Raw genomic sequence first — 72089 nt, forward strand, 5'->3', positions numbered from 1 at the left:
AAACATGTAACCAACATTATAACATATATGTTCATTAGAATATAATACAATGTACATTATAATACAGTAAAATGTATTTTTTCATATACATACATGATCATTTAAACCAAATGTATATTTACTATATGAATAATGTTCTTTAATATTATCATGTTCTTTACTAATATTACAAATGTTCTTTAGATTTCCAAAAAAAACATAAAAAACTGGATGTTCTTTATAAAATAGCTATATGTTCTTTATAAAACAACTATATGTTCTTTACTAAACAACTAAATGTTCATTCCACCTTTATTTAAAAAGAAAACCGGATGCACCAAGCATGGTGCATCCGCCTCCACTGAAAGAATTGCATAAAAAATACTCTAATTCTTTTTTTTTTTTCCCCCAAAAACTTAAGAAGAGGGATTCACTTATGACTAATAGAAAGGGGAAGAAGGATCAAGTTTGCCGTCATCCACCATTGTTAATTGAGAGAATAGAGATTAGAAAAAAATTTAGAGTATTTATGGTTTAGAATTGTAGTGGCTCCGATACCATGTCAAGAATAGAGAAAATAGAGTTGTGTATTTTGTACTCTATATTGAGGTATGCACAAGTATATATATACAACCTAAAGAGATTAGGGCTCATAAATAACTACGCCCGATAGCTATACAAATAATAGGCTCAACACACTTATGACTAATTAATTTCAATCTTTCGTTGCAAACTTGCAATTAGCTAGTAAGAATGTCTACGGAGATCAAAGGGAGTCATGGACTAATGTTTAAAGTGTACATTTCGAGTTGAACACTAGTTGTTGGTCGTGCACGCCCATATACTTTATTATAGAGTAATGTATTTTTAATGGAGTAGAAAATATGATCAATAAATCAGTAAAGGCGACAGTCGATGCATTAATGGAGTGGAGTTTCCAAGCTTTTAGCTTGAAAATTGTATCAATATCATATGTATGGTTCGAATCTAGCAACTGAATACTCTTTTTCTCTTTCAACCTCCACTATGAGTTTATGACATAATTCAAGAATCCAATACCAATAACATGCATCGTTAGATCTCTTAGAAAGTTAGAAGTACATTTATTAATCATATATTTCCTCTGTTTCATATTAGTCGACCCATTTTGTTTAGTTGTATTTGTCAATTTATAACTTTAAATTGGAGTAATATATTTAATTATGTACAAGTAAAAAAATAAATTTGATATTTGAAAATTAGACGTTGAAACGAATTAAGCAAAATCCACATTCGAATATGTTTATTTTTTAAAATAAATTACAAATGAAGTCAAAGTAATTTATGACTTATGAGTATAGAGATGAAAGTCAAAATGTATCGGCTAACATTAAACAGGAAAAATATGATTTGAGTAATTTTCTCGTGCTCTATTGTAAAAGTATTTCCTCTATTTCTATTTGTTTAATTTGGCCTATTGCTTTTTTTTTTTTTTTTGTGAGCTAATTAATAAAAATTTGACCACAAATTATCAACAATATTACATTTTCCCTTACAGAGGGTGTATATACAAGTATCATGACAAATTTAGTAGGAGTAAATGTTAAAAGTATTAAAGTCATTTTTTTTTTTTACAAAAATTAAAGTCAAAATGTGTCAAAAAAAAAAATGTTTACATAGAATAATACTGTCTGTCCCTTTTTTTTTTTTGGCTCCATTTATACTTTTCACGGTTTTCAAGACGCATTTTAAAACTTCAAGTCTGTACGCGTAAAAATTATAAAAACTTTATATTACCTCGTAATTAAATATACAATGAGACGAATTTAACAAGACTTCACATGATTATATTATCTCTTGTTGATTAATAAAAATTTATGGTCTAAGTTTTTTATAGTTTGACCCATTTAATTATTTGTAATAGAAGTACTACTCCCTCCGTCCCTGAAAGAACGACCCATTTGGGTTGATTTCGCGGGTATTAAGAAAGTTAAATAAAAAGAAGTAAAAGTATATTAGAAAGATAAATTTACATAGAGTTTGTAAAAAAAATTAAGAGAGAAAGTAATTAAAGTACAAAAATTTTACTCCATATATGGGGAAGCTAATTTTGCACAAATATTATTGCAAATTGGTGGGGATTTTAATGCAAATGGGTCATATTTATGGAGACTAAAATTAGGCCAAATGGGTCGTTCTTCCAAGGACGGAGGTAGTACTATTTATTTTAAAGCGGATGAAATATAATTTTGGGTGAAAATACCCTAACAAAGTATTTTAGTATCCCTAGGAGTGATCATGAACGTAAATGATGCGCTTTGGTTACAAGACTTGAGAAGAATGGCGCCCGAGGTAAAATATGCATGCCATCTCAATGTTTGCACTTTGGCAGTTTGCTCCATACAAGAGCCCTAATAAATTCTGCCAAGTATAATTCACATCGAGTTTGGTACGTTTTTAATTCATTTGTTGGTCATTTATTACCCCCCTTGCAATTTGCCAATGTAACACCAACCATGCTTTCCAACATCCTCCCCTTAAGCTTAAGATTTTCCATCAATATGTGTTTGTATGTTTGTGGTACGGTTTGGAGCGGTATTACTCTTTCGTGGTGTGACACTAGCTAAGTTGAAAATAAAATCGCAAAATATGTATGATTGAGTGGTTTCAAAAACCAAATGATCAAATCGAATCAGTATCGAAATCACTAAATTGTTTTTCTTTTAAAAATTTCGAAGAATCAAATAAAGTACTATGTAGGTAAAAACTTTACACCTGTCTTTTATATGTTCATAATATGTAATGAGAACTTTTATGACACAATTGGAATCATATAAATTCCTGAAAATGATGTGTGAATAATTTCATAATTATGGGATTGAATAGCAAAGCTCAATTGTTTTAGAAGATTCTTACCTCAAATTCGAAAGATAAAAGTTTGAAAATGAGATATAAGAACAATACAAACTACAAATGGGGGTGAAGAATTTGAACTTATGACTTATCGTATATAGGTCACCTGTGTTAACTTCTAAGTTAAGATCTCATTGATAATTGTATCTACTTTTGTATGATCAAACATTACATTAACCTTGCACATATAACACGACTTTCCTTTATTATACAAATTAGTTTAAAATTAACATGTTAAGCTTCCTCATTGTTCTTCTTCTTTTTCTTCTTCATATTCTCTTCACCTTTTTGTAATTTGTATGTAGTACTGCATTTCTATATAGTTGCACCATTTTTTTTGACCAAAAGCATGAGCGTGTGATGTGAGGGGTATGTTAAGCAATTATGGTAAAATGAATCCATTCATCACTGAAAGTTTTAAAAAGAGCATGGGGGAATTGGTCCCCAAGTGAAAAGTAGGGACATATCAATATATTTTTAAAAAAAGGTAGTGGCAAGGTCTTTTTAAGTAAGAAGAAGTATAAGATAATGGCAAGTTTAAAGTTTTAATTAATTTGATTTTAAGTAAGAAGAAGTTTTGTATTAGCTCGGAATGAATTTTTCACAGGTCCATCTACCTTAGGTTGGGAGACTAGCTAGACACATAGTGAGTAGGGGAAAGGATAAGACGTAGAGATTATCTCGATGGATCAACTTTAGATTGGATGGTATAAGATAGTGGCAAGTGACATAATTAGCTTGGTGGTCGTATACTTGAGAGTTGAGGCAATAGACTTGCATTAAAGACAATATTTTTTTTAGGCTTGTACACCTATCTTATACCATTTTTTTTTTTATAATATCCTATCTTATAACATTACTTGTAGATCAATGTATATAAGTATATTAATAATTGTCTAAAGGTGTGTCAAAAAAAAAAAAAAATAATTGTCTAAAGGTCATGTACAAGTAAAATAATTGTCAAAGATCATATATAATAATTGTCAAAAGATTGTAGGTAGCATCTATCAATTGGACAAAAGTAGCCAATGTGATCCTAAAATGAGTAAATGATAGGAGTACAATTTTACAGTCTGAAATAAGCAGAAAGTATATAAATAATGTTGACAATATGTTAGTTGATGTCTTTATTAACATATTTGCTACCTTTTTAAATTCCTTCTAATAATAAGAAATAAAATTAGTACCTTTAGAAATAATAATTGTTTCATATTGTACTATTTTAGTCCTGTGGGAATTGATTCATCACTGCTCCATTACAAGTATATTATTGCCAATCACAAATCACAATCATCTTAGTAGAAAGGAAAAGTTCTGAATTATGTAGGTCCATGCTTTAAATTGTTAATCTAGAGTTGTGACATTTTCCTATGTCAAGAAGACTTAAGTCTTGTTTGGCAATTGGCTGTTGGCCGGTTTGATTGGCTGATTCGACTGGCTGTTTGTATTGACTTTATTGTTGGCTACTTGGCTGATTGACTTTTTATTAGTCTAAAAACATGTTTGATAAAATTGGATGTTGGATGTTATTAGTAACTTAGTGTTAGGAACATCAATCAACCAATCAATCAATCAATCAATAACAATATACTAAAAGACACACCGACAATGACACGTGTCATCTTCTGGTGTGTCCTTAGTATATTTTTTTTAAAAAAAAATAAAAGTTTTTAAAATTGACAAAAAAATATACGCAAAATATTTACTTCCAAAATCTAGGTATAAAAATTGTATAATAATATATTTATAAACTTAAAAATCTAACCATATCTTTGTATAAATAAATTCCTATATAAGTGATAACGTTTTTTTTTTTTTTTTTTAATAAGAATTAGTGATTACTTTTTAATGTATAATGATTATTTATATATAGTTAAAAAAAATCATAAATATATATTTTTCAACTTAGCATAGTTGGTGAATGAAAAATTATCATATTTGGAAAAAAAAAATGTCATTGAGGTTCAAAATAGAAGAAAGCAATATACTCCGTAATATGTATTCAAAAAAGATAAAAAAATATATATATATTTTAAGTAGCTTGATTTGAGATTAAAAAAAAAAAATTTTAAATTGATACTCCGTGACAAAGGTTGAAAAACCGTGCATGACACGGGATCTAACCTAGTTAGGAAAATATTATCATATCATCTCCATGTTTATCGTATATTTAGTTTCCTACTTTATAGGCTATGATTATCTTAAGATATCTTTTGATATATTTTAGGGAAACTATGTACTCTATATATTGATGAATGAATGAATGAAGGACTCTAAGCTTTGAGCCCTAATTGATTTAACACTTAGGTAGCCAAAAGCCAAAACCTACTCTAAGTAACTTTTTCATTTAGGCTTAAAAAGCCGGCTTTTCAGCTGGCTAAAAAGTCATTTACCAAACACAAATTTTGGATGTTTGACCAAATGAAAAAGCCAAAGGCCAATGAAAAGTGACGCGGGAGCAATTGAATAATATCAGTATTCTTGAAAATTCATGGAAGTTTAAGAAAGCCTACACTATCTTTTAGTTATTATTAATTATTAGCATTTTTGCCTATGGGTTTTTACCTTTCACTTGAAAGGATTTTTCCTATTTTTAGGCTTCAAGAGTTTTAGCCATTAAGGCCATTAGGATATTTATTTATTTAATCTATTTATGTTGGGATAGATTTTGTAGTTGGTTAAAATATGATTAGTAGATATATTATGATTAGGATTCTTAATAATTTATCTTATTTTAGGATAAAATTATTAGTTTTCTACTTATCATTGTACGATTTGTTACCCTATAAATATGGGTGTATATCAATAATAGTTTAAGAATGAGAGAGATTTGTTATGGGATTTAATCCTTTGAGCGTTGCTCGTTTGATTGTTAATAAAAAACATCACTTGTTGCGACTTGTGATCATCTTCTAGTTGCGACTAGGAAGAGACCCTCTATGCCTGCGAGAATTAGAGTACTATCCTTTTAATTTTCGTGTAATTTATTTAGTCCTTATTTCCGAAGATCCAATGTTATTATATCTTGCGAGCCTTGTGAGAGTCTTGAGAGATCCACATCAAAAAGCCATTACCAAACAAGCCCTTAACTTTCATTTATAAGCTTAGAAAGATTGGATGTTTGATTTAATTGATGAATGAATAGGATCTTCTTTTTAAAATACTGCATCGTTTATTTTTGTAGGAAAATTCACAAAAATTACAACCTACTACATACCTATTTTAGAAAAATAAATATCTACATTTACTCTAAAAAAATCCTAACTTTTTAGATACAGAAAAAAAAAAATTCCATACAAAAATGTGAAAGTTACTTAAGCTTCTAGATAAAATCGTCTAAACTGGAGGATAAAAGTAAGTAAATTGTACGGAGTACATTTTTTTTTCAAAAAAATTGTTGTTTCATTTATAGTCAAAGTTGTAAGTACAAACACTGAAACAACCAATAAAAAGTTTGTATCGTATATTTGTACACAAAGACACAACTTAGGGGAGAGGACAATGCATGGATCGGATCTCTACCCATGCATACACGCACATTCTTTCCTCATTACGCACAAACAATGAAAACTAAGCTACAAAACATCTCAACCCTTTTCCCAAATTCAAAAATTTTGTCCAAAAAAAAAAAAAAGGTGTGAGGCAGGGGATAAAGGATAAATTGAACAATAGATTAATGTAGAAGGATAAAACATCATAATAAATGAATTTTTACGTCAAAAAATAAATAAATGATTTTTCGTACATCTCTACTAGAGCTGTCAAAAGCTGACCCGACCCGAAATACCGGCCCTAACCCGACCTATTAACCGACCCGTCTGAACCCGAAAAAATGGTGATCCGAACCCGACCTAACCCGACCTGAAACCAACCCTGGATCCGAGTTGACCCGAGTATTAGAGACCCGAACCCAAACATTAACCGACCTAGAGACGATCCGACCCGAATGTAACTCGTAAATTATTGACCTGAACCGAACCCGACCTGAACCGAAATTAACCCAAACCCGTTTTAACCCGTCAAAACCCGAATTCAACCCGACCTGTTCCTAACCAGACCCGAATTCTCCCCGACCTGTTCCTAACCCGACCCGAATTTAACCCGACCTGCTACAAACCCGACTCAAATTTCAACCCGACTTGCTTGTTATAAACCCGACCCGAATAAACCCGACTTGTTATTGACCCGACCCAAATTCAACCCGACTTGTTATCGAATCAATATTTATAGGTCGTTATCTCATGTTGGTATTGGAACGGAAATTGAATCCTAACTTTATTCCTTCAATATTTCACTTTGAATTTTAAGAGGTTAGTTTCACAACATGTTTTTAGGGACGATTTCAAGGACGAAACATGTTTTCCGCAAATTATTGACTTGAACCGAACTCGACTCGAACCCGAGAGCGACCCGACTTGGAAATGACCCGACTTGATTATAACCCGCAAATTATTGACTTGAACTAAACCCGACTTGAACCCAAGAATTACCCGACCTGATTATAACCCGTAAATAATTTACTTAAACCGAACCTGACTCGAACCCGAGAACGACCCTAACTCGTTTAAACCCGTAAAGACTCGAGTTAAACCCGACCTATTTTTCACCCGACCCGAATGTAACCTGACCTTTTACTAATCCAACCTAAGCCCGACCCAAACCCGATAAGATGTATGACCCGACGTGACTCAACTTAAGCATGACCCAACCCGAATCCGACCCGCATATGTTATGACATTAACCCGTATTGACTCGACCCGAGATGACCCGACTCAAACCCGACCCGTTTACCCGAATTGATAGCTCTAATCTCTACCCATATATACTTGTGTTCATATAGGCTACTTTACGTCTTTACCCCTCTTCTCTAACGGAGTGTGACAATTCTAATAAATACAAAGTATTTCATTTACTTTGGTACTTAAGATTTTTCTTCGTGTGCATAGTTTATATATGATGTTTGAGAATTTGAGAAATGAATATCTCGTACTTATATGATTTTGGACAGAACTTGAAAACAATGACTCAAGTAATTCTAAATATGCATAGTCCGGAGTATTACCTTTCTACTAGCTTAACTTGTTCTTTAGAGTTGCTCTGTTTTGTTTTGCTCTGCTCTGCGCAAAAGATTTCTACACTGCTCTACTCTGCTCTATTTTCAAATAATAATAATTAATATTCAATAATAATAACAGTAATTTGCCAATTACTACCGCAAGTTAATACCACTTTGTAAATTACTACCGCAAATTAAAAAAGTTGTGAATTACTACCGCAAAATTTTTTAAGATGTTGCGATTACTACCAAACCCCCATTAAACCCAACTATGACGTCATTATATCCCTTTAACCCGTGTCTGACCATGGTTAAGGGCTTTAACCAGCCCCCCAAAAAAGAAAATGGATTAGGGATATAATGACGTCATGGTTAAGGACTTTAACCATGGGTTAAAGTAATATAATGACGTCATAGTTGGGTTTAATGGGAGTTTGGTAGTAATCGCAACATCTTAAAATTTTTTGCGGTAGTAATTTACAAAGTAGTATTAACTTGCGGTAGTAATTGACAAATTTTCCTAATAATAATTAATATTGTATTGATGATAATAATTATTAATATTAAAAATAATTATAATAATTACTAATATTAAAAATAATTATAATAATTATTAATATTATAATAATTAATATTTATTATTCATAATAATAATTATTAATAATAATTAATAATTCAAAATATTAATAATGGATATTTAATAATATTGTTAATTAATAATTTCTAATAATTATAACAATTATTTTAAAAAAAAATAATAACAATTTAATTTTTATTTTGAAAATAAAAATAATAACAATTTCGATCTACTATTTACCGAGAATAATGTTAAACTCTTATCTAATTATATTCCTATTTTGATATGCGATTGTAATAATTTGAAGATGTTAAACAATTTTCTGTTATCTTTCTACTATTAACATATGTTAAATACACATTTATTTATGTTTTCACTCACCTAAATCAATGGCATATGCACTTAGTAGTAGTAGTAGTAGTAGTAGTAGCAGCAACAACAACAACAACAGCAAAAGAAGAAGCAGTAGTAGCAACAACAGTAGTAGTAGTAGTAATGCCGAAATTTGCTCTGCTCTGCTCTGCTATTCTAAAATTTGTTATATTTAGCTGATATCTAATCTAATATGCTCTACTCTGCTCTACTGACCCCTGCTCTGCTCTATCCAAAAGCTCAAAAGAACAGGGCCTAAGTCCCGTATAATATACAATTTTACCAAATTCTATAAAGATTTATAATAATTTGTGTCTTCAAAAAAAAAAAAAAAAGGAAAAATGAAAATTAATATACCCACCTTTGCCCCCGAACTGAAATTAACAAACCCACATTTTGATATTTACGAGGCAAACCCACCTTTGTATGACATCTTCTTTAAATGAACCTTGACCTATTGGTGATCAAGTTTAATAGGTTGTATGCCACGTGTCAAATCTTAATTGGTGCATTTCATTTTATTTTTTTTATTAAAAAAAAGAAAAGTACAAAAAAAAAAAAACCTCCAGCCACCAACCCAACACCTTGAAACACTAGCCTTTACCCCATCCACCACCAAAATCGGACGGCCGCCCTCATTAACCTCCAAAAACGGCCACTGACACCTGCCCATCAGGGAAACCGTGGACCCTTGCGGGTTTCGGCGGTTTTTAGGGTGTTAAAGGTTCGGGGTGGTTAGCGAGGTAAAGTGGGGTATTTCGGGGTGGTAAGGGAGGTTGGGTGGTGTTTTTCGGTGCTGAAATGGAGGTTTCAGGGGTTTTTCAGTGGTTAGAGAGGCGTTTTCAGCAACTGTGATGGCTTTAAGGGCGGCGGCTATGGTGGGTTATGGTGGTTTCGGGGGTAGGAATTAAGTCAGTGGTGAATTCGGGTTGGCTTTTGGTATAAGGGGGTTCTGGCTGGCCGTTTTCGGGGGTTTAGGGTGGCGGTCAGCCGGTTTTTGCTGGGGCTAGGGTAAGGGTTAGGGTTTTGCGGTGACTTGGGAGATGGGTGGTGGTTTTTTTTTTTTTTTTTTTTTTTTTTTTTTTTTTTTTTTTACATATTTTTCTTTTTGCCTTTAACTTTTTTTTATTTAGAACAATTATTGAGCGACTCGTGGCTTAAAAAAACATTTTAACTTGTCTAATAGGTTGTAGGTAAAAAAGTTCATTATATGGCATATAAAGGTGGGTTTGTCTCGTAAATATCAAAAGGTGGGTTTGTTATTTTCAGTTCGGGCAAATATGAGTTTATTTATTTCCATTTTTCCAAAAAAAAGGAGTAATTTGTAGTTCAAAAGTTTTTTTACAATTTTTTTTTTTCTATTTAAAAAATATACGATAAGGTATTCATATTCTATAATTTTTCTTAATAAGAAAATTTATAAGTTGTATCCGTACGTTATGTCGATATACTAACATAATGAATTTCTTTTTTTAAAATAATAATAATACTCCGTATATGTTTAATTATCGACGAATAGCAGCAAAAAGTTTTACACTACTGAATTTGGGAGAAAAAGATTGCATTTCCTTCAAATTATTTTTTCTTAATATGAATAAAGGTATAAAAGATTTTATTTTTTAAGAGTAATTTTTTTTTTTTGAAATATTTAAAGGGTAATTTAATACACTTCTTTTTCAGTATTATATTGGGAATTTATCGACAAAGACAAATATTAAATATTAAATACGTTAAAGTGAGGGACTAAAAAAATATACTTCCTCTGTTTTTTTTACTTGACGTGTTTCTTTCAATGTAAAAATTTGGCATTGATAAGCGTGATAAAAGAAACAGGTCAAGTAAAAAGAGGATGTATATTTTTTTAGTCTCTCACTTTAACGTATAATCAATTCCTATTCACATCACTCTAAGAGCATCAACACTCGTGGTATAATTTTATACCACGGTGTAAATTTTCATCCAAAAGTTGCAAATTTTTACTACCTTGGTGGCATAAAACTATACCATCAAATGGTATATACCATCCCATGGTAAACTTTTGCTTCGTTCCACGTGAAACACGAACCAACCAGGTCACGCCATGTGGCCTGGTTGTCATACATCTTTTATTTTTATTTTTTTTCAATTGCATTTTAAGAAAAAATTATAAAGTCAAAAATTATGAAAAAATTACCATTGTTCATAAATTTTCAAGACATACACATAGACATTCATATTGATATAGTTTTATATATTTTTGAAATTCACTTTTTTCTACTTAAATTGCTTATTTTTATTTAATTAACTTTATAAATAGTAATTAGTTATTTTTAACATAAAACAAAATATAATTATAATTTAATTAAGTGTATAATTCAGACTGAAGAGAGAAAGTGTGTTAGTAAACTTTTTTTATACCATGGATGAGGTGATTTTTGGAGAAAGTATATTGTATTATGCTATAGATGATGTGGATGGGTGAGAAAGTGGTAGAAAAAGAGGGGTGATATAATTTTTATATCATGAGTGATGATGGTCTAATGCGTATTAAAACTAAACAAACCAAGAGGAGAGAGAGTGAGAGACTTTAGAGAGAGAAATTAAAAAAAGGCAGCAATCACAACAAAATTGTCGCAACTCTCCCTTTCTCACGAGTCCTCCTTCGTCTTGAACTCGGCGCGACTCTGGTCACTTTTGCAAGTAACCGGCGGCGCTCTCTTTTAATTGCATTTATTTCCATTTTTATACAATAATTATTATTTTACCAACATTATTATTATTATTATTATTATTCTTGCCTAATAAATATATCAATTACGGAGTAATTATTTTATGTATAGTTTTTATTTTTCAGGCTTAAACCCCCATAAAAACTCTTTTTTCTTCTACTTTTTCCCAGCTTTTCTTCTCCCTTAAACAGAATTTCTCAATTTTCAATTTGGGTTTTTTTAGCCCTTGAATTCCTCCCATTCAGTGGGGGCCCCTTACAACTTTTGTCCTGAATTCCATTATTTTTGATTCTCTCTCTTTCCTCTTTTTTTGTTACTCTGCTTCATATATAATTGGTTTGTGGGTAAGTGGTTTTTATTCTTCTGTAAACTTTCATCTAAGACATCCCCCACAGAAAGTATGATTAATTTTTTCAATGGGTTTTGTTTTTGGGTTTTGATAATCATGTTGATTTTTGGTGTGTTTTGATTGTGAATGCTGCATTGTAAGTTGCTTAATTTAATTGGGTTTTTGGGTTTTTCTGTTTTCAGGTTGATTTTCTGTGGTGGGTCAGAAGAATTTTGGTTGTTTTCTCTTAACCCATTAACTAAATTCAGGTGATGTTTGATTTTTTAAAAGAAATTTAATTTTATTTTTTTTGGGTTTTGATTGATTTTAGTTTTGTTATCTGGGGTCGTTGTGATGATCGTTTCCTTTGCATGTGTTTGGATGATGAGGGGTTAGGAAGGATGAATTGGGCAATGTGGGTAGGTAAAATTTTAAATTTTGTTTGATGGGGTAATTTTTAATATTTTATTTTTATTAATTTTGACTGGTTGCATGCTTTGTATGAGCTAAGTTAATCTTTTGATCTTTTGCTGAATTTGAAGTATATGGTATGGTTTGATTGAGATATATAGTGATCCTTGTTGACATTGTTTCCTAGTTTTCTATGATGTCTTTGGATTTCTTATAGCCTTATAGGGTTTGTAAGTGGTAACTAGAGATTCAAGTCATGACTGTGAGATCATTTTTTCGGGGATCAATTGCTGTTGCGTTCATGATCTTATCACTTACGGCGATTTCTTGAGGATTAAGAGTTTCTGCCTCTTTCCCTAAGGTTGGGAGGAAGGTATTTGGTATGACAATGGAGAATTGGAGACCCCGGTCCCTGGTGTCATTTAGGTGTAAGTGTAGACATTGATTGTAAGTTTTCACCCTCGAGACTCTTTTGGCCGTTTGGGGGAAGGTGGAGGGTTGGGAGGCGGGGGAAGTGTTTGCTACATTCTCTGTCGGGTTTTCACGTCTTACAGCTGGTGTAAAATGATGTTATTACTCTATCTCTATGATCAGAGTGATCAACATGTTTTGCCAGTTAACTTGTTAAGGGGAGAGTCTGTTGCCAACTAGGTATTATAAGGTTTCAAACCTACTTGACATACTGGTTTTCTGGAAGGCGAAGTTAGTTATCTACGTTACTTTTGAAAACCATTATTTGGTAAATTATTCCAATTTTCAATGGTATTTCGAAATCAGGTTTAAATGTGGTGTAGGTGGGACATTTGCACTCAGAGTACATAGTTTGGGGCTTCTAGAGCCAATCACTGCCATTCAGCTTCCTTTAATCCTTCACTTGTGTGCTCTAGCAATTTTATTTTACATATGTTATGGCAGTTACCTCCAAATAGGTCACTGAAATGATGAAATCCCAACAAAAGATTATTTTTATTACGTTCTCAAAACATCTGTTGTAAGTTTTGCTATTCTGATTCCGTTGCTTGACCTCATAGGATTTTTCTCTCCTGCACTTGATTTGGAATAACGGATAAAGTCACACTTAAAAAATTTTGATCTATAAATGCAACTGAAAATTTTGCTAATGACTCCTGGCAATGGCGAGTAAGAATTGGAATGTACTTAAAGCTGTTTGTAAGTCTTGGGCTGTTCACAAGATCTCTTCTTTAACATGTCTCTAGGAATTGAATTGTAGTCATCTTTTGATGAAAATGTTCCTTTAAATTTATATACCTATGTTTGTAATCCTCAGTGCAATATTTCAGTATCAATCTCTGTTATCTTAATTGATATTAGAGTTTTCGGCCATCTTTGAATTAAGATTCTTGTTTTGGGAATCCTATGTTATTTTTTGTGAGGGTTGGTTAATTTATGCAATTTATCATTTGACTGCTTGTAAAAGTGTTTATCAGTAATGAATCTGATATATTTATATATTTTTTTGCAATTATTTGCCCCCTTCAGTCATATTAGCTGTATCTGAATGCTGAGTTCCATGGACGATGACGTCAGTATTGTGAATGAAGTGCCTGTTGGGATTCTATCAGGAGTTCACTTTAATGTGCTGACTGAAAACTATGCAGTGAGTATTTCAGTTTCGCCTTTCTCCTTTACTATTTATCTTGTTCCTAGAAATGCAAAATTGCAAATATGTTTGTTTGTTAACCTGTAGTAGACCTCCATGACAGTTTTCTGTGCTAACACATTTGGCCTTAGAATTATACTTTATAATGAGATTAGTATGATTCTCACTCACTTTAGCATTCTTTCGGAATTTTTTTCTCAGGCTGGAGTTTTTTATTTATCTGTTTTTGTCCCATCCCCTCTTTATTACCTAACCCACTATCTGTTCTTCCAGCACAAAGCAGTTACTTGATATAGGGCGTAGTTAGATTCTTTTGTCAAATAACTTAAATCTACATAGCATCTTTGTTTTCAAACATTGCCAGCATAATTTAAAGAGGTAAAGCTCGAACATAAGGAATTGAAGGAAGTCCTGAAGTAACCTCATTAAGAAGCATTACTAATCTGAATGAGAAGGTGCTCACTCTTTTCTGGTTATGCCACATCGTCTGAAGTTTGTGGTGGACTTCTATAGTTGAATGAATATGCTCAGCAACTTGCTACTTTTTGGAAAGTGTGATCTTACGTTATTTCCTAGAGCTATAGTTTCTTCTTGTATTACTATTTTAATCATGTACAAGTAGTGTGTACATATGATTCTATGATGACATGTAGTTATGCCGAGATCACCCGTTTGGCCTTTTGTTATATTACGTAAATTATTGTGTTTCAGGAGAATATATCTGTGTTAACTATTGAAAGTCCTGCCGGAGTGACTGATCCAAAGTTGGGATTTCCAAATCCAACTTCCCAGTGTGCCACCTGTGGTGCAAGAAGCAATAAACAGTGCGAAGGTAAGGCATAAACATATATCTTTGTAGTTTTGAGAATGATATATTTTACTTTCATGTTTTGTAGTTCACTCTTATATTGAAGTTTCAAAATGTCATCTAATATTGCGAAGTATATGGCAGGTCATTTTGGTGTTATCCATTTTCCATACACAATTATCCACCCTTATTTTACGTCTGAAGTTGTACAAATTTTGAACAAAATCTGCCCAGGATGTAAATCTCTCCGAAGAGAAAGACGCACTAAGGTTAGATACCTTCCTTATCAGAACTTGGCTAATAGATTTCAGTTCACAGATTTATTGCTGCAATTATGGTATAGTTTGCATGCAAACTATGGTTATAAAGCAACACGATATAGGAAGTTAAGAACCACTGCACAATTTTCTTTGCTTTACTGTGGATACTTGATACCCTTCCTAGGATACATTCTAACAACATAACATCATTTAAATTAAAATCAACCAACTTGTTACCTAACTATTACAACAGAAAATGCAACTACTACCTCTTTTGATTAAGGCTTTGACTCTTAGCAAGGCCTGAATTCTGAATCGAAGGGACCAAACCTAGTATTTTTCTCAACTTATTCATATGATTATATATTCATTTTCAACTTTTTATTTATATTTATATTTATTATTATTAATTTTTATTTATTTATTTATTTTTTATGGAAAGAGGTTTTAGTCACCTTTGTGATGTACTTTGTGGGGGCAAGGAGGGGGGGGGGGGTATCCGTTCCTTATTTCCATGTCCTTCAGGTGATGGAAGGGGGATTCTCTTTGAGGCTTAGAATATTAGTGATATATTTCTCTACTGAAGAGTCTTTGTTTTTGATGAACTGATGTTCATGACATTCTTTTCTTGTTTTCTGAGTCGTCAGGGTGCAAAAACAGGGGCTAAGCATGATTCGTCAAGGGTTTGTAATCCTTGTAAATATTGTGCAGTAGTAAGTTTTTCTCAATTAGTATTTAAACAACACTCAATTCCAAATCTTTTCCAATTCATCTCTACCATTTTATTTAATTTAATATGTAATTCCTATATGCAGGGAAGGCCATCTATCAGATTTAGAGTTTCCACCAATGACTTATTTAGGAAGACGGCAATTACTGTAGAACTTACTGAGAGACCACAAAACAAATACCAGCTTGAAAATTTTTGGGATTTTATTCCTAAAGATGTTCAAGTGGAAGAAAGTGTGAACAATAACAATAATAAAAGAGTGTTGTCACCTGCACAGGTATAAAACATCTTCTTAATTAGGTCTTCATTTCTTGTGTAGCGTAATGTGCTGAATCTTAAAGGCATGTTATTTAACTATAAACTCAAGATGGATAACTAAATTCCGTCTACAAAATTTCAGGCTTCTAGAATCTGTTTTGTGCTTTTTGTGCGAATTTTTTTTATCATATGCTTTGTATACTGGTGCATGTGCTTATGTAGAATTAAGCTTCTTTTATCTTTCCATTTGCAGGTCTACCATTTACTAAAAGATGTTGACCCAAGCTTCATAAAAGAATTTGTTTCCAGAAAAGATGCGCTTTTCCTTAATTGCTTTGCAGTGACCCCTAATTGTCATCGTGTTACTGAACTTATTCATCCATTTTCTACTGGACAGAAGTTAATTTTTGTGGGTGATTTTTCTTTAAACTCTCTATGCTTATTTCATCATTATCTATGATTTCTTCCTTTATCCTTGTCTTTATTCTTATATTTGTCTGCTTCATTATAAGGATGACCGAACTAGGGCTTTCAGGAAGCTGGTTGATTTCAGGGGTGCTGCCAATGAGTTGGCGTCTCGTGTCCTAGATTGCTTGAAACTTTCAAAGGCAGGAAACCTATCATGAACTCCTCAATGTATACCTCTCTTTGTTTCTGACACGTGTCTTTATTTCAATACTTAATGCACCATTTTGGTTATTTATTTCTGCAGTTACGCCTGGAAAAGTCCAACAATGATTCTGATAATGTAGATGTGTTAAATACATCAGCTTCTAAATGGATGAAGGAAGTAGTTCTTACGAAGAGAAGTGATCACATAATTCGCTCCGTTGTCACTGGTGATCCTTATTTGAAACTCTGTGAGATTGGCATCCCTTGTTATATCGCAGAAAGGCTGCAAATATCTGATCATTTGAACTCTTTGAACTGGGAGAAGTTGACTGCCAGCTGCAATTTGAGGCTTCTTGAGAAGGGAGAGGTCTATGTTCGCAGAAAAGGTGATTTGGTTTCTGTTCGTGAAATGGAGGACTTCCAATTTGGAGACCTTATATATAGGCCTTTGAATGATGGTGATATTATGCTGATAAATAGGCCCCCTTCAGTTCATCAACATTCAATGCTTGCTTTGCATGTTAAAATTCTTCCGATAAATTCCGTTGTCTCCATAAATCCTTTGTGCTGTGCTCCTTTGCAAGGAGATTTTGACGGTGATTGCCTGCATGGCTATGTCCCTCAGTCAATGGAAGCTAGAGTGGAGTTAAGGGAGCTCGTGGGCCTTGACAAACAGTTAAGAAATGAACAGAATGGAAGAAACTTGCTCTCACTGGCACATGATAGCATGACTGCTGCTTATTTGCTCACGGCTGAGGAGAATGTTCTGTCCAAACCTCAAGTGCAGAATCTTGAGATGCTTTGTCCCCCAAAATTGCTTTCATCTCCTGCAAATTCTGATTTTTGGACTGGGAAGCAAATATTCAGCATGCTATTGCCACCTGAATTTGATTATGCATCTCCTTCAAACGGTGTACAAATTACTAAAGGAGAGTTAATCTCATCTCCTACTGGGTCATCTTGGTTTCGTGGGGATGCAGATGGAAACTTTTTTGAAAGTCTTATTAATCATTTTGGTGGGAAATTTCTGGATTATCTTGATGCTGCTCAAAGTGTTTTTTGTGAATATTTGTCATCAAGGGGATTGAGTGTCTCTCTACTGGACCTTTATCTGTGTTCTGATGGGCACCTGCGTAAGAATTTGGTTGATGAAGTCTCTTGTGGTCTTCAAGAAGCAGAAAAGAATTGCCATATGACACAGTTTTTGGTTAAATCTTCCATAAAATACCTTCTTGATGATGAAGAAGAAAACCAAACTGCTATGTTACTTGAGGTTGATAAACTATGCTGTGAAAAACAGAAGTCTGCTGGTCTAAGTCGAGCTTCTGCCAGTGCCTTCAAATATGTTTTCCGAGATATTCAGAATTTGACTTATCAATATGCTGCTAGTGACAATGCTTTGTTGGCCATGATGAAATCTGGAAGCAAAGGGAATCTGTCAAAATTAGTTCAGCAAAGTATGTGTCTTGGTTTACAACATTCACTTGTACCATTGACTTTCAGGCTCCCTCACAAGCTTTCGTGTTCTGCTTGGAATGAGCTGAAAGAAAAAAATTCAAACTTTGAAGAAAATTTTGAATGCGCCAAAAATTTCATTCCTACTGCTGTGGTGGAAGGTTCATTTGTCACAGGCTTGAACCCTCTTGAATGCTTTATTCATTCCGTAACATGTCGAGATAGTACATTTAGTGATCATGCTAGTGTCCCTGGTACCTTAATGCGAAAGCTTTCATTTTTCATGCGTGATATACAATTGGCCTATGATGGCACTGTAAGAAATGCATATGGAAATCAACTTGTTCAATTTTCTTATGCTGTTGATAAGGGTGAGTCTTCCTCACAAGGAAATGATGAATCAATTGGTGAGAGCATGAATGCATGTGAAGCTGTTGGCGGTCATGCTGTTGGTGCATTGGCAGCTTCTGCCTTTTCTGAAGCTGCATATGGTGCACTAGACCAACCCGTCACTGTTCTGGAACCTTCTCCTTTATTAAACTTTAAGGTGCCTTCTTTCTCTCTTTGCTGATGTCAAATGCACATTTATCTTTATCTACCTTGCTGTCTGGGCTCATTATAGTCTGTCTCTTGACTCTCTTTTCCTGGTTTTGTTTATTATATTCTTTGCATGGAGAAAAAAGGAGAGAACTCAAAATGCACTAAATTTAAAGAAATGATGTATCTTGTTGAAAATATGTAGATAGGATGATGTCAAAGTGTTTGATTTGTTTCTGATAGACCGTGGTTTTATTTATTTATTTTTAAAAATTTTCTCACTTGAACTTACTTTATTTAGACGCAATCATATTATGCAGAAAGTAATGGAGAGTGGTTCCAGAAAAGCCAAAGGAAGCAGGACTGTTTCACTTTTTCTCTCACAAAAGCTCAGAAGGTTGCGTTATGGTTCTGAATATGGGGTCTTAGAAGTTAAAAATCATCTTGAGAAACTTTTGTTTTCGGATATTGTCTCAACAGTTATGATACTGTAAGTTACCTTTTTCTATGTGTTCATTTTTTGGTTCTTTGTCATGACTCTTGTTTCACTCTTTACAATTATTTTACCTTATATGTTTGTCTTTTTTGGTTTATCAGCTATTCTCCAGAGAACCATAATCGAATGCAGATTTGCCCTTGGGTTTGCCATTTCCATGTGAGCAAGGTAAGTCTGTGTGGCGAAAGAATTTATTTAAAATACTGTTCAGATCTCATGTTTCAGTGCTAACTTTGTCTCTTATGTCAACTTTGTCCAGGATATTCTGAAGAAAATGCGGCTGAAAGTTTTTTCAATTATTGATGCTCTCAAGAGGAAATGTGAAGCAACTGCCTCCCTTGCTAATGTACAACTAGTGAGCAAGTAAGCCTTTGCAGCCTCTGCTTGAATTGTTTTTTGAAATTTGAAGTTGTAAATGCCCTTCAAGGTGTCTGATCCTTTTTTTTTTTTTAATATATATATTACATTTTCTTATCTATCCGGTCTCGCTACCTGACTAGACTAGTTTGTAGTATACATGTATAAATATTGATCCCTCCAAACTTTGGTTATTGGTGGGATTAGACGGGTGGTGGTGATTGTACTTCATATCTTTATCTCTACCAATCTTTAACTACTTGAATTGCCTTTCAAGAGCGCATGTTATGAGTTTGGAAATACCCTTTCTATTCCTGTATATTTCAGACATTAAGCAGCTTAGCTAATGGCCAACTGAACAAATTACTTTCAGATGGTGCATCTAAAATAATTACTCTATCCATTCCTTTCTTTCTTTCTATTTTTTTTTTTTTTTTTTTTTTTTTTTTTTTTTTGTAACTCCTTGCTCTTCTTTTTGGGATTTTCCAAATGAATTTCGACTTCCTTTATATTTTTTTAATCTATACCAACACTTTTTTCTCTCCTATTTCCAGTACTTTTTCTCACTATTTTTATTTTCTCTTGATCCGCTATTAATTTAATTTAATTTTATTTTAACATTGTATTTTTATACCCCATGCCTCTTAGATGCTGAAAGTTAAGGATGTGTTTTTTTTTTTTTCTATTTTTTTTAAAAGACATGAGTTAAATATGGTTTGGTACAAAAGAATTGATCACTATTTGTTTTATTTATTTATTTATTTATTTTTATTTTTTTTTGCTGAGTGAGGATGGGTTCTCAATTTCTCATGCTTACTTGTCAGCCATTGCTAGAAGCATTTGAAAATTAGCAGTTGTTTAGACAAGGGATTTTAAGTGTTTTTTTTTTTCATTAATCAAATTATAAAAATGTATTTCACAAAAGTAAAATAAATTATGACTCTTATAACAAGCCATAGATTACATAACAAGACAAACATGATTAGATAATAACATAACCTACAAAACTTATGAAAACAAGACAAACATGATTAGATTTATAAGTAACTTCTCCTTGAATGCCTCTTCATTAGGAGTTTGTGATGCCTTGACTTCAAGGCCTCAAGCATGTCAAACTTAATCTTCATCTCTTGTAATTTCAAAGTGCTTCAGCTTTTGACCAAATGCGAGATGGTGATGTTAGTTGAGCTTGACAATTGCTTCCTTGATTAGCTTGAGGAGTTGCTTCCATTTGTTTTGTACTTTTTGGTAAATGATAGTGAAATTCAAAATATTTTACTAATTTGATTGGGTAGTATGGCTGATCGTAACACGTGGCTCGGCCTAATTGGTCACGCTGACACGCCCTGTTAGCTCGCAGCAAATATATATACCGTATATATGTCTGTTTGTGTGTGTGTGTTTTGACGCTCCGTTCCTCATGTTCATCACCAAAACAGGTCATTTTGGTTTGGTACAAGCAACTAAAATATTAGCACCCAAATGTGGGGCCCACACCAAAACATTGTTCATTTTCCATTCCTCACTTCTTGGTGAAATCATTTTTGCTCATGTGCAAAAACTTGAGTTTCTGATGAGTGGGGGACTATATATGTGTTTTTTCCAATTAATTTTCCTCATGGGAATTTTTTTTCCCATGACTGAGTGCTCTAAAGGGCTAGTTCTATATAAGTATACCCTCTTTTCCATCTTTTCCCTTTTACTCTACAATGATTACACCTTTCTACACACTCACTTTTATTTTATTCACAATTTTCTTTTACCCACCTACCTTTTTACCTTCTCCCTCTTACTTTATCCTAATTTATCTTACACCAACTTAACTATTTAATATTTTCTTATATTGCATATCTATTGTAACTGAGTAGAACATAATAAATAAAGGGAGTACATTTTATCTGAATTTATCGGCCCCTAAAAGAAAAGGTTTGAAGATCCGCCATTGGCTGTGTGGTAGCTGGTGTACTTAATATGGGGCTAGTACTAACTGTGGAGCATCATTTTATTTGCTACATGATTTATCTCTTCTTCAATATTCCTAGGCTTCATGATATTGTATCTACTATACCTCTTAGAGCTTTACAATTTTATATCCATATTGACTTCACTAATGAAATTCCAGGAATGGTTGTCGTTCTGATGCTGGGAATGATACTACCATTGTATGCATTACTGCTACCATAACTGAAAGTCCAAGGAAATCATCTACAGATTTATATTCAGTTCGAGAGGTGGTAATACCAAGTCTTCTGGGATCTGTAGTAAAAGGTTCTTATCTTCAAAAAATATTTCCTGTTTTATCTTTATTGAAGCTTTACTTCTTTATTGAAGCTTTACTTCTTTATATGTTTCTGAACACTTTTAAAATACCAGTAGGTTGAGATACCTCAATAAGAACTCTCAGCTAACACCTTTCCCACTGAGTAAAAAATATATATCATAATAGATATTTCAATCTGGGACTATTTCTGTTATATTTCAGCACTTTAAAGATCTATATGTAATCTGTAACACACAATGGTGGATTTTCCTGAGTATTCTTCCTTGCATTATCATTGCGAACTTTTTGAAAATAGAGAATAGATCATTGATTTAAATTTGTGATTCATTGGTAATCTTATTGTGTTAGAAGAAAAACTTTCACCATATTCATAGTAAAAAAATTCTTAGTCTTCATCACCTCCAAGGCAATCCTTCATGTTAGCCTGCAAAAACTGAACATTTACTTCCTCTGTATATTTTAAGCTGTGTATGTTTGACTTTTGACATGTCTGCTAATGCTCAGCTTTGACCATTGATAACTTTAATTATCTACTAGCTGATAATTTAGAATACATATTGAGACAAAGAGGATCAAAGTGGAAAATGTGAATTGTGCAAAAATTGAACCTGGTTTAACTAAAAAAACGGAAGTATGAATCATGTTATTTTTCCGGAACACTGGATATTCTTTAGCTGGATAGTTTGTTAACTCATGGATGTACATGTGATCCATAAATAGCTCTTCGCACTATGTGGTAAATAAATAGTTTTTTGCATTTAGGTTTGTTGAACGATAAGATGTGCCAAAAGCTATTTATTTTATTTACCACATTGTTGAGCTCTATGCTCTGCATCTCATCTTTTTTCTGTGGAACAAATTTATCTTCTATGCCCAACTATGTTTATTTACATCCTCTACCCAAGTTCTTTAGCTTATTCATGCTCTTCAGGATTTGCTGAGGTTGATAAGGTGGAAATTTTATGGCATGATCATCCGGTGGAATCAAGGATTCAGAAAAAGCCACCTGGTGGTGAACTATATCTAAGTGTCTCTCTGTCAGCAAATTGCAAAAGCAAAAATATGTGGAGTAGACTAATGAACAATTGTCTTCCAATCATGGATTTGATAGATTGGACACGCAGTTATCCTGATGACCTGAGTGAGATAAATTCAGCTTTTGGAATCGATGTTGCCTGGCGATGCTTCCTTGAGGTTCTCTCTCCTTTTTTTTAGAACATATACTGGCTTTTTTCATGTTAATATATGAAACTTTTATAAATTATTTATTGATATAAATTTTTAATATGCAGAATTTGAGAAGTGCTGCTACCGATACAGGCAAAACTATTCTTCCCCAGCACTTAATTCTACTGGCAGATTGTCTGTCTGTGACAGGGGAATTTGTAGGGTTGAGTCCAAAAGGGGTTGCTCGGCAGAAAGCTCTTGTATCTGTTTCGTCACCATTTATGTTGGCATGCTTTAATGTGAGTGTGTCTATGCTATTCATTTTTATATGTTCCTTGGTAAATGCATAATAGTGTATTCTTATTGCCTGAGCTTGTCACCTTAAATCTTATGATGTAACAGGAAAACAGAGAAATATCATTTCCTGCTAATAGAAGACTTGAGAAATCCCTGGGCCTTAAAAAAAAAAAAACTTCTGCATAATTGTTTCCATATTCTTTACATTTCTATTTTATGTCCTAAAAATTAACCGTCTTCAAAAGTTCCAATAGTAAACCTTTGACCTGACAGATTTCATTATTGATTCCTTCTACAGTGAAAATTTCTTAATAACCCTGTTGATTGTAAGGGTAGTTGTCTTAGAGAGAAGTAAAACAAGATGAGAAGTGAAAGGTCTCTTTGTGCATTATGATGATATGACTAGGGGTGAGCATAACAAGCTACTCTGTTAAATTCTTGAAACCGGACATTGTTGCAATAAGTTCCTCAAAAATAAAATCGAAGCTGTATACGTTGAACAAGTTCCTAGTAAATGAGAACCAGAACCAGAACCTATTGCAGGTTTCGGTTCCGGTTCTAGGTACGCTGTTTTTTAATCTACTTTATACTTTTTTGCAAATTTATTTAAAAAAAAAATTGGATGGTCTTAAATTTACAAACCAAAAATTGTTGTTCGGCAAATTACTATGTTGTTTAAAAATTGGGCTTGAATTGATGTATGATGTGGGATAAATTGATGCTTTTATCGGGTTACAGGATACCCTGGTTCCAAAAATTTGAGAATCTCAATCGGAACTTATTGCAATAGGTTCTCCATTTCACTACCCGAAATCCGAACCGACCTCTTGGGTACCTTGATTTTTTGCTCACCCCTCGAGATGACAATCACATAATCAAGTTTTGGCTTTATTTAGTGGTTTTACTGTTCTATTATCATTGTTTATGTTGCTTAGTATTTTTTTTTTCCTAAAAAACCATCTTGTTATTTATAATTCCTTTAGACTCCAATATGATTTGGTATACTGAATGTCCCATATTAGCTGAGATGGCTTGTCAAGTATTTTGAAGTTGAGACAGAAAACTGTCGGAGATTATTATAGTAGAAGATTATTATGCTTGAATACCAGTCTAATTTTTGGATTAAGGTAGTTATGCTGCTGTCCGAAATGGTGAATTATCTTTCTTTTTTGATGGTAAAGGGGGTGGCATGTCATAAGTATGTAACTATCAAATGCCAATCTAGACGTGAGAGTTTGATAAATAAATAGATTAGAAATGCTGGGGTGTAAAATGTGTTTACAAATTCATCAAGAGTATATTGTGATACCATTGTTGGACCTTTTTGAAGCGGTTTAAAATAAACCTTAAAAAATGTGTTTGTTCATACCTTGTCACTCAATTCTAAGTAGAAGTTGTTTAGTGTTCCTGATATATGTCTGTTTTAGTTCTCACACTTAGCCATTTGATACCCATGCTGTTAACACTACATGGCATAGCTTTGAAGCCTTGAACCATAACCATATAGGGTTTTCTGCTCCATTCACATGTATTATTGTATCATCTTGCTCTTACCTTTGTTTGTATTTTTATTGATTTTTTTTAACCCAAAAACTTCATAACCCAAAAAACTTTTGCAGAATGCTGGACCTAACTTCATAAAGGCTGCTAAGAAGGGGGCTGCTGATGGGCTACTAGGAAGCATAGATGCTTTGGCTTGGGGGAAGATGCCACGTCTGGGAACTGGTGCACAGTTTGATTTTATATATTCTGGCAAGGTACTCCCTTCCCAGCTTCCCTCCTAAAGTATTTAAGTTTTATTTTATTTTATTTTATTATTAGTAGATTAGATATGAGGACCTATTATGGCACGTGCAATTGGAATATTTGCTGAAAACAATCAGCTAATTATACCCCATTCCAAAATGTTGAGTACACTTTGGGATTGGGGTACTTAATTTCCTAGACATCTTTTCTTACGATTATCTTGACGTGCATAATTTTAATGCAGTTTCAACTTTTCCATTGTAGCTTCTAATTAATTTTTTGATGTTGCTCAATCAATCAATCAAAACCTTAATCCCATAAGTCAATAAGCGGGGTCGGCTACATGAACCAAAACTGTTTATTTTGTATAGTCATCCACAAAAATCTTCCTCCATCCCTTAATCAAATACCTCATTCTCATGCAAATGCATATGCTTCATATCCTTCCTAACCCCTTCCAACCAAGTTATTTTCGGTCTCCTACTTTGTTTAACCTCTCCATGATCCCACTCTTCCACTCTTCGTACTTGGGGTCTCCGTCTTACATGCCCGAACCAACACAGGCGATTTTCCCCTAGTTTGTCTGCAATGCTTGTGATATCCACGTTCTTGCGAATAACTTCATTTCTTGAGACTTCTAATTTTAAAAAATTTCATCATCATTTTGGATGGAGTATTTTGCATAAAATATATTGAAAGTGAAGGTCTTGATTTTCAATCCTATTGGTAAACTTACCTCCTAGATTACTATGTTCAAATTAAAAGATTAAATATTCAGCGGGAACTATTGGTTAAGGATAGTTATTTTTAATGATATTACATGATTATATTTAATTACTCCCACTTTTTTTTTTTCTTTATTTACTCAAAATATTCATCTATGCTGTCATCTGTGCGTTTCTTAATCTATTATCTACTCCCTCCATTTCATACTCTAAGCAAGATGCACACACTTCAAGATCAAACTTTTATCATTAATTTTTTTAAATATGCATTGAGTCATAGTTTTTAAATTTTACTTATTACTCCCTCAGTTTTAAATACTTGCTCCACTTTCCATTTTCGTCCGTTTTTAAATACTTGCTCCATTTCCTTATTTGGAAAGGTTTTACACTATTTAATTAATTTCTCTCACCTAGTGGACCACTATAAATCATATTTTATTAATTTCATATTCTCTCTCTTCCAATTCTCTCCTCTACTTTTACTTCTTACAATTTTTTATTCTTCCACTTGCCTCACTACTTCCATATTTTATTTATTTCTCCAATTTCTCCTAAACCCTCCACCCATGGAGAAATGGAGCAAGTATTTAAAAACGGAGGGAGTACTTCAACAGCATACATTTTATAATGCTTCTCATTGTATATGAAGGAAGTTAATGGTCAAATTTCAGTTTTATAAAACTGGATGCCTTATGTATTAAATGGAGAGAGTCCTTTGTCTTATAATGTGAGTCTATTCTCACTGCAACTATTGTTTCAAACGTTCAATCTCATTTGCTGCTTTTGCTCATGCTTTATCTTCTATAAATATATAATGCTCTCTGTTTTCTTTATAAAGAATCCTTTTGTTTGCCCGGGGTAATCGGTTTTACGTAATGGCTTCCCAGACCCTAAGCCTAGAGGATTCTGCTGGATGTTTATACTTTCATTGTTGCCTGATATTATTAGTTTATTGCTGTTGCTGTCTCTCCTGCTTAACCTAATCTGTTGTCTTTATTATCAGGGGCATGAAATCCAGAAGCCTGTGGATATCTATAACCTGCTGGCAAGCCACACAAGTTCTCATGATAGTGAAATTAAAATCAATTTACCCCCCAATGATCAGACGATTTTATCTGAAAAACTTGGTGCTCACCATGTTAAAAAATGGTCAAATGCAAAAGTTTTCAATGCGGCGATACCAAAGAAATTCTTACAGAAGCATTTCTCTGTGGATGATATTTGGAAGCTTGGTCGGATATGGAAGAGGATATTGTACAAGTAAGTGGATGTCCTGTATTTTGTTACAACTTTTAATATTCTGTTTCTGTCTATTAGTTACCCCCTCTCTTCCAATATGTATGCTACATTTTCCTATTTTGGGTGTCCCTAAAAGAATGATCCATTTCCTTAATGAGTATTTGGTCCCAGTATACTCTCTCATCAACAATCATCCGAATAATACCTTTTCATCCACTTCAACTCCACTGAACCAAGGAGGTAGTATTACTTGGTGGCTTATTTTTGCATCCATTTGAATTAATTGTTTTCTGTTTACTCCTATCACGAACCATACTAGTGAGGCGTTAATGACAAAGTTATTTTGTAGTTCCATGGCAAGAGGTCAAATGCAAAGCAACATAATTACTTGCACCTGTATGAATTTTTAAATCCAGAGAAAAAAAATTAACATGAACAGACTGAACTTTTGACAGTGTTCTTACAATATTTAAGACTTTGGAATATCTCAAAAAAAATCCATATATAGTTGTATTCTTATAATAATCCTACATAATCCAACACTTATTTTCATTTGGCTATTTTGGAGACTACTTTGAGGAGTGAAAGACCACTGCGTGTCTGTGTATCTACATGAGAATGCAAAGCCCAAAGTTGGTACTATTTGTCTATTTTGAGTTATTTTGAAGGTTTGGTTAGCCTAAGAAAGTAAGTATGATAAGAATTATTTGGTCCATAATTATAATTTCATAATTGTTTAAAGGAGAGTTAGTGATGAATGGATATCAACATTAAATTAAAGACTATATGTTCCTACATTTGTCTCTTTAATTCACAAAATCAATTACAAGAATTTCACTTATAAGCATATAGTATTCAGTATATCCATGAAAATTTGTGTAAATGCCTGTACACTTAATAAGCTTTAGACATCATTCAGTAGAGGCAGCCTTTTTTACTTCCTGTTTTGGCCTATGATGGTGCTGTGGACTAAGATGCTTCCCTGAAATTGGATAGCATACTATGACATGGTAGTACAGTCTACAGACACGCTTGCACTTTATTAATATCTATTACTGGAATTACCGCGGAAACCTATATGAGCTTATTGAGCTGTCTACAACTTGATCTTAAAAGTCTGCATTGCACAGGCTAAGCAATATGAACAACCAATCTTTAATCTTGCAATATGTGCTAGAAAACCACTTATAGAAGTGAACTGATACAAAGTATGAGCTATATGACTATTTGGCATAGTGCGAATACTATACCCTTCTGTTAGTCTGTATGATTTCTACAGGTTGTGCCTGAATTTTTTTCATCTTTTGGGGTGATTTGTGTTGCCACAGATTCTTGGACACTCTGTATGAATTATACTCACATTATCATATTCTCATGTTCCTTGATTTTGATCCAGGTATGAAATTGATGATAAGTTGAGTGACGTTGACAAGGCAATGTTGTTGATGGCTTTAAAATTCCACCCACACCGAGAGGAGAAGATTGGGAGTGGAGCTGTAGATATTAAGGCAAGCCCTTCTTTACCTTTTTTTCTTATTACAAGATGTACAGTTCTTTTTAACTTGTTGAATCCCTTATCTACTGTAGCATGTTGGAACTTTTAATTATGGGCATCATTAAGGGAAACATGAGAAAGTCTGACTTACTAAATGTATAGTGGCTTATATATTTGGATGGCTTGAAATAGAAATGTGGCTTGTTTAATGGATGGAGGTAGTAGAAGATAATTGTAATGATGTATTTGAAGAGGGGGTAGGAGAATGTTTATGGGAGGTTTGAAACAAAACAATTTCAATATTTTTATTATTGTACTTTGTGTGATGCATATTTTTGGGCTGTAAAAGGAAATGTAACTGACAACAAATATGTTGTACATCTCATTACCTATTTTGTAGAACATATATGATGATGAAAATGGTTTGTATAAACTTATGCGTCTTGTATTCTTGTTGTGAGTAAAATTGTATAAAAAGAAGTGCTCTTGACAAATATGAAAAGAAGAAAATGAACAACTTATTCTGACCCTTGAGAGCTGTGTGGTTACAGGTTGGTCATCATGCTGAGCATAAAGACAGCCGTTGCTTCGTTTTGGAGAGGGATGATGGAACTTTTGAAGACTTCTCATACAAAAAGTGTGTTTTTGGTGCGCTGGAGATTATTGCTCCTAGTAGGGCAAAACTCTATCAGACCAGATGGGCCAAAAATGGCACCACGCAAAAGGTCTGATGTCTGACCGGATCATATTCTCTGCCCTTTTACCCGCAAAGCTTATGAACTCTTTAGTACATTATTTTTGGAAGATTGTAGTATCTGAGAAACATTGTTAAGCAGCAAACCACATGTTGAAGTAGGAACCACATGTTGCATTGTGTTGTGTTGTTTTGTCTGTAAAATATGGTAGCTTAGTTCTTTCCTCTACGCTTCTTTTTGCTGCTTCTACTTCATCTTTTTTGCCTCGATTTGTAAAGGCAAGAAAGATCTTAGTGGAAGCAGCAAAGAGAAGCTGGGAAAGCTATTATTATTTTAGTTTCATCATGTAATCTGTAAAACTGTATTTCACAATGCAAACATTTTCGTTATTATCTTAACCTAAGTTCATCAAGCTCAATACAAATACTAGTACTCCGAATTATCTTATGGAATGATATATCAGTAGTCTCGTAGATAATCTGTGGTGGTTGTTAATAACGCACAATTCTGTTACTTTGATAGTGTGTTCTGCAATACTCCATAACCGCGTAAAATTATCTGGCATCAAGTTAAAAACAATGAACGATACATGACTTGTTACTAAATTTCAACTGTATGTAAATCCTTTTTGCTCTATTCGTAACTTGGTTACATTGAATCTCATTTTTCTTTAGCGTTCCCACATAACTGGACATTGGTACTATAGCATTCCAAGTTACTTGCTTATTAGTTGTGATAGTAATTTATTGCCTAGTCTTGGTATAACTCATAACTGGTTTCTAAACCCACTTCTCATTTCGGACTAGCTTAAGCGTGCAAATTCCAAATTCTAGAGTCATTCTCCATTGATAGCCATCCTGGTTGCCGCTATACGTTCTTACCAGTAATTTATTACTAATCATGTTTCCTTTACTGGATAACTTTTTGATTCAAAGGCCAGTCAAAACACCAATGCAATTATACATCTTATCTAAAAGCTCAAATATGAAACTTTGCATTTAGTAAGAGATTAAGAGTATAGAAAACATATTTGGTAAATGGTACAATACTGTTACAATAGCATTTACTGGCAAAAATTTCAAAATACATATTTACAGAGAGTTACTTTGTACTGTATAAGATAGTATACTGTTGATCAGTCTTTATCATCTTCATCATTTTCCTTTCCTTTATCTAGTTAGCGCAGGCAACAATTCCAGTTTCATGGTCACGGACCAAAAACTTCGGTTGGTAACCGGTATGCACAGCCACACAGCACTGTACAGGCAGTACAAAAATTCACACTTAACGCCCAGTAGATATTCTCCTCCTCCCCACTTAAAACCACACTTCCCTCCAAGCAGATATGCAGATACATCTTCAATTTACCAGGCTCGTTAAGCATGAAACAATCGATAACCGGGCTCTAAAAAGAACTCCCCAGTTGTGATTTATGGGCAGCAGTTAAACAAAACACACACAAATTCCAAAAACGGTCACATTAGGTTAAAGTTTACCAATAGATTACGACCAGACAGCAAGAGATGACATTAAAGCAGCTCCCATGAAAAGAGCGACATAAGACACAACCTGGAGTCTTGTGTTTGATCTCATTTTCTTACTCATGAAATCAGCTGCTATTAGGTCAACCAAGGACATATAGACTAGGATCCCTGCTGATATAGAGTCGAGAATTCCCTCAACTATGAGGGCTCTTGGGCTAGCTGGGTTGTAAAAGGAGGCAAGGCCGATACCTGCAGCAATGCCTGCAGGGGTTGTAAGCGCGAAGAAACAGGCCATGATAATGGTGGACTTATCCTTGAATTGGGCTTGAGCAATACAACCTCCAAGGGCAAAGCCCTCGAAGAATTGATGGAAGGATAATGCAGCAACCAATGGTTTTATTGTGCAAGGGCTGTGTGACACTCCTAAGGATAATCCAATGAGGACCGAGTGTGAAACAATTCCAAGCTCTAAAACCTGCATACACAAGAATATAATATAAGCAAAATATTTTTTTTTAAGAAAAAGAAAAGTGCATATAAAGCAGGGGAAACAATAAACAAGCTTTTCATACTTCCATCAATTATAAAGGTATTATTTAGCATTAATGAGCTTCCAAATGCTCCAACATATTAGCTAAAAAATACAGTTCCTGTTATCCTGTATCTAAGCGGCATTGTTTCCTAGCTTAGGGTAGTTTAGCTCTTCAAACACTTCATGAGGCAGAGCAAAGGACCAGAACTTATACTATGCTAAATCCACTTTCTTTTATCTAAAATAGATGAAACCACTCACCATACAAAAGATCAGTGCTTTTGAAACAGTCCTCAGCATCTATAACAAAAACTCGTGTATGACATTCGATTAGATACTAATTTCAGTATCTTTCAACTCTAACTTACTTAAATCCCTGGTCATTGAGAATTGCTTAAAGATGAAAGGCAAAAAGTAATACTAGTAATAAAAACCATTTCGACAAGACGCCAGATACGTTCCCCCCTTTTCCCTTTTGTTCCATACCCTTAAAAATACATTGGTCCAAGATTCTACAACTGATTAATGGAGAATCAATAATTGTTCAAGTAGACTTTCTATCTTTTCCTACTGTTTCTTACTCAACGAACCATATGCTCAGAAAGAAAAAGCTCGTCCGCTAATTTAGTCTTTAGCAATAGAATCTTATTTTTAATAAAGATCAAAAAGGACCATCTAACAGTATATGCCACAAGATTTGGCTTAGTTGCTTTGAGTAAAAAAAACACCTCTTGATTTTTTATTTATTTATTTTTTTGGTTTTGACGAAACCTCTTTGATTCAAAGAACTTACTTAAACAAACTTTAGAGAACAAAAAATAAATAGAAATATTTTTTAAGAAAAAAACCAAAAATATCAAGGGAATTGCCCAACTTAAACTTTTTTAGGCAAACTTATTTGAGGCATCCTAAAATATCTTCAAAGTTCTAACTAGTTGAATACCCCAGTACAAATTTAGAGGTTAGTTTGTTTTATGAGAGCTAAAGAAATCATCAAAATTTACAACTTATTACAAATAAAAAAGGAGTATATATTCTAATAATTTATAAGTAAAAAATGAAAACTATTATCTAATAAGTCAATTACAGTGTATCCATTGTCCTAAAATAGTTCTTTTATCAAAGAAATACACTCGGTCTCTTTGAAATAGTCACTTGCACTCGCTAAAATAGTAAAATCACAATTTAAAATAGATATGAAGGGTTCATGATCGACTGTGAGTCTGTGACCATTACTCAAATCGTAGGTGACTTTTTCTATTAGAAGAAAGGAGGGCCAAGAAAATTGCTAAGTTGCTAATGCTCTACTATACAAACGTGACGTGATTGTATTTTGTAATAGCCCTACTAGTTTACTTTTTCTATCAACCATTGAATATTTCTACACACCAAAGAAAAGACTACTTGCTTAAAGAAAACACTAAAACGAATCTTAACTAATCAATCCATAATGGTCGCCACCTCGAGACATCATATGCTCCATAGAAAAATAAATAAATAAAAACGGCCGTACGATGGATTTTTAGATGACAAACTACAATTCAAACAAAAATTGTGAAGTAATATGCAAGGGACCAGTGAGACACCTGCCTTGTACGTGCACACCATAGAAGTAATTTGATAGCTAATGGAAAATGCACACCATACATGTATATATGTCATTTGAAGCTAACAAGTTGCAAATTGGTGTACAAGATAAGATAAGCAAATACTATCATTTCCATACATTAACCCCTAAACCAATGAATAAGTTGAGACCTTTTCAATTTTCATACCAACTTATTTAATTAAATATAAGCAAATACTACCACTTCCATACGTAAACCCTCAAAACCAATGAATGTGTCGAGACTGTTTCATACTAATTTATTTAATTCTAGTTAAACGTTATTCTCACAACGTCATAATTGTGAGACTACTTCATACAAGACTTTAGCAAAGCCGAAAATTAAAAGAAAGCATTAAATGTACCTGAGAAATGACCACATGGCGGGCATTACTATCTCCACCAAAGCTATGAGAATGTCCATGTCCATGACCATCATCATACACTTCAACAACATGACCATCAACCCCATTACCATCATGACCATGTTCATGAGCATGAATCCCCACAATGCTCCCTCCTCCACTGCTCACCACCATCCGATCAGCCGGCAAAACCCCGGCAGCCGAAACCGAGTCAAGTGAACCATCAAGCCCCAACCCATCCCCTTTCCTCTTCATCCTCTCCGCTCTCCTCTCATACACCTGTGTCCCAACAAAATCCACCAGCAATGTCACCAATGCAGCCATCATTGCAATAAAACCCGAAAACGGAAAATCCGACCACGGGTGAGTTGGTAAACATGAGTTAGTAAGATTTTGACCAGCATCAGGCAACATGTGTACAAACCCTGTAGCAAGTATAACACCCGCAGCAAATGCCTTTGCTGCTATGAATAGATTTCCATCAGTAGCAAGAAAACTCTTTCTCCGGCCGAGCAACGGAATCGTAATCCCCGTTGCTCCGGCCACCAAAATAGACCCAATTGCCACCAGTTTAAGTGTCAATGCGGCCGTGTCGTCGCGACACATCGAATCAGACAACTTACAGGTGGTATTAGACATTGATTCTTGAAATTGCCTCAAAAGGGTACCTAAATTTGGTAAAAACACAATGCCAAGATTGTTATATTCCGATAATTTCCTCACTTAGTTAGACAGAAAACAGAGTGTTGTTCTTGTTCTTTTATCAAAATGGCGATAAAATAGAGTTCTCATTGATCAATCATTTATTGTTATGGGGATTTTCGCTTGTCGAGGAGTTCAAGTTGGAATTAAATTCGCAGATAAATGGTCCCATAACTCTGAAATTGATGTTACGGAGTACTATATAAGACAGAAAAAGAACATTGATTTTTATAAGGAGGGAAAATGATCCAAGAAAATCAACTTTGTTTAGGGGTGCAAAAATATTTGTTTTCCCCCTAAGAAAATCCCATCAAATCTCGGTTGGACCAAAATTGACAGTGTAATTTGAACTAGTAATTAGACACGGCACGATTAATGACAGGTGACATTGAAGGATGACATACCAAAATACTAAATAGTTACATGTATTTTAAGATTTGAACTAGTAACTTAACATATTAACAACAAAATAAGGACGGTTTAAAATTTTGAAATACTCGTCAAACCATTACAAATAGTGTAATTTGAACTAATAGCGTATATGCATATGTAAACAACTAATTGACGACCCCAACAAGGTAACATTCAAACAAAAGATGAAATACGACTATACGAGTACTTGTAACTTGAACTAGTAACGTAACAGTTAAATCGAAACGAGTCTAAAATAGTAAGTATACCTGACAACACATTAAAGTTTTCCCTGATGGGGTTGAGGCTGAGTATTGGGAACAAGAAATCCTGTTTGAGAAATTAAAACCCATTAAAATTGAAATCAAAACTCAACTCAATTTTTTTAATTATTTTTGAGAGAAAAAGAAAAGAAAAGAAAAACAAACAAACCTGGAAGAAGGAAGACATGGGAAGAAATACAAGTGATAAAAAGGGTTTTATATAAAAAGGGTATATTTTTTTTAAGGACACGATTCTCGAATTACGGGAAATTTTTTTGCGTAATTCAATTCGCAATTTGTTGGAAAGAATGATAGATAGTTAGAGAGAGAAAACCCCTTTTTCTACTTTCTCTCTCTAGGAATTTTTGGATTAACAGGGGATGATGATAATAAAGAGGTGAACAAGAAATGTGGATTAACAATGTCGACATTTATCAAGAACATGGTTTTTCATTTCAGAATTGTTCAACCAATAAAGGTGACTTTTTGGGGAGAGAATGTGTTAAGAATGTCGACATTTTTTCCTCATTTTTTTGGGTAATTATTTTCTCTCTCTTCTTTAATTAATTAATTAATTAATTGCAAGTATTAAGTTGAAGTTATTTTTAAAGATTTAATTTTTATTTTTTTGTAATTTGTTGTGTGACGTGTTTTGGCGGCAAGCTGGGTATTGCGACTGTTTGCAAGGTGTTTGATGAAACGCCTCACTGAATTTATTAAGTATTGATTTTTAAATAGTAACTGCAGTATTCTTTTGGGTTTTCGTATGTTATGTTTTCTCTTGTCCCTTTTATGTTTCGTTAATTCTTGCAATCTTGCTCAATTTACTTGTAATTTATTAAAAATTGGTTCTTGATTATCCTACTTATATAAAATGTTGTTGATGTTTAAGAATTAGTGCCAAAATTGGTTGATATAGGCAATTTATTTGCCAAATTGCAATTGTAAAATCGTCGAGTTTTGATTGTGAATATTGTGTGATTCGTATACATAGTGGTTGTGAATTAGAGAAAAACGAACCAATTTACCTTGTAAAGTTGGATATGAAATGATGGTGATTTTAGTTTCTGGGATTTTTGTAAAGTGTGATGTAAATTGGAGATCCAAATTTTCAAGTAATATCTTTGATGGGAATGACGTCTTTGCTTTTGCTTGCTTGCCTTGGCAATAGTCAGCATCATGCCATGAAGTAATGAGTAGTATAAGAAGGTCAATTGCAATTATTGTGTGAAAATTGTTAGTAAAGGTATTAACTCCGGTCCAAATTACTCGCAACTTTGGAATATTTTACATCTCACAAATAATACCCCAAAGTTGCGAGTAATTTGGACCAGAGGTAGTACTTGACTACTTGTATACAGATTAAAACAATAGTTAGCTCGAGTCCGGAGAAGTAACATACTGTAGAGGACTCCAAAAGATGTATATAGAGAATGAGAGTAAATTTGGAAGGCTGCCACTCTATTAAGAAGTCAAACCTATTGATTGTTCTTTTAGATTTTGCCTACTGCAATGTGTTTTAAGGTATAGGTAGTGACAGTAACTGTATTATTTTACCTGTTAATTGGCCTTTTCCTGGGTAAAAGGCCCGGCCTTTGCAGCAGGATTATTTGCTCTAGTTGATTGGTGATTATCCGTAAGGTTTGTGTTGTGGCAGAATTGTTATTGCAAGGGTGAAATGTTGTGTTGCACGTGTAAGGGGTGGTTCAGGCTGTTCTATTTTGGTCTGTACAAGGATTGATCTGTGCTTGAGACCTTGTGGGGTATTAGTTGTGTTGTAGTGTATGTTTAGGGGATTGCGAGGGAGTCTTGGCCAATAAGGGTTGTGTTAGTCTGTGTGTTGTGTACGAATAGTGTAGATGTTGTAGTCACAGGGCTGTTTTAGTATGGTGTGATGCTACAAGAGTACAAGAAGTTTGCTTGGGTGTGACTGCAGTTTGGGCTGCAAGTGCAGAGGCTGCAGGGGACAGAAGACTGAAATGGGTGTGTTGGGTGAAAAAGTGGCTGCTGGTTGTTGGTTAACATGAGTGTTGGGGCTCTTTGGGTTGCCTAGTTTGTGAGGCTGTGTGTTGCATGCTGAATTGATTTTAAGTTTCCTTTGCTGCACTTTCGCTTCCTCTTGTTTTTTTAATGCTAGTCAGTGAGTTGCACAATGTACAAGAGTAGTTTAGATGTGTTTTCTTAGAATTGTTGTCTAAACAAGTTGTCTTATAAGCGAGTTTCTTTAGCATCTGCCGTATAAATATTTTATTTAGTCTAGTGATTTTCTTATTGAATTATTAGCATTGTATTACTGAGTGGTTTAAAATGATAAATTTTATTAATACTTTCTTTTTACTATTAGAGCAATTAATCATGCTTACTAAGTGGTTAAGTTGATTATATGAATTTATGTGGATTGTAAAATCCCAGAATATAGATCGTGAGATTTAAGAGTCTAACTATAACTTCTAAAACGATGTTACAGAAATAGTCTAACTGTTGATTGTAACTTCTTGGAATGTATGAATTTATGTTGATCCATTATAACTTCTCAAACATTGTTACAGAAATAGTTCAACTGTCTAAAGGCTTCAAGAGTCTGGTTTTGTGGTCTGTTATCTTGCTTTTTAGGTTGTTAGGAAGGATTAATCTTTCGTTTTGTTGTGCCATGTTTTGTGTATCTTAAAAGCTCGCTGTCAAATATTTCTCATCTGTGTCATTTTCTTTTGTTTCAATAAATATAAATATGAATAGCAGAAGAAGCAAAGGGAATAACAGAGGAGTATTGCCAGTGAATGACTACTCTATCTAGCATTTCCAATTGTCTTATTCTTTTTGTTATTGATGTAACAGAAACTAACTTAATGTTGCTTTCACTTTTAGGTAGTCATATGGAATTGAAAAAACTTGTGATTTTTGCTTCGAAAAACCAAAGAACCCAAGATTTCTAGATGCAATGAACACTACAAGTTTTATCTCGCCACATAATCAAATCCCACTATAAAAACAGGGAAGCTGAAATTTTAGTGAAGATGCTGAAAATGGCCTTAGGAATCAGGTCTTTCTGTCGTTGAATCACACTGTCAGAACATTCTTGAAGCTGATATTGCTCTCTTTGCTTCTCCTAAGCAATTACTCTGTGTTTGGTATGTCATGTCTTCTCCTTTTATATTCTATTATTTCTTGCAATTTTACCAAATATTCTACTAGTGTTCTATCACAAATTAGGTTCTTGATTATCCTACCAGTATAATTTCATGAAGATATGTTTTGCACAATTTCTATCTTCTGAGTATGTACTACTCCATTGCTCTCCTGGTATATTATGTGAAATAGCGGTCATTTGAAAAATGACTACCATATTATTTTAATGATATATAATATGATCGGTTTATTTTTCACGTTATAAAATGGCCACAATTAGTCTTATAATATCTACAATGTAAATATAAATTTTGAAAATTTTAATCCAACATAAAAAAAATATTTTTTGAGTAACTATAAAATAAGAATAAAAGTTACATAAATAAAACTAAAAATTTGATAAATTAAAAAAAATATTGATAATAATATTTAATACCATTAATAAAGTTAATATAATTAATTACTTGGAAAAAATATGTCAATTATGAACTATATAATCATTAAAACATTATGATAGTCATATTTCAAACGACTACTTAAAAAATTTTATATGTGAAAAGATTATTATGTTTAAAAATTAGTTCCAAAATTGGTTGAGTTCTGAAATTCTTTTGCTAAATTGCAATCATATATTGGTCAACATTAATTAAATTTCAAGTTTTGATTGTGAATATTGTGAACTTAGTAGTTGCCGGTTAGAGAACCCATGTTTACCTTTTAAAGTTGAATATGAACTATCATAAATTTAATTTCTGGGTTTTTGTAATATGTGATGTAATTTGGGAAAAAAAAATTGGCTGCAGACTTCCAAATTCTCCAGTTATTTTCTGAAGTTCATCCTCTTAGTATGTTGCTACATTATATACTTTAGTATGCAACTTAGCAACCTGTTTACTTCCTGCTTTGGCCCATATGCTGGTGATGTGAACAAAGAGGTGTTCCTGTAATTGGATTGCATATAGACACTCTTACACAACTCTTACACCTTAGTATATGTCTGTCAGTGGACTTAGCACGGAATTCTATATGAGCTATGAACGCCCCATCATAAATGTCTATAATGCATTTTACAGGATTAACATTGTGATTTAATCCTGCAATATGTGTTTAGAATCTACTTAGGAAAGTAACAACTGGTATGTGCTATATGACTGTATTTTTATGGGCAACTTATTGCCTTTTGTATGACTTCAGTTTGGTTCTGCGGTTCTGCCTGACTTCGATTTTATGCTGCCTGAGCTCTTCACAGATTTTTTATCAAAGTTTGTTCTTGGTTATTTTATATTCTCATGTGCCTCGATTTTGATACAAGAATGCAATTGATGAGAAGTTGAGTGACTTGCACAAGGCAATGTCGTTGACAGCTTTAAAAATCCACCCACATTTTTAAGGCAAGCTCTTCTTCCCATTATCAGATGTACAGTTGCTTGTGTCTTGTTGAATCCCGCTTACACTGTCGAGCATGTAAAGTCTGCATGATTGCCTTGGTAATTGGTTATTCTGGTTTTCTGTATATTTGCATCCTGTCTAGGCTTTTGTGATTCTTTATAGGCACCTGTTAAGGCTGTAATGCTAGTACGTCAAAACACCTCTAAATTTTTCCTCTGCCAATGTTTGCCTTTGGAATAGTTATGGGTATCATTCGTAACCCAGGAATGCTCATTTTTTCCCTCGTCTTAAAATTCTCTGAAAAGCTGACTTTACTTCATGTGCAGCCCTATTCTTGCAATAGCCGATCTGTCTGGTTTTTTTGGTGAATGTTTATTTTTTTATTGAAACTTTAACTTCTCTTCTCATCTCACATGTGTCATCTTGAGAGTTCTTTCCTCACCCAGGATTAGCTCTCTGAAGCAGATGTTGAAGTAAAATTTTAATCAGGATGGCTTAAAATAAATACACGGTTTGTTTTAGGGACAGAGGGAGTGAATTATACAAGGTATGAAGTATGTAGTATTTGTTGTCATGATTTTTGAACAAGGGATGTGAATTTTTTTTTATAGAAGGGTAGAAACAATAAAATATCAATAGTTATATGATTCAAATTTGTGTGATGCATAATATTGGACTGTAAAAGGAAATATAACTGAAGCCATATACTGTACATTTTCCTCCCTTTTGTGTATATGATGAAAGTGAATTGTATAGACTTCTGCCTCTGAATATGTTTAATTTTTCTAACAGAAAGTGTCATTACAAAATGTTTGAACAATTTATTCTGACCCTTTAAGAGCTGTGTGGTTACAGGTTGGTCATCAGGCTGAATTCAAAGACAGCCAGTGCTTCGTTTTGGAGAGGGATGATGAAACTTTGGAAGACTTCTCGTATAAGAAATGCGTGTTTGGTGCGCTGAAGCTTATTGCTCCTTGGAGGGCAAAACTCTGTCAAACCTGATGGTCCAACAATGGTTCTGTCTGATGTCTGCATGAACAGATGGTGTTCTTTCACCCTTCTTCCCCCAAAAGGATTGGAAAAAAGATAATGAAGGAAAAAAAAAAAAGCTGTTTCTGTGGTTTTCTGGAATATTTGAGTTTTCAGACCTGAATGACAGCAAGGTATCCGAGCAACAATTTAAGCTTTTAGAACTAAGCTAATCAAGCTTGATATGGCAGTGATAGTCATTATTAATGTGTAATACTAGTACTATTACTCTGTTATGGCTGCTACAGATTATCTCTTGCATTACTAAAATTGAACGATGCACGACTATGTATAAAGAATTAATCATAGACTTAATTTCTAATAGAGTATCCGACACCACATGCATCTAAGTGGCTTCGCGAATGTGCAAATGTACTTACATGCATATATGTCACACTTTCAGTTTCAGAAACAAAGTGGATGACTAACTTGAATACTGTAGTAGTTAAACCACTTATCATTGCTGACATGTAAGACAACCAGAGTAGTTTGCCTGTTGATAATATTAAGATCTTGATTAATGGATAAAGCTAAAACGACCTTATTATGCAACTTGTTATGCTTAGTATGAATATTATAGTCATTTCTTTATACTTTAAGCGGATAAAAACAATATCTAGTTTGCTAATAGGATTAAGAGTAGGATTTAATAACATGTTAAGAGGGCAAGTGTCATAAAATAATTAGAACACTAATTAATAATTAAAAATTGCTTTTAGCTTAACCAAAAGACATAATATTGCCTTTTTCCCTACCCCTTTGCCTCCTATCCGTCTCTTTTGTCACCATTTCAAGTTTCCAGGTGCAAAAAATCTTCTGCTTTTTGGAATAATATCTAAGTCAAAAAATTAGGATGAAAAATATAAACCTCTTATTTAAACTAGATTTGGATAATTTGGCACTATACTAGATTAATTAGTGATGATTTGAGGTATTTTATTTTACTTTAGTTTTTACTAGATTAGCCTAGAGTGTTAAAGTGTTAAGTAGGGATGCAAAGTTTTCTTGTTTAACTTGGATTAAGATGGAGATTTTTATTGATGAGATTAATATGAAAACGAAAGACGTTACATCAAGCACGAATTATTTTGGAATAAGTCTAAGGTTAATGATGTTCGCAACACCTAGATGTAAAATTACACCCTGGCCTCCTACGTTCTTATCTTACGGCGCTTCTTGCTCTTTCTGTGTAAGATCAGAAATGTGAGATGGAATGGAAATTAAGACAATAGACTAGTCTCAACTTGTTATATAATTTGGGACATGAATGACATGATCTCAATTCATGCATATAATTTAGAAACGTTTTTTTAGCAACCTAATTGGACTGAGGTTCAGAATTTACAAGGCCACACATGCTCCTTAAGATCATTGTCCCAATATGTTTTGGTTTATTTCTGGGGCAGGCCTTTAATTAAACTAAAGTCCATTTCCATCATTTTCATACTCTGTACTCTTATGGAGAGCATATTGATTGGTCAATTCCCATGTATTGCATGCAGTATAATATTGGGCGGCTTAATACTATATATGTATAACTACGAGACGAGCCGAGCCGATGTTGACCTATTTGGGTTAATAGATGAATTGGAGCCGAGCTCAACCGACATTTTAATATGCTTGATTCTTGTTCGAGGTTGGCAAAAGTTAAATATTGTTTGAGCTTGACTCGCTAACAGCTTGTTTAAATTCGAATTTAAACAAGCAAGATGAAATTTTAATGATAAACCTATGTGGCTATGTATAATAATATAACTTGTAATATTTTTAGGTGATAAAAACTTAGTATAATGTCTAAAAAAATAAAATTGAGTTTACTTTTCAAAATTAGTGGTATGTTAAGATTGTAATTAATTAATTTAAACCTTATTTGGTAATAATTCCTCAAATTAAATGAGGGCAAAGTTTTTCTTGTGTCCTAATAATTTAGGATGGACCTTTCATTGCTTGCAATATGTCACAAGTTGTAGCCACAAAATAATTGGTTGCTGCATTCATGCTCAAGAAGCTTAGTGTCCCACTCCAACACCTAACCTTTGGAATCTTAAGGAATTGACATGAAACACGGAATCATGGAGCTGATTCCAAGCGGCTTCATTTTATCTCTAGGGTTTAATCTTTGTTCTGTTTTATGCACTACATATTATACGTATGATAATCATTTTATAAATGTAAAATGATTGCTCTGTAGATTTTTGAATGATGAGAGAATAGGGTGAATAACTTGTAAAGAAAACAATTTTCCTAATATAAAAGTACCTACTTAAAAAAAATTAAAAATTATATTTAGGTGATCCATCCTTTAATTTGATTATTGGGCCAAATATTGGTGTAACTCTCACATAGACGAATCAATTATAACTAAGTCGAGTTCGATTGGGCCAAGTAGGGTAAAGTATAGTTTGAGGTTAAGTCATATCAGTGGCCAAATTGATTGAAATATGAGGCGGATCACATTTAGGTTAAGGGTTAAGTTGATTCGGGTCTAAATTAGGTTTGAGTTATGCTAAATCATTATGCTTATACAAATTGAAATCTAGATAGGAATAATATTGAATTGACTGTCGATATATGATTTTTTTTAAACTTATCTAATCTTAAGTATTAGACTTATTAGTTATGATAGATTCTTGTAATATAATAAGATATAATAAGTCTAGATTAGTTCAAAGTAGATTCAAATAAGATAACACTACATACAAGTTTAGATATGCAAAAATCAGGTTGAACGCACTCTCATACGTTATACAGTCTCAATTCTAATTTAAATCATCAAATAAAAAAAAAAATTGTGTTTTGCGCATCCATACCAAATTCATACTTGTAAACCATTCATTTAATTGCACCTTTAATACAGATCTAAATAATTCAAATTTAAAATTCAATAAACACTAGATCAAATCATATGAAATCACCAAAAAAAATAAAATCAAACAATAAGAAAATTGTACAAGATCCACATGTATTAAGCTTTGAATACCATAACATGGCATCACTCTCATCACACCTTATATGATCATACCTCACAAATACGTAGTATACTATACTCCAAAAATGTCTATTTACAGAACTTTAGCAACTTTCATTAAATAAACTTTACAAAAAAAAAAAAAAAAAAAAACAAATTAGTATTAGACTATTAGTAGTATAATTTCATCATACATTCATATACTTATCTTGGCGGCAGCTTCTCCAATTTTCTCTCTCCTCCTTTCAGTTACATGATTGATACGGAAGTAGTACTACTCACTATAAAAAAGCAACAGAAATAAAGCGACGAATTAACACATCCACTTTTTTTTAATCGCCGTCTTCTTTTTTCACTTTCTCTCTCCTCGAATTTGCCGCAAATTCTGCTGATTTTTTCAAAATTTCATCGCAAATCTCTGTTTGTTGATGCTCATCTAATTACGACGCTTCTCGATTCGTTTTCTTCAGGTTTAATTTTGTTTTCTATTTTTCAATTGATTTTTTTTAATGTCAACTTGACTTTTGTAATTGATAAATTGCTTGTTCTTCTTTATAATTTGCATGTTCAGTGTATTAATGGCGTGACAATTGCCTGTTTTTTATTTAATTATTTATTAATTATTGATTTTATAATGATTATTTGTATTTTTGTGGTTTTGATTAGTCGAATATGACTTTTTTTTAATTGAGTTTTAAAGGTTTATTAAATTATTGATTTGATTGGAAATGAAGAGCTGAATTATTCTTGCTCAGTTCGGACTCGTCCGATAGTAGTTGAATTTATTGCGATTGTTTGTTTATATGATCGTGGTAGGTTTACTGTTGTTGAATTATTAATTTAGGAATTTATGACAAAATCACGTGTGTTTGTACCAGTGTTTCAGTTTTAAAAGGGCTACGTATATCATTTTCCGTATATTACACTACGATAGATTGGTAATTCTAATTAAGTTGTTGTATGTAAATTTGAATTGATTGAATAATTGGGTTATTGATTGTAAAGAAATTCGCTACAACTTCCAGTTGTCTATTTTTCGGGTTGTTCTGTTATATTAATATATTCTGGGGAGAACGGATCTTTTGAAGAGATGGGACATCAGAATGGGTTGCCGTGTTTTGTTTGATAAGGGGATGGGGGGTATATGATTACGTAGGCATTGATGAAAATTATGAGATTTCGTCATTATATTCGTTGAAGAACAGTCAATTTTCATATTTTTGTGATAATTGTTAGTATATTGATAAGAAGTTAGAAGGATGGACTTGATGAGGATACTGTCATTCGTGGCGAATTCAACAAAACTTTGATGGACATATTTGGAGACCTCTTCACCCCAAAAACAAGAAAAAAATTATTGAAAAGAATAAAAAATGTGTTTTTGCTGTTATATTTTAAGCATTTTATGATGTTTTCAACCAGTTGAAGATAATGGTGCCTAATCTCAATTGACATAGTTACTTAATGATGCATGGCAACTAAGTTGTTGACAATTGACAGATTCAGGGTAAGACATGATTTAAAATGGTGAGAGATGTGGCATTAATTTACAAAAACAGTTTTTTGTTTAATTAGTGAGAGTGTAAAGTTATCATCTCTCTATTAGGCTGCGTCGTTAAGGGAGCAAAGGTGTTTATGATTTGGTCAGTAGTTTAGCAGCCAATAACATCTTTACATTTGGTATATTTGTAGAGTTTTGAAAGTAGCTGGTTTGAATTTGCATTTTACCAAAGGACTGATCGATTGTATCTTTTGCTGTTTATCAGATCATTCACGATGGTTGCTTTTGGGAAGAAGTTAAAAGAAAGGCAACTTCAAGAATGGGAAGGGTATGTTACGTTTGTGATTCGAATTTTCGGCTTTTTTTAACATTGCTATACTTTCGTGTTTCTAGTTTTCTAATTCTTGATAAGTATAGCTTGTAGTTTTTGTATCCAACAAAGAAATTACTTTATGTGTTGAAATTTGCTGTCTGATCAGAGTGATATAACACTTTTAAATGATAAAATAAGGGGCAAGGATAGCCAAGGAATGTAAATACTAACAAGACATATATTCACTGAATGATTAGTTTTTTTTTTTTGGATGGTGTTGTTAAAGTTAAAACCATTGTTAAATTAACTCTCATGAAAAGATGCAAAAGAAGATTACGACTTTAGTAAAAGTCAGGAACTGTGTGTACTTTTATGTTATACTGTATGTATTAGCTTTTTTTTTTTCTCCTTAAAAACATGGTATATGTATTAGCTGCAGAATGAGAAAGAGATTTGTGGTATCAGGTATGATATACTTGTGCTGGGGCTGTTAGTGTCATAGTATTTTGCATCTAACACCTTCTAAAGGTTCTTGAACTTACCAAGACTTAGATGTTAGGCCGCAAACTATCCGCATTATCCACAAAAGTGGTTCTACGACCGTTACTGCTATCACGACCTTATTCAAGATTTGAAACCATGAGTATTATGATGAATGACACTTTTGTTCAGGTGTTTTACAGACACAGAGGTGCTACTTTGTGCAACTAAAGTATGGAATCTAATTACAATTTTTATTGCATTTTTCTCATCGATTTTATGTAGACACACAATGACACAATCAGTGGAAGGTATTTGGTTGCATTACTGATTCTATATGGACATGATGTTTGACGCCTTATTTTGTTGTCGTGCCAATGTTGATGGTCATTTAGCTACTTCTGTTCTAGTAGATTTTTATCTATTTGAGGGTGTACTATTTGTTTCAGGTATTATATTGACTACAAATTAATGAAGAAGAAAGTCAAGCAATATGCTCAACATATAAAGAATGGAACATTGGACAAACGACAGGTGTTGAAAGACTTCTCAAGAATGCTAGATATTCAGGTAAGGAAATAATGTTTTTGATTGTTCTTAGATTGATGGTTGAGTTTCAATTTGAACTTCTGTAGTAATATCATCATATACTATGATGTGATGTGTAGATCGAAAAAATTGTCCTCTTCCTTTTGGAACAACAAGGGCTACTCGCTGGGAGGTTGGCCAAGCTTGGTGAGCAGCATAACTCTCCTGATCAACAGTCTGACATAGCAACGATATGTCAATTACGGGAAGCATATAGAGAAGTTGGGCTGGATCTATTAAAACTTCTTTACTTTGTTGAGATTAATGCGATAGGTCTTCGTAAGATTCTTAAGAAGTTTGATAAACGATTTGGATATAGTTTCACTAATTACTATGTCAAAACACGTGCTAATCATCCTTATTCCCAGCTCCAGCAAGTGTTCAAGCATGTGGTGAGTTTACTAAGTCTGATAAAAACTTTTATGTCAGTCTTCAAATCACACGGGGATCTTAATTTGAGCATTTTTTACTTACATGATTTTTCATTACGAGCAGGGAATAGGAGCAGTAGTGGGAGCTATTACTCGCAATCTTGGAGACCTGCAGGAGCGTCAAGGAAGCTATGCTTCAATTTATGATCAGCCCGCTTTTCCCCTTCAGGTTGCTTTTTAATTTTTGGCTAAATTGAATGCTTCTGCTATTTCAATCTGTTGAGCATTCCTTGCTAATTCACTAAAATGTTATGCAGGATCCTGTAATTGATTCGATTAAATCAGCTGTAGATAGGTTGGGCTACTCAACGAATTTCCTTCACTTCATGGCACAACATGCCCTTATCATGCAGGAGGAGATATTACCAAGTCCAGTTGAGGAGCAAATAGATGACAAAAGATACAATTATATGTCACTTATTTTGAACTTAGCGAACACATTTTTATATATGATCAATACATATATTATTGTTCCAACTGCCGATGATTACTCCATGAGCCTTGGAGCTGCTGCAACCGTCTGTGGTATTGTTATTGGGGCAATGGCTATTGCACAAGTCTTTTCTTCTGTGTATTTTAGTGCCTGGTCTAACAGATCATACTTCAGACCTCTTGTATTCAGCAGCATCGTTCTTTTTGTGGGAAACGTCATGTATGCAATGGCTTATGATTTCAACTCTATATGGATTCTCTTGATTGGTCGTATTTTCTGTGGGTATGTTGAGATTGTCTCTCTACTTGGATATTACCAGAATAATGTCTTATTCTGCATTCGTTTTACGTTTTATTGCTTTCTTTGTTGGCAAGTGTCTTTTGTTGGGAACAACGATTTGAATGGCTTAGCAAAATTATTTATTTTTCAGATTGGGTTCTTCTAGAGCAGTTAACCGGCGCTACATCAGTGATTGTGTGCCTCTTAAGATTAGAATGCAAGCATCAGCTGGTTTCGTCAGTGCAAGTGCTCTTGGAATGGCATGTGGTCCTGCTCTTGCTGGCTTACTTCAAACAAATTTCAAGCTTTTTAACTGGACCTTCAACCAGGATACTCTGCCTGGTTGGATTATGGCAGTCGCCTGGCTACTCTATTTAGTTTGGCTGTGGATTGCATTTAAAGAACCTGCACACGAGGACGACCATGTGGAACAACAATCTACAACAGGTATGCTTTTTATAGGACTCAGGGACGAATTAGAAAGAAAATCACTATAAACTCTAGAGACTTATGATAATTGGTTTGAATCTTGCAAAATTGTAGTTGCTGATTTGAGCTGTGTAGTTTGATGATGCTGAACTAGTGACTATACATCAGTGTTTTTATATGGAAAATATTATGATGCCATTCTTGTTGGTTTCCTTTTCCATATTTGAAACTCCCCTGTTTCATTGACTAGACTTGGCAATGTGTGAAATTAACATTAAATTCAAATACCAATGAGAACTCCATTGCTAAGAGAGCATAAATTCACAATTTTTTTTCTTTAATTTTTTTCACATTATTACTATTCCTTAATTTGGATAAAATAGTAGTTTTCCCTTGCTGAAATAGAACTACGTTGGAGCTATGTATCTGCTGGTTGGTTCTTATGTTGACTGCATTTATATTATTATGATATTGTACTTTTATATTGTTGAGAAAGTTAAAGTATTAAGCAGCCAAGCCATTTCCTTTGACAGAAACAAAGCAGAGTGATGTTATGGAGAGAGGTGTTAAGCAACCTTTGCTTTTGACATCAGAACAGAATGGAGGGAATTCAGAAGAAAAGGTACGGGATGATGATGATGATGGTGATGCAGATGAGAGTGAAGAAGCTCCTGAAGATTCCCGTGAGCCAGTCACTTCAATTGCAGCTGCTTACAGATTGCTCACACCTTCTATTAAGGTATGCAATCAAATGGTTACCAGAACTTCTATACCTTTGCCATACAGTGTACAGTGTTCAGCTTGGACTGTGTTTTATTTAATGGAGAAAGTTGCTGGAACATGATATTTTCATGGTCCTCATGGATGACTTGACTACTGAATACTGACATTATGATATGTAGCTCAATTTACTTGGTATAATTTTTGATAGTGCTAATGAGCTGATTAATGCAAATTCATTGCATATATCAATTTGTCAACATCACATTGCTTTTAGTACTCTAAATTTAAATGGTTCAGTTTTAATATCTTATGACTGTCTGAGTGAATTGATGTCCTCCAGGTTTCATGTTTAAATTAAAGGCATTTACAGTTATAATCTGGTTGGGTAGGCCTAGGTCTTTTGTGCTGTTAACTAAAGGAAAATCATTCTGATATTTATTATAAGCTTATAGCTGGGTCAACCGGCTAAAGATGATTAAAAATGTTGTCATCAAGACTTAAAAAATATAGCAAATACTGGGCCAAAAATCTTTAGAACTTTCTCACTGCAAGTGCTGATGATGGAAATAGAGTTTTGCTTGTGATGAGATTGATGAGTAAAAATGTGCCTTGAAGTGTATTTCATTCTAAGTTGAAGAAACTTGGTTCTTCGGTTATTATGGTGATGGTCAAACATCCCAGAAGCCTTTTACTGGTAGATATAATGGCTAGATATGTCTTTATATAAGACAGGCATCTGTAACATCTAATATATTTTTTTATTGCACATTTAACATAGAAATTTAAGTTACAGTGTTATCTAATGTTCCACCTTCAGGATTCAGGAAGCCATATAGGAACTAGTTAAACACAGTAATATAAGAAGCTTCTGTTTCTGATATGGGGGTTGACAATATCACAATTCACAATTCCTTTTATTTGTTTCTTTTCTGGGTGATCTCTACATTCAGGAAGAAAATAAAGATTTTTTGAGTCCATTTGATTACCTATTTCCCCCTGTTTGTGACCATCATGATTATATGAGAAAACAAATATGAAGGGATGAAATTTCTATTTTAGTTACAGAGTTTATTATAATAATTTATTTCAATCCTTGTTGATTCATTGTTTAATTCTCCATGAAAATATTATTAAGTCTTTGAAGTCTGTAGCTCTTTTAAGAAGCATTTTGTGCTTGATTGGTTTCACCATCATCTCCTTTCGTTACATTCTACTTTCCTAACGAAAGAGATCATGGTAGGACGTTTTCGTCAAGTTTTTGTTATTTTTATATGTATATTATATGTTTTTGTAAAAATATTCTAGGATTACATGATCAGTGGTAAATTGTTTATTTATATGAATGGGTGGAGTATATAGAAACTGTAACAACAATCATCTGTCTTAAAGTTTTTCTGTTACTGACTTTGCATTTTCCTTTCTGATGTTTTCAGGTCCAATTATTGATTTATTTTATGCTTAAGTATGCAATGGAGATATTACTTTCAGAATCTAGTGTTGTTACGACATACTACTTTAGTTGGTCTACAAGCTCAGTGTCTATTTTCCTTGCCTGCCTTGGACTGACAGTACTTCCCGTGAATATTATTGTTGGGAGCTACATCAGTAACATGTTTCAGGAGAGGTAATTGTTCTTGATTATCCTCATAATTTGGTATAAAAATATGATGTCTTCCAATGGGAGCACATAAAATTTAGTGTGTTCAAGCTGTCAAATTTTGTTGCCCAAGGAGGATTTAAAAGAGTGGATAAAATTGAGATTAATAAATAAAGTCACCACTTCAACTGGCAGCTTTTCTTAGGTATTCCTTTGTATCGCAAATTGTTCAATAGCTTAAAAAGATTTTTCTATTAGCACGTTGACTTTAAATTAAAATTACCTTTTAAAGAAAGTTAAGATCGAAAGAAGTTTGGAGCAAGTTAGCTGTCTTATTGATAAGCTATTCCTGTTTGCCAGTAGTAGCTGATTTTTTTTTTTATATATATTTTGACACTTGTATCTGGTTGCAGGCAAATTTTATTGGCGTCTGAGATTATGGTTTGCATTGGCATCGTGCTAAGCTTCAACTTAATAATTCCGTATACTGTGCCCCAATATGTCTGTTCAGGCTTGATCATGTTTGTCTCTGCTGAAGTTCTTGAGGGTAAGGTTTCTTATTACTACATATATCCATACAGTAAACTGTACTTTCAATTAGTTTCCTGAATTTTAAGTTTACTGTACTGGAACGGAGAGTTGGCATAACTGACCAGCATCCATGTGGAACCTTATAGATTTAGGAGGGATCTAATAAAGCAAACAGCCTAGGGATTACTGCTATATATGTCACGAATTCTTTTTTTTTTTTTTTTGTTCCTGAACCCTGGGAGTAGTCTATTTTGTGATTTAATGGTTTGGTAGTATTAACATTTTCTCTCCCGATATAATTTGTCTTTTGTTTAAGGAAATTAGGAGGGTATTGTATGCTTGATGTTGAGCTATGAGATGCATGTAGGATTTTAACTGAAACAAGGAGAGTTAACCTTGGTAAATGATACTCCTACTAATGAACACGCAATAATCTGCATGTAGCTTAAGATTATACGATTTTAAACAAATTTATTTCGTTTGACCTTAGGCATCAGTATTCGGTCAGCTTGATATGCCTTAGAATGAACAGCTGTAAATATTTCATAAACTAGTACGAAGTAGTAGATTAGATAGTCATTTTCTGATAAATTGGAAGCATATTGCAAAACCATTTGGCAGTCATTGAAAGTTGTCTTTTTGTGAAATTTTTATGGTGGTAGAGACAGCCTTAACTTTGGCTTAAATGGAGAACTGGGGACCTCTCATATTAATGCTGACTGCTTTTAATTTCCTAAAATGTTGAAATGCAAGCTCATTTTACAATTGGCATTATTTGGTTACTAATTATTCCCTATTGTTCTTGTTAATTACCACTTAGAAACAGGATTTAGTCATCTAGACTTTTAGAATTTGTATAGCTTTTTATTGATTAAGATGTATCCTCTCCTGTTGCTTAATTTTTGCAAGTCTTTTATACTGGATGGAGGTAGAATAACCTGATAAGTTAATATTTTGATGAATCATTGCAAGCTCTTTCTCCCTAACAATTGCTTTTATCTGCCTTTATTTTTGATTTAATTATATTTATAAACTTTCATGGCTTTTCTCTTGAAACTCAATAAACTTTGGATCTTTAGGGGTCAACCTGTCACTCCTCTCTCGGGTTATGTCATCAAGACTCTCACGTGGAACATACAATGGTGGATTATTATCAACGGAAGCTGGAACTCTGGCAAGAGTGGTTGCCGATGGCACAATCACCCTGATCGGGCTCTTGGGTCAAAGTACTCTATTGAATTTGACTCTTCTTCCTTCTCTATTCATCTGCATTGGCTGCATAGTTGCTACTTGCTACACCTACAACTCCCTGTACTGATCGGTCTTTTCAGTAGCAGCACTAGATTATTACAGTCCTAAGCATCTTCTGCATCTGTTCCTAACTCTCAAATTTTTTGGTGGTATTTTAAAAATTTGAATTTTCTCAATTCTTGCTGTATATTGTAGGGCAAGATAGGCCTATTTGTTAGTTTGCCCTCAATTAGCTAATACTTGAGGTGGTTTGCTGTGGGCAGTAATAATGTTTGTAATTCGCCACTTTCTGCATGATTTCTGTGCAGCTTTTTTGAAATTTAATTACATGAAATTTTCCAATATTTGATAACAGTGATGAGTACTTAATAGTACCGTGGGAAATTGGGGTGAATACGCGTATTCTTGATAACTCGTACATGTGTAAATCGTGCAAGTTTCCAATACTTGAAATGTGATGTTAGTTATGTACTTATGTAGCACAGAATCAATGTAGGTTTGTACGAAATTGGGGAAGAACAGTCTTTTTGAGGCTGTACACTTCATGTTCTGTTTAGTGGTTAATCTAGAACTCTACTGTCCTCTGTCTCGACAGCTTAGTGATAGATATGGGCCTGATGGTTGAAACCAGTGCTAGTTTAGTAGAAAAGCATTTGTGTGTACTCGTGGTTGTCTAGCAAATGTACTCGAAGTACCTATTTTTTTAGTGTTGAACGTATATTGATGCAACTATTTTGTAACAGAGGTAAAACTACTTATATTTTATTATTCCCAAAAACAAATAAAATGACGCAATCAGAAAGGGAAAATAAATGTGTTATTCCCGATAACAAATGAGGCAATCAAAAAGGGAAGAAAATTCTATCATACGCTCAAAACTTTACACTTTCTCTTTCAATAGAAAGCTAACTTTAGTTTGGTTCATAACACACATAAATATTGTCTCACAATTAAATTGTTTCTTTTGTTTATAGTTTGGTATATTTTATAATGCACGTTAATTTGATTTTTTTTTTTTTTCTGTTTCTTTTTTTTTTTTTTAATTTGATTTGAGTGGTGTTGATTTACTAGAAAATTTCAATCAAAAAATTTATTTGAATTGGTTGGAATCGAGTTATGAAGAGTTGATCCTAATTTAGGTACAGTTTTGGCATAATTCATAAATGAGTAATAAAGTTAGTTGGGGTTATCCACTCCATGAGATTTTCTTGACATGCCTATTTGTATATAACGCCAGCAACTATAAAATTTGTGAATATCGTGCTCATATACATCCATTTCCAATAATTAATTCACCAAAATTCATCACAATTAATAACTTATAAATATACCTAATTTGGCAGCAAAATTATAAAAACTGACTTTTAGCATATAACAGTATGTATAACATATTAACATTTCCATATTTGTGGCCAATAACTCATATTTAGTTATGCCCTTTGTGTCATTGTGTGATCGAATATAATCATTTGTGATGACTCTAGAGAGGAGGCAAAGAAAAGACTAAAGAAGAAAGAAAATGTTAGATTGATCAAAGATGACAATGATATAGATGGTTTTTCTTCACCCTTGTTTTTGGGTTGGATATAAATACAAACCTCGGGTTAGACATCCTATTCAAGAGAGATCTCACGTTCATTCATGAGGAACAAGTTTTAAACGTTGAACAACTCAAATAGGTCGATTATCTAAACATGATAAGTAATGATGTCTTTTCAAAATAGATTTTTGACCTTCATTAACTAACTGATTAAGTAGTCGATTATCGAATCTATATAGCATATATTTTCGCTGAAAGATATTCACATACTCTGTCATTATTTTTCTTTTCATCACACAATCATCAATTTCTCATACCACTGTGTGAGTTATTTATGGTGTTAGATGTTAATGTTGCTTGAAAACAAAATAGAGATTTACTTCTAAATCTATCTCTTATATTCTAACAAATGCTTACAAGTTACAAGTGTTGCAACATAAAGTTAACCCAATTTAAGTACACTGCAAAATTTGTACTTTCTCAGTGTCAAATACTTGAGTAGTAAAATATTTATTCCAGATACCTTGTACTCAAACCTAAACTACCAAGTACAAACTTAACAATTAATGTCTCCAAAATTAGTTGCAACAATCAATTTTAATCCACCACCTAAGCATTAAGCATTGCTCTTTCTCTCTCTCCTATCAACCTCTAAAATTGTGACTCTTTGAGAGGGACAAAAACTAAAAAAGAGAGAGGGAGTGTGTATGTTTGTTCAAATATTTTGCTAATTCTACTCTCTCTATCTCACCAAAAAAAAAAAAAAAAAAAAAATCCTTGAAATTCGATCGGTATCCATATACTCCACGTTGTGTAAGTTGTCACACTTACTAAAAATATTTTATATATTCACGCATAAATATGTTGTGAATTTTTTTCTAAATTACAAGTGTTATAATATAGTTTCGAAATATTTGCCTTAAATTTTTGGGAGGGTTTTTAAAACTTTGGTATATATATTTATATATATTTTGCATCATCTTTGTAGTGGGGTAGTATTTTTAGGCGTCCAAATTGATCGTTAATTAGTTACTATATTTGGACTGTCTAGTTATATTTTATTCATAGTGTATTCTTCTCGTAGTATATAATAAGTTCAGTTATTAGTCATGCAATTTAAGTAATATACACTAAAAACTTCTAATTCTTGTTAGTTGATTTCGAGTGTTACTATTATAGATAAAGTTGCTTGAAAAGATTTTAACAAAAATGAGTAAGTCAGTTGGAAGGCTAATTGGGTGGTGGAGAGTGTTGGTTGCTGCTTCTTTCTTCTTTCATGGCCTTTCTTCTTCTGATAAAGGTAATTTTTATTCTTTTTCTCCTAATTAACTAGCTTTTTGAATGTACATGCATGCACGTTATAGTCTGTTTATTCTCTCTGTTTCTATAAAAGATAATCCCCGTCAATTTAGGAACTAACTGTAAAGATGAAGCAGTAAACTAATTCTCTAATTAATAAGGGTTTTACTTTAGTTGAAGTGTTAAAGGAGCTTAATATAATTAAAGTACGTGCTTATTGACTTATCTTATTTTTTTATTTTTTAATTTTAATAATGTGGATTAGGTCAATTAAGAAGATTATACTCCACAAATTGAACTTTAATATTTTTTTTTTTCTTTTTCTTAACAAGATCAAGATTTACAATTTATATTGGGAAATTCTAAATAGTACCCATTTATCTTTTCTACTTGTACATAGTACATTAGTACACAAAATCAATTTTTTTTATTTTACATTGTATTAAGTTTTATTGATATGTATGATTGAGTACAAAGTATTAAGATAATTTTTAAGGAGTATTAAATAACGAAAAAACAAGTGTCATGAAATTAAATTTGAGATGGAGTGAGTGTATACTATTTATTGCTTATACAAATAAAAAGTTAGTCTAACACAAATTTAATTGAGATTTGAACCTTAGATCCCATATATCGATGGCCTTACTTTAATTGTAAAACACAATAATACTCTACTATAAGCATTAGTACAACCTTGAAGGTTGCCTTAATGCTCCTCCCTCCCATTTGCACGAGTATGACATATAAACAAGCGTACACCATTTAAAATTTAGTTGACATCGCAACTTTTTTGGAAAAATATTGTCTTTTGTAATGAAGAACTCAACCACTTTACATAAGTATATACTAGCAAATTTTAATTTGTAATTAGTGTAGCCAAAAGCAGTTAGAAGATTTAGAACGACTTTAGTAAGGTTCTTTACATAATGTAAAACTAGTAATAGCATTAAATGATATTCAAGCTTTTCAAAGGAATCATGTTACCTTTTTATTTTTTATTTTTTATTTAAGCAAGAGGCATAATTAGTCTAATACATTATACATGTACATATAAATATAAAATGGTGTAATCATGTAACGCTAAACATTATGAACCCAAATGCAACATCTTATTGACATTTTTAATTTTTTTTGACGTGATTTTGGTGGCAGCTCCCAACTATAGCTTTGTCCATAATGCAACAACAGCACCAACAACCTCCTATTACGACTACATAATTGTTGGGGGCGGGACGGCCGGGTGTCCCTTAGCTGCAACGTTATCTCATAACGCGACCGTGTTACTCCTAGAGCGAGGGGGCTCACCGTATGGAAACTCGAACATAACCCTACTCTCCTCATTTGGGTCCGCCCTCTCGGACCTCTCCCCAACTTCCCCGTCCCAACGATTTATATCTGAGGACGGGGTTATTAATGCAAGGGCCCGTGTCCTAGGGGGCGGGTCCTGCCTCAATGCCGGATTCTACACCCGTGCAGGATCCGGCTATGTGCGAGACGTGGGGTGGGACTCACGTCTCGTAAACGAGTCGTACCATTGGGTTGAGGACGTGGTGGCGTTTGAGCCCCCAATGAGGGAATGGCAAACAGCCGTTAGGGATGGTCTACTACAAGCTGGAATAGTCCCTAATAATGGGTTCACTTATGATCATATTAATGGGACTAAAGTTGGTGGGACCATCTTTGATAGAGAAGGTAATAGGCATACTGCCGCTAATTTGTTGGGGTATGCCAATCCCCAAGGAATTAATGTGCTCTTACATGCTACTGTCCACAAGATCTTGTTCAAAACAAAAGGTACCAAATATACGTCACTTTTTTTTCTTTTTTTTTTTCACGCTTGTCAATGTGCTAATTTAAGAACATAGTTATTTTTAGTATGTAATTACTAAATGTATTTTCACGACAAAATATTTTAACGATGGATGGATAGGGGTGGCGAGGCCACAAGCCCACGGGGTGCGATTTGTAGATGCACAAGGGGTACGACACACGGCCTACTTAAAGTCCGGGTCTAAAAGTGAAGTTATAATTTCAGCTGGAGCATTAGGAAGTCCACAATTGCTAATGCTAAGTGGAGTTGGCCCAGCAGATCATCTTAAGTCCCACAATATTAGCCTAGTTTTGGATCAGCCCATGGTTGGGCAGGGTATGAGAGACAATCCAATGAATGCAATTTACATCCCTTCTCCTCTTCCTGTGGAGGTCTCCCTCATCCAAGTCGTCGGCATCACCCCCTTTGGCAGCTACATTGAGGCTGCTAGCGGCGAGAACTTTGGTGGCAGCAACACCCACCCTAGAGACTTTGGCATGCTCTCTCCAAAGGTGCGCAATATATTCTATATCTAAATACAAGTACAAATCAAGTTTTATCTAACATTGTTGATATGACGTGTTACATGTTACAGATTGGTCAACTATCAGTAATACCACCAAAGCAAAGAACCCCAGAAGCATTAGCCGAGGCCATAGAGCAAATGTCTAACCTACCAGACATAGCCTTCCAAGGCGGGTTCATACTTGAAAAAATAATGGGTCCAATATCAACAGGTCACCTCGAGCTTCAAAGTCTCAACCCAAACGACAACCCATCAGTAACCTTCAACTACTTCCAAGAACCCGAGGACCTACAAAGGTGTGTGCAAGGGCTCCAAACCATTGAAAAAGTGATAGAATCTCAACCATTTTCTAAGTTCAAGTATCAAGGTATATCAGTTCATACACTCCTCAATATGACTGCTAGCACCCCTGTAAACTTGCTGCCTCACCACGCCAACGTATCAACCTCGCTCGAGCAGTTCTGCAAGGACACAGTCATGACTATCTGGCATTACCATGGAGGTTGTCTGGTTGGAAGAGTGGTGGATTCGGATTATAAGGTTATCGGAATTGATTCATTACGAGTGATTGATGGATCAACCTTTTATTACTCCCCTGGGACTAATCCTCAGGCTACTGTTATGATGCTTGGAAGGTAATTTAATATTAATTCACTAATTACATACAAATAATATCATCATGTTATTAAGAGTAGTATACTAATGATATGTTGACATTGCAGGTACATGGGAGTAAGGATATTAAGAGACAGATTAGAGAGCCAAGGGAAAAAATGAGCTTGAAAATCATTAATAAAGATCAATGATCATGGATGATTATTACAAGATGATGCAGTTTTATTTTCTTTTAAAAAAAAATCCCAATTTGTTGTTCTCAAAACAAATTTTGAGATCTTAAATTGTTACTGTAATAATTGTATCACATTTTCTCTTATTCTTCGAAAAGTATCATATCTATGCTATAAAATTTGTAATATTTAGCATTATCAGCAACTTCCAACTTTGTTCAATCTAATGAGAATACGAAGTATCTAATTTAATTCTAACATTAAAAATATTTTAAAGCACACAATCTTTCTCTTGCTAGAACTCTTCTAACTCAAAGCCAAAGAGACATGTACCAATAGTTTCTAAATTTCCTGTAAATAATGAGAATACAAGTAACCCCTGACAAATCTAATAACACCCTACAAGTAACCCCTGCCGCATCACGTGGCTAACCGCATACAAAAATTTGTATTTTAAAAAATAATTTAAAGTTCAAATAATAAAATTCAAAAAAGGATTTGTTTCCAAAAAAAAAAAAAAAAAAAGAATACAAAGAGAGTATCCCTCAAAAAAAAAAAAAAAAAGATATATATTGTATAGGAATGTACTAGTATAAGGTTTATTAATGATTTATTTTAGGAAAAATAGGTATTATAATAAACAAAAAAAGAATTTGGTTTTAAAAATTCAATCTTTAAAATCTGCTGCAAGCCCCCGACAGTCCGAGTTCGTGAGTTCTGGTCTGTAGGGATCGGAAAGAGGTCACTATGACACCCACTATGTCACACAACCAAAACAATCAACCAAAATTCAATCCAATCAAACCAAGTACTCACACAACCAATATAGCAACACCAAGACAACAATATAGCAGTAGCAAATGAACAACAATACCAACAATAATCGGAAGAAACAACAAGAATCAACAGACACAGATTATACGTGGAAAACCCTTCGATGTGAAGGATAAAATCCACGGGACCGTTTAAGGAGTCCACCCTAGATTCTCTTATTGATAATTGAGGGTAAAATAAACCCAAATCAGTCTACAAAGGTTTAACAACCCACTAACAACAACAAACAACAAGAGATCAAAATTAGAGAGCAAAAGAGTAGAATTCACCCAAAAACAGCAGTTCTGTCCAAAGCAGATTCTGACCAAACCAGACCTCAAAACGACGATCCAACCGTAAAAAATGAAGCCCTTGATGTCAGGAGTAAGCTTTCAAAATTTGGGGACGATCCAACGGTGGAATTTCCGGTGACGGACAAATCTCTGAAAGCAGTCCCTGAAAATCCGAAGACCACCTTCACTCAAAAACTCTCACTTTTGTGTGTGTTTTTGTTCTACTCTTCTTACTGCACTTGCTGCCCACTCTTAGCAAGTATTACCCTTGACAAGCTTGATAAAAAAGCCACAAAAAATAAGCCCCAGGATGGACTCATAAGAGCATGCACAACAATGAGGAAAAAATAATTTCCTCATTCTCTCTCTACCCACTTTCTCTCTCCTTTATTTCATGAGGAAAATTGGTGAGGAAATTTTACCCCATCAATGATCAAAAAAAATTTCCTCACCTTTCTCTCTCCTACTTATTCCAATACTCCACTTACTTTTATCTCTCTTACACATCACCATATATTTGTTGATTTTTGTATAATTAAGTGTAAATATTACGATTTAGGTTTAGTAATCAAATTATTTTAATGAATTTAAAATATAAATTTCTAATTTAACGTGCATAAAAATAAAACCTGAAAAAAAAATTCCGTAGTAATAAAACCGAATTTTTTTGGATAATAATAATAGAACGAAAAATAACGTACAATCGTTAACTATTCTACATACTAAAATAATATATTGTCGTACAATTATTATAAACTATTCTACAAACTTTAATATTTAATAACCTTACATTATTAAAATTACGCTTACTGAATTCGAACATTGTACGATATTTGATTTTTTTACTCATTAGTAGAACCATATTTTTGCCAAATGTGTTCCACTAAATCCGCCTTTAAAGAAACATGAGTGTCTCTATCACGTAAGGTCATTCTTCTCTGAACATACGTGTCAAAATCAACGTTAGGCGGTCGGCCAACATTGAATTCAAAAGGCTCGTTGTTGTTCACCGTGACACTTGTTGTTGCACTGTTGTGTTGTGGCCGATCTTGTTCGTAGTACTTTCTCAAAACTTCGGCCCGAGTATAGTTGTGTCGTTCATCTTCGACAATCATGTTGTGCATAATGATACAAGCTTTCATAATATCGCACAAAATGTCTTCGTTAAAGGCAAGTGCCGGTTGTCGTAGTATGGCGAACCTGGCCTGTAGTACCCCAAACGCTCGTTCAACGTCCTTCCGAGCAGCGGCTTGTTTATCAGCAAATAATTTATCCTTCTGAAGTTGAGGTAGAGTTATACCTTGAATGAAAGTAGGCCATTTAGGGTAAATGCCGTCTGCTAAATAATAGCCCAAGTTGTATTCATGGCCGTTCACAGAAAAATTAATTGGAGGTGCCCGGCCATGCAAAACATCATCAAACACCAGAGACCGATAGAGGACATTAAGATCATTACAAGCTCCAGGGATTCCAAAGAAGGCATGCCAAATCCATAAATCTTGATCTGCCACGGCTTCCAGAATAAGGGTAGCATTTTTACTTCGGCCTGCGTATTCCGCTTTCCATGCCATAGGACAATTCTTCCACTCCCAATGCATGCAATCAATGCTACCTATCATACCGGGAAAGCCACGCATTTCATTTTGATACAAGACTCTCCTTAAATCTTCGTCCGTGGGACTTCTAAGGTAATCAGCTTCAAAATGGGTGATAACCCCTTGGCAAAAGTGTTGCAATGCATTCCGAGTGGTAGTGTTACCAATGCGTAAGTATTCATCCACGGCATCCGGGGCGGTCCCATATGCCAACATCCTAATTGCTGCGGTGCATTTCTGTAACGGAGATAACCCAAGTCTGCCAGCTGCATTCCTACGTTGTTGGAAGAATTGATCTCCTTCAACGACCTTGTTCATAATCCTACAAAACAAAGGTCGTTGCATTCGAAATCTATGGCGAAACTGTTTTTCGTTGTATACTGAGTTACTTGCAAAATAATCATTAAACAACTGTACATGCCCCTTTTCCCTATCTCTCTTATCTGTATCGCCTCTAGGCTCTGGAACACGATCAATTTCGGTTATGGGTTGGGGTTGTGTTTGGTTAGGCAACATAGTTGGTAGCTGAGTAGTGAAAAAGTCATCAACTAATTGATCAAATTCCGCATATTGATCAGAATCAGATGAGCTTGATGTTGAGCTAATGGAAAACATTTTGTATGTGGGATAAGAAAGAATTTTTGGAGGGTTTATTATATTTTGGTGTGTTTGTGGGTGATTGTTTCAGTGGTATTTATAAACCATGGACTCAATGTGTGGTCATAAACTAGAGCGACAATTCAATTACTGACACGAGTGACAATTCAATGACACAAAGTTCACATGACTACTATCAATCCAAAAAGACACGAGTGACAATTCAATGAGACTTGTCTACTTTTCAATGACTACTGAAAATACATTAAAAGGGGATTGACATAAATGAGACAAGTGACTTTTCAATGCAACCCAAAACAAATAACTGATTACGACTAGTCATTGCTTAAAACAAATAAACTTCAGTACATACTTAGCTCATTACAAATATATAATAACAATACTTAAAAACCTACACGAGTCTTCGCCCGTAAACTAGTTCAATTAACTCTTCCTTGTGCGCCTCTTCAGCAGCAGTGAGTGGTGTTGTCTTACTCAAATACAGTTGCAACATATCAAAATTCATCTTCTTCTCTGCTAATTCAACTTGTTTTTGCTTCCTCTTTTCCTTTTCCCTATCAAGTTCCAACCTTTGTTGTCGTAGATTTGCTTCTCGTTCTCTAACCTCAGTACACGCCCTCATCTGTTCACCGATACTCAGAAATGCACTCTCGGAAGCCACTGCTTTGCCCTTACGCTGAGATTTCGTTTTTTTAACACCATCAGGTCGTCGTAGACCTCCCGACGAAAATCCATCAGTTCGAACGTCACTCTCACCCTCAGCCCTAGACCTCTTCCCACTTCCACTACTATTTTCTTCGTCATCAGCACCACAAGCCTTTCTTTCCTCTTTCGACAGACCCCATCTAAGCTTTGTCCTCCACTTCGGGTCTTGATTAACCATTTCCACTGCGTGGGGAAAAGCAAAATTATGTTGTGGATTAGTGGAGATATAAAACAACTTTGATGCATTTTTAATTCGATCAGCTTCGTTGTAACCACTTCCACTTTCTGGAAGTTTACCCGCTTCCTCATAGCAACTAGTCCACTGAAGCAAATCAGCTGCCATTCTTCGCCAATGTGTCTCTAAACTCTTCAAAGGTCTTGGCGGTAGTATATGCGGCTTCTCTGCTTGAGCTGCATTATAAGCGTCACATACTTTTCGCCAAAGGTGAGATGCTTTTTGGTTCGTACCAACAAGCGCGTCTCCACTTATTTTCAGGTATAACCCAATTAGAGCTTCATCTTCAGCAACTGACCAAATGCGACTTGCTTTAGCTAGTGGTTGGTTGGTCGGTATTCTAGGAGGTGGTGGAGGGTATTGAGGTGTCTCCGGAACAGCTTCTTCTTGGCTCTCATCATACTCAGAGTTGCTCCCTACAGTAACGGGAGGAGTTTGTTGTTCATAGTAACTGTTTTGATTAGGAATTTGTGGAGGTGTTTGTTGGTGATCAAAATTTTGCAAAGACGGGTTGCCTAATCTTCCTAGGAATAGTTGAAAATTGGGATTAGTGATGAAATCTTCTCCTAAATCAGAAAAATGTTGAGAAAGATGATAGTAATTAGGGTTGTTGGGATCCATTAGATTGTATGTTAAAATAACAACAATAATAATTACTTTATTTTAAAAAAAAAAAAAACCTCCGGAATTACAATAAAAAATTAAATAAACATAACGTATTAATTAAATATTAGACTAATTAAAAAAAAACAAATTACTTAGGAACACAAAAAAAAACCCTTTATTAACTTAACAATAGAAATTAAAATTTTGTTTTTAAATAAACAACAATAATAATTACTTGACAACAAAACTGCTCCGAAATTATAATTAAAACAACGAAACAAAATTATGGGTTTTTTTTTTTTTTTTTTTAAATTATAGCCTTTCTCAAATTTATATAAGAAAATAATATTTAGATGTAAGTAGATTTGGGAGAAAATTAGCAAAAGAAAAAATTTGTGCTTTTTAAAAGTTTGTCAAAATATGTCAAAATGGATGTCTATTTGTAGGGAAAAAAATTTTAAGACCGTTTGTGAATTTTTTTTTTTTTTTTTAATTATATCTAAACGAAAATAGCCGTTTAGATATGTGACCGTTTTAAAACGGTAGGAATTTTCTGATTGGGTAAGAAATGCTGACAGGACGCGTGTCAGCCATTCATTGGCGCTGCTGACGCGCCCTGTCAGCGGCTGCAATTATATATTTTTTTTCCTGAGCAACCATCAAAACGACGCGTTTTGATGGAAGCTTGTTCTTTCAGCTTCCCAAAACACGTCGTTTTGGGGGTGGGCTCAGCAAAAAAAAAAGCTGCGATTAGTAATTTTTGTGGGGCCCACTATACACTATTCATCATCAGATTTCCTCATCCTATGAGCATTTTTGGACTTCCTCATGAGCAAATTTTTTTTTCCTCATTGTTGTAGTACCAAATTCATCATTTTTGCTCAACATTTTTGCTCATGAGGAAAATTTTCCTCATTGATGGCAATGCTCTAATAACAAGTAAAATGTAATAAAATTTGGGCCATTCATGAAGACCAAAATAATGAACATTTTACCATAACTTGGGCTGGACCCATAACATGGTCTTGTTTCAACTCTTCTACTGTAAGCCTCCGAGTTCTTGAGTTCTGAACTTATTTTTTGCTTTTGTTTTTTTCCTATATGTATAATTGTATATATTTTTGGATGCAAATTCAATTTTGTTGATTTAATTTGTATTTGTGATTCTAAATTACTCTTATTTTTTTGATTGGTTGATGTGAAGTGAAATCGTTTTTTTTTTTTTTTTTGAGGCAAAAGGTGAAATCGTATTTTTTTTTGAGGGGAAGGTGAAATCGTATTTTTTTTTTAGGGGAAGGTGAAATCGTATTTGATTGAAAAGAGTTTAATATTTACCTCTAAATTAACATTAATTCCTGATAACAAGTTGTTGATTGAATTTGTATTCCCACTTGTTAATTGAATTTTTAGTTGATTTGAATCCTGTTTCTTAATTGAATTGTATTTGTGATTTAAAAAATTAAATTGTTACTTGGATTTTGTCGATTTGAATTCAGTTTGCTGATTGAATTTTTATTTCTGAGTTGAAATCAATATGATTTATGAATTTAAATCGTGATTTGCAATAAATTTGTTTATTGAATATGTATAAGTGATTCTATATCACTTTGTTTGTTGAATTCTTGTTTTAATGATAATGCAATGTTTCCGATATGTGAAGGACTCCTAATTAAACATTTAAACGGATTGAAAAAAAAAAACGTGGTATAATCTTGAAATTGCCACTGATTTTTAAATTTTAAAGCAATTAATTGTTTTAATTGATTGTAAATAATAAAATTATTTTCCTTTTTGAATGCAACGGCAAGTATGGATGATAATTGAATTCGTATTTGATTGAGAAGACTCATATTAATTTTTTTTTGAATTTAGTTTGCTGATTGAATTCTAATTTTGGGTTGTAATCAATTTGTTTATTGAATATGAATTGTGATTTGCAATCAATTTGTGAGTTGAATTGCTTCTTTGTAATAATATAGCTTACAAAAAGTTAACCCAAACTATATAAAACTCTCCCACATACTGCCTATATTTTTTTAAAGCAATTGTTTTTTCTGATTGATTGTATTATTATTCCCTTTTGAAGGCTACAGCAAGCATGGTAAATTGGAGTGAAATTCCTGAAGAAATTATTAGGAAAATTGCAATGGAGCATCTTGAAAGTTCAGAAGATTTTGATGCTTTTGGGTTGGTCTGTTCAACTTGGAGAAATTCAATAAAGGATGTCAACCACTTCTGTCCATATAAAAACACCCAACTTCCTTGGTTGATGTTAGCCGACCCTCCCAATAATTCACACCGCAGACTTTACAGTCTCTCCAAACACATGTTCCGTAATATCAATGTGCCTGAGCCTCATGATGACCGATGGAAGTTTTTCACTTCGAAAGGGTGGCTTATTTCTACTAGTCTCAGTAATCATAACATCACCCTTTTTGATCCTTTCTCTAGTAAAGTGATCAAGCTACCGAATATTCTTCCAAAGGTATTGCATTTTGATGAAATTGAATTAGTGGATGAGGTTACATCTTTATTTGTGTATTACAAATTCTTCATATCATCTAGGCCGTCGTCTTCTGGTGATGATTTTGCTGTTGCAACAATGTTCGACAAAACCCAAAGGTTGGCCTTTTGGAGACCTGGGCAGGCCGAGTGGAGTATACCTGACGCGCATTTTTTTATTAATCAAGTGTTCGATGTCTGTTACTTTAAAGAAGAATTCTATGCCATAGATTTGTACGGAAAGGTAATGGCATTTGGAAGTGAGGTAATGAAACGACAACCTAGAGTTGTTGTTGATGTTCCGCTTCGAAGTGATGACCTTGATAGCCACCTAGATGTCATTCCATACTTGGTAGAAGTAGAAAACACTTTGTTGGTAATACTGAGGAAGATTTACATGGGTGATGTTGGAGAAGAGGATGAAGACAAGTATTACACCGATTCATTTGACATACTCGAGTTGAATGTGAACGATGGAAAATTCAAACAAGTCAAGGGTGTGGGTGAGCATGCTATATTCTTGGGTTTTAACTCTACTTTCTCTGTAGATGCATCATCGTATAAACATGGTTGTAAAGCTGATTGCATATATTTTACCGATGTTTATATCGAAACATTTCGTAGTACGAGTGTATGCAATGGAGGAACCGATATGGGTATTTACAGCTTGAAGGAAAGAAAAGTCATTGAACGATTTTATGAAGGTCCTTCACAATTTTGATATTACTCCTCCCTTGTGGGTAGAGCGCCCTCATTTTTAAATTGCAATATGTTAAGGTTACTCCCAGTATATTACTTTAATTTAATTCCGCACACTTGTTCCTTATGACGAATTATGTCTGTTGTTGAATTTTTTCTGTTGTTGAATTAGATCCAAATTTGGGATGCAAAGCAAAAATTATATATCAATAAGGAAGTGGAAGTCATACATACATTTGAAACCTAAGCTAACAATTAGATTATATAAGCTGTATAGTGTTGTCTTGCATTCTTATCAAAATGCTAAAATAATAGGTTTGGAAAAAACTGAAATTTCTAAGTAATGCGCAAATGCTCAAGGTTGTGAAGCTTAATTAATAATTATGCTTGAATTTATGGAATTTTGTGGTGAAATCAGTTTGGTTTTAAGTACTGGCCTAATATTTTTGTTACTGGCCTAAATCATACTGTACTAGTAATTAGATCTTGACTGGATGAGAAGTCAGTGAACATGTTAAAACAATCTTGTCTTTCCATCCAAATCTTTTCAGCCTCAGTAGTTTGAATAAGTAACTTGATTTGTTGGGTATGAATCGTATGATCGTATATGATCTTGATTTCTTATAGATTCGTGATATATATTAAAGGATTAATCTTATACATTGTAAGTTTTTTATAAGATAAAATTTATATATTAAAAAAAAGAATAATAACTTTTATAGTACTACGTATATAGGGTAACTTTAAATACTTTTAAGATAACTTTAACCCGTAGTCTTACAATAAATTAACGTACTTCCGTCTTTCTTGAGAATTTATGATTGTCTAAAACTAAGTGCAACATCTTAAAAAAAAAATTAAGGAAAGAGTAGTTTAGTACTCATTTCCTAACAAGTCCATTTCAAATTGTCTTGATGACATAGACCAAGATGGCTGGTTGGGGTTTTGCATTGTCTATCCAAATGGGCCCAAACTAGAGTTGTCAATTCGGATATTCAAATCGGGTTTGGGTCGGGTCAAATTAGGTCTCGGGTTAAATCGGGATCGGGTTATGTCGAGTCAATCTAGCTTCAGATCAGGTTCAGGTTCACGTTGGGTCAATTTCAGTTCAAGTAATAACGGGTCGTTCACCTAATCGGATATAGATCAGGTTCAATCGAGTTAAAATCAGACCGGGTTCAATTTCAGGTTCAGGTTATGTTGAGTCAGGTTTGGATGGGTTAACAAGATGGTACATTCGGGTTCGGGTTAGTGTTGAGTCGGGTTCTGGTTCAAGTTCAATTCTAATAAATATCGATGTAGCCAAGTTGAACTATATAATTACGCCTTCTATAATTTGATCAAGCATCATCAAGATTTTATTAAACTTATATACGAGTAATAGAGAACAAAAGTTATATAAGCTGAACAAAAGATTTTATTAAATCGGATTGAAGGTTTACAGAATTATACCAGTATATAAGCTGAATAAAAGGTATATCAAAATTTTATTAAACCTTCCATGACTCGGGTTCATGGTTTAATTGGGTCTGGTACTAGTTCAGGTTCGGATTATTTTCGGGTTGGATTAAATCGGTTGATGGTTACTATCAGGTTGGGGGCAGGTTCGGGTTCAGACCATAAAGTATTGGATCAAATGGGATTTCGGTTAAGATCAAGTCAAGTTACATGTCACTAGTTTCACCTCATTGTTCGAGTACAGGCTGGGTTCAGATCATTTTCCGTTAAGGTCGGGTTCTCGGGTCGGGTCAGTTTTTTACAGCTCTAAATATAATCCACACTTTTTGAGGAAATTTTGAGGATTCGGGGCCCGGTGGCAAAAGGTGTTGAGACCCTGGGGATATACCTCGGGGTCATATAATGTCTTTTGAAACCATATATGATCATTATATGTTATCATAAACGTACGTAGTAGGCTTGAGTTTACGAAATCAATGCAAGTTGTGAACGGGTAAAATGACCGTTTAAGGGCATATTGGATGGTTCCACCAACCCAATTGGACACCCGGTGGGTATTAGGGACCATGGTAAACATATCGGCAATTTTTATTTTCGGGCGAAAAAAGGTAAAAAAAATTACAAAACTAAAGGCTACAATCCAAGCTTTTTGAGGAAATTTTGAGGTTTAGGTGCCCGGTAGCGAAAAGCCTTGAGACCCTAAAGGATACATCTCGGGGTCATATAATTTCGTTTGAAACCATATATGATCATTATATGTTGTCATAAACGTCCGTAGTAGGCTTGAGTTTACAAAATCGATGTAAGTTGCGAACGGGTAAATGACCGTTTCAGGACATATTGGATAGTTCCACCGACCCAATTGGAATCCCAAAGGGTATTAGGGACCATGGTAAAAATCTCGGCAATTTTTATATTTGGGCGAAAAGAGGTCAAAAAATTACAAAATCGAAGACTATAATCCACGCTTTTTGAGGAAATTTTGAGATTTAAGGACCCGGTGGAGAAAAGTGTTGAGACCGTAGGGGACATATCTAGGTGTCATATAATGCCGTTTGAAACCATATATGATCATTACATGTTGTCATAAACGTCTGTGGTAGGCTTGAGTTTATGAATTCACTTCAAGTTGTGAACGATAAAATGACTGTTTAAAAGCATATTGGACGGTTCCACCGACCCAATTGGACTCGTGGAGGGTATTAGAGACCATAATAAACATCTTGACGATTTTTATTTCCGGACGAAAAAATGGTCAAAAAATTACAAAATTGAAGGTTATAATAATCCACGCTTTTTGAGGAAATTTTGAGGTTTCGAGGCCCGGTAGTGAAAAGTGTTGAAACCCTAGGGTATATATCTCAGGGTCAAATAATGTCGTTTGAAACCATATATGATCATTATATATTGTCATAAACGTAAGTGGTAGGCTTGAGTTCACGAAATCACTACAAGTTGTGAACAGGTAAAATGACCGTTTAAGGGCATATTGGATGGTTCCACCGACCCAATTGGACTCCCAGAGGCTATTAGGGACCATGGTAAACATCTTGACAATTTTTATTACCGGGCGAAAAAAGGTCAAAAATTACAAAATTGAAGGCTTATAATCCACGTTTTTTTTTATAGAAATATTAAGGTTTAGGGCCTGTGGCGAAAAGCCTTGAGACCCAAAGTGATAAATCTCAGGGTCATATAATGCCGTTTGAAATCATAAATGATTATTATATGTTGTCATAAACGTCCATAGTAGGCTTGAGTTTACAAAATCGGTGCAAGTTGCGAATATGTATAATGACCGTTTAAGGGCATATTGGATGGTTCAATCGACCCAATTAGACACTTGGAAGGTATTACGAACCATGGTAAGCTTCTCAAAAAATTTTATTTCCGATCGAAAAAAGGTCAAAAAATTACAATATTGAAGGCTATGGAAATTTTGAGGTTTTAAGGTCCAGTGGCGAAAAGCCTTGAGACCCTAAGAGATACATCTCAGGGTTATATAATGCCGTTTGAAACCATATATGATCAATAGATGTTGTCATAAACGTCCGTGGTAGGCTTGAGTTTACGAAATCACTTTAAGTTGTGAACGAGTAAAATGATCGTTTAAGGGCATATTGGATGGTTCCATCAACCCAATTTGACTCTCGGAGGATATTAAGGACCATAGTAAACATCTCGACAATTTTTATTTCTGGTCGAAAAAAGGTCAAAAAATTACAAAATTGAAGGTTACAATCCACGCTTTTTGAAAAAATTTTGAGGTTTCAGGGCCCGGTGGAGAAAAACTCTGAAACCCTAAGGGATACATCTCGGGGTTATATAATGCCGTTTGAAACCATATATGATCATTACATGTTGTCATAAACGTCCGTGGTAGGCTTGAGTTTACGGAATCACAACAAGTTGTGAACAGGTAAAATGACCGTTTAAGGGCATATTGGACGATTCCACCGACCCAATTTGACTCCCGGAGGATATTAGGGACCATGTTAAACATCTCGACAATTTTAATTCCGGGCGAAAAAAGGTTAAAAAATTACAAAATTGAAGGCTATAATCCACGCTTTTTAAGGAATATTTGAGGTTTTCGGGCCCGGTGGCAAAAAGCCTCGAAAACCTAAGAGATACATCTCGGGGTTATATAAAGCCGTTTGAAGCCATATATGATCATTATATGTTGTCATAAACGTCCGTGGTAAACTTGAGTTGACAAAATCACTTCAAGTTGTGAACGGGTAAAATGACCGTTTAAGGGCATATTGGATGGTTCCACCGGCCCAATTTGACTCCCGGAGGATATTAGGGACCATGGTAAACATCTCGAAAATTTTTATTTCCGGTCGAAAAAAGGTCAAAATATTATATGTTGTCATAAACGTCCGTGGTAGGCTTAAGTTTACGAAATCACTACAAGTTGTGAACGGGTAAAATGACCGTTTAAGGAAATATTAGATAGTTCCACCGAACCAATTTGACTCTCGGAGGATATTAGGGACCATGGTATACATCTCGGAAATTTTTATTTCCGAGCGAAAAAAGGTCAAAAATTTACAAAATTGAAGGCTATAATCCACGTTTTTTGAGGAATTTTGAGGTTTCAGGGCTCGGTGGCGAAAAGCCTTGAGTCCCTAAGGGATACATCTCAGGGTTATATAATTCCGTTCGAAACCATGTATGATCATTGTATGTTGTCATAAACGTCCGTGGTAGGCTTGAGTTTACGGAATCACATCAAGTTGTGAAAGGGTAAAATGACCGTTTAAGGGCATATTGGACGGTTCCACCGACCCAATTCGACTCCCGGAGGATATTAGGGACCATGGAAAATATCTCGGTAATTTTTATTTGCGGGCGAAAAAAGATAAAAAAAATTGCAAATTTAAAGGCAATCCACGATATTTGAGGAAAATTAAAGGTTTCGGGGCCCGGTGGAGAAAAGCCTCGAAGACCTAAGGGATACATCCCAGAGTTATATAAAGTCGTTTGAAACCATATATGATCATTATATGTTGTCATAAACGTCTGTGGTAAACTTGAGTTTACGAAATCACTTCAAGTTGTGAACGGGTAAAATGATTGGTTATGGGCATATTAGATGGTTTCACCGACCCAATTTGACTCCCGAAGGATATTAGGGACCATGGTAAACATCTCAACAATTTTTATTTCCGGTCAAAAAATTACAAAATTGAAGGTTATAATCCACGCTTTATGAGAAAAATTTGAGGTTTCGGTGCCTCGTGGCGAAAAACATTGAAACTCTAAGGGATACGTCTTTGGGTTCTAAAATGTCATTTTAAATATATATGATCATTATATGTTGTCATAAACGTCCGTGGTAGGCTTAAGTTTACGAAATCACTACAAGTTGTGAAGAGTAAAGTGACCGTTTAAGGGCATATTAGATGGTTCCACCGACCCAATTTGACTCTCGGAGGATATTAGGGACCGTGGTAAACATCTCAGCAATTTTTATTTCCGAGCGCAAAATAGATCAAACAATTACAAAATTGAAGGCTATATAATCCATGCTTTTTGAGGAATTTGAGGTTTCGGGGCTCGGTGGCGAAAAGCTTTGAGACCCTAAGGGATACATCTCGGGATCACATAATTCCGTTTTAAACCACATATGATCATTATATGTAGTATAAACGTCTGTGGTAGGCTTGAGTTTACGAAATCACTGTAAGTTGTGAACGGGTAAAATGACCGTTTAAGGTCATATTGGTTGGTTCCACCGACCCAATTGGACTCTTGGAGGGTATTAGGGACCATGGTAAACATCTCGTCAATTTTTATTTCCGAACGAAAAAGGTCTAAAAATTACAAAATTGAAGGCTATCCACGCTTTTTGAGGAAAATTTGAGGTTTCGACGCCCGGTGGCAAAAAGCCTTGAAACCCAAAGGGATACATCTCGGGGTCATATAATGTCGTTTGAAACCAGATATGATCATTATATGTTTTCATAAACATCAATGGCAGGCTTGAGTTTACGAAATCACTTTAAGTTGTGAATGGGTAAAATGACCGATTAAGGGGATATTGGATGGTTTCACCGACCCAATTTGACTCGTGAAGGGAATTAGGGACCATGGTAAACATCTCAGCAATTTTTATTTACGGGCGAAAAAAGGTCAAAAAATTACAAAATTGAATGTTATAGACCACGCTTTTTGAGGAATTTTTGAGATTTCAAGGCCCGGTGGCGAAAAACCTTGAAACCCTAAGGGATGCATCTCGGGGTTATATAATGCCGTTTGAAATCATATATGATCATTATATGTTGTCATAAACGTCCGTGGTAGGCTTGAGTTTACGAAATCACTGTAAGTTGTGAACGAGTAAAATGAACGTTTAAGGGTATACTGGATGGTTCAACCGACCCAATTTGAAACCCGGAGGATAATAGGGACCATGATGAACATCTCGACAATTTTTATTTCCTGTCAAAAAAAGGTCAAAAAATTACAAAATTGAAGGCTATAAGCAACGCTTTTTGAAGAAAATTTGAGGTTCAGGGCCCGTTGGCGAAAAACCTTGAAACCGTAAGGGATAAATCTCG

At 34.0% G+C, this 72089-nt stretch overlaps 5 protein-coding genes and 1 long non-coding RNA gene across 8 annotated transcripts; 5 read left to right on the forward strand and 1 right to left on the reverse strand.

Moving 5' to 3' along the window:
- The first annotated feature begins 11605 nt into the window (after positions 1-11605).
- On the forward strand, positions 11606-29554 carry LOC145595425 (DNA-directed RNA polymerase IV subunit 1-like). Of its 2 annotated transcripts, none has more exons than XM_081651846.1 (20): positions 11606-11928; positions 12116-12181; positions 13824-13941; positions 14656-14776; positions 14897-15021; positions 15660-15725; positions 15828-16019; positions 16254-16409; positions 16513-16608; positions 16713-18614; positions 18925-19094; positions 19202-19268; positions 19360-19463; positions 21580-21725; positions 22670-22932; positions 23031-23204; positions 24822-24959; positions 26677-26933; positions 28309-28420; positions 28959-29554. In XM_081651846.1, the coding sequence occupies exons 3-20, from the start codon at positions 13843-13845 to the stop codon at positions 29136-29138; spliced, it is 4368 nt and encodes a 1455-aa protein (XP_081507972.1). In that variant the 5' UTR covers positions 11606-11928; positions 12116-12181; positions 13824-13842; the 3' UTR covers positions 29139-29554. The 2 variants fall into 2 exon arrangements, with proteins under 2 accessions (XP_081507972.1, XP_081507965.1); XM_081651839.1 differs by lacking the exon at positions 11606-11928 and adding an exon at positions 11955-11982.
- Positions 29555-30068: 514 nt separating this feature from the next.
- Positions 30069-34783, reverse strand: LOC145595440 (zinc transporter 4, chloroplastic-like). Its single transcript, XM_081651857.1, has 4 exons — positions 34635-34783; positions 34472-34532; positions 33090-33757; positions 30069-31061 (listed from the first exon to the last, which is right to left on the reverse strand). The coding sequence occupies exons 1-4, from the start codon at positions 34650-34652 to the stop codon at positions 30606-30608; spliced, it is 1203 nt and encodes a 400-aa protein (XP_081507983.1). The 5' UTR covers positions 34653-34783; the 3' UTR covers positions 30069-30605.
- Positions 34784-34800: 17 nt separating this feature from the next.
- Positions 34801-37601, forward strand: LOC145595448 (uncharacterized). Of its 2 annotated transcripts, none has more exons than XR_014102954.1 (2): positions 34801-35152; positions 37331-37601. It is a non-coding gene; the product is annotated as an uncharacterized LOC145595448 (long non-coding RNA). The 2 variants fall into 2 exon arrangements; XR_014102953.1 differs by having other exon boundaries at positions 34801-35002.
- A 5569-nt stretch (positions 37602-43170) lies between these two features.
- Positions 43171-51877, forward strand: LOC145595459 (SPX domain-containing membrane protein At4g22990-like). The gene is made up of 11 exons (XM_081651875.1): positions 43171-43447; positions 44744-44806; positions 45721-45841; positions 45940-46251; positions 46355-46459; positions 46548-47005; positions 47154-47449; positions 47965-48170; positions 49588-49778; positions 50165-50298; positions 51362-51877. The coding sequence occupies exons 2-11, from the start codon at positions 44754-44756 to the stop codon at positions 51598-51600; spliced, it is 2115 nt and encodes a 704-aa protein (XP_081508001.1). The 5' UTR covers positions 43171-43447; positions 44744-44753; the 3' UTR covers positions 51601-51877.
- A 1889-nt stretch (positions 51878-53766) lies between these two features.
- On the forward strand, positions 53767-57754 carry LOC145595465 (protein HOTHEAD-like). Its single transcript, XM_081651887.1, has 6 exons — positions 53767-53886; positions 54253-54373; positions 55525-56166; positions 56303-56694; positions 56778-57343; positions 57431-57754. The coding sequence occupies exons 2-6, from the start codon at positions 54283-54285 to the stop codon at positions 57483-57485; spliced, it is 1746 nt and encodes a 581-aa protein (XP_081508013.1). The 5' UTR covers positions 53767-53886; positions 54253-54282; the 3' UTR covers positions 57486-57754.
- Positions 57755-62684: 4930 nt separating this feature from the next.
- LOC145582564 (putative F-box protein At5g55150) lies at positions 62685-65755 on the forward strand. Its single transcript, XM_081639551.1, has 2 exons — positions 62685-63405; positions 64448-65755. The coding sequence occupies exon 2, from the start codon at positions 64460-64462 to the stop codon at positions 65582-65584; it is 1125 nt and encodes a 374-aa protein (XP_081495677.1). The 5' UTR covers positions 62685-63405; positions 64448-64459; the 3' UTR covers positions 65585-65755.
- The last annotated feature ends 6334 nt before the right edge of the window (positions 65756-72089 follow it).

This window comes from Chenopodium album, chromosome 2, assembly GCF_948465745.1.
Source record: "Chenopodium album chromosome 2, dcCheAlbu1.1, whole genome shotgun sequence".
NCBI classification, from domain to species: domain Eukaryota; kingdom Viridiplantae; phylum Streptophyta; class Magnoliopsida; order Caryophyllales; family Amaranthaceae; genus Chenopodium; species Chenopodium album.

Coding starts and splice junctions, on each gene's coding strand:
- LOC145595425 (XM_081651846.1), top strand. CDS start 13,843: ATGCTGAGTTCCATGGACGATGACGTCAGTATTGTGAATGAAGTGCCT. Junction 19,464..21,579: donor AATGTACAACTAGTGAGCAA/GTAAGCCTTTGC, acceptor ATGAAATTCCAG/GAATGGTTGTCGTTCTGATG. Junction 26,934..28,308: donor TGGAAGAGGATATTGTACAA/GTAAGTGGATGT, acceptor ATTTTGATCCAG/GTATGAAATTGATGATAAGT.
- LOC145595440 (XM_081651857.1), bottom strand. Junction 33,758..34,471: donor AAACTTTAATGTGTTGTCAG/GTATACTTACTA, acceptor TACCAAATTTAG/GTACCCTTTTGAGGCAATTT. Junction 31,062..33,089: donor GCCATGTGGTCATTTCTCAG/GTACATTTAATG, acceptor TTGTGTATGCAG/GTTTTAGAGCTTGGAATTGT.
- LOC145595459 (XM_081651875.1), top strand. CDS start 44,754: ATGGTTGCTTTTGGGAAGAAGTTAAAAGAAAGGCAACTTCAAGAATGG. Junction 46,252..46,354: donor AGCAAGTGTTCAAGCATGTG/GTGAGTTTACTA, acceptor CATTACGAGCAG/GGAATAGGAGCAGTAGTGGG. Junction 48,171..49,587: donor TGCTCACACCTTCTATTAAG/GTATGCAATCAA, acceptor TGATGTTTTCAG/GTCCAATTATTGATTTATTT.
- LOC145595465 (XM_081651887.1), top strand. CDS start 54,283: ATGAGTAAGTCAGTTGGAAGGCTAATTGGGTGGTGGAGAGTGTTGGTT. Junction 56,167..56,302: donor GATCTTGTTCAAAACAAAAG/GTACCAAATATA, acceptor ATGGATGGATAG/GGGTGGCGAGGCCACAAGCC. Junction 56,695..56,777: donor TTGGCATGCTCTCTCCAAAG/GTGCGCAATATA, acceptor TACATGTTACAG/ATTGGTCAACTATCAGTAAT.
- LOC145582564 (XM_081639551.1), top strand. CDS start 64,460: ATGGTAAATTGGAGTGAAATTCCTGAAGAAATTATTAGGAAAATTGCA.